We start from the raw sequence: 69,694 nt of genomic DNA, 5'->3' as shown, positions 1-69,694 counted from the left end.
ACTCGGAGGTTTTACACAAGTTACAGCAAACAATCCCACTCTGTCCCAGAGTCACCTGGCCACTGAGTTGCAAGAGCTGGGCACTGCAAATGGGAATGGTGAGCGAAGATGTAGCCGTTTGTGAAATTCTAGAAAGCAAGGTCATTCCTCAAGGAGCCCCCTCCTGTCACCTGATGGACAGCAGAGCAGATGTCATGCCCTTGGGTAGGGCAGCGTCACTTTGACAAGAGCAAGACAATGTATGTGCTGAGTGCCTTTATCACTTGAACTTTTCCTCAAATGCTACAAATGTTTCTGGGAAGTCATTAATGTTCCTTTTGGAGGGCACCACAGTAACTTTGAAGACAAGAAGTGGTTTTCAAAACACCACCTGGGTCTACTGTGAGGACTGCCTTTGCCTTAGTGCCTTCACTGAGTGGCTGATTCTCAGAAAGAACATGATTGTTCATTTTATTGCAAGTGTAGTCCTTTATTAATCCACACACAAAGGTTATTCTTTCCCAAATTCTCTGATCTCACACTATGTTCCAAGCAGACATTAACTTCGCTAACAGAGGTACAAAATGCAGCAACAAAAGGTCATCGTGACCTTTTTTGATAAGCTGGAATAATGATTAAACTACAGTGGAGAGGATCCCTAAGAAATAGTTATCTGCAGCTTAAAAGTTCCATTGACGAGAAATAATTAAAGTAGAAAAAAAAAATAAAATACCCATATCTGTATCTGCAGACATAAGGTACTTCACAAAGTTATTTGTCTACATATGGACTGTTGAGAAAAATATGCCTAAACTATATCATTAATATATTCTTAGTTATGCTCTTATGTTGTAATGATTAGTAGGTTATCTGAAAAAAATGTCTAAAAGACGAGGCTTTGCTGTGGATGTATATTCATTATTAATTATACCAAATGCACTTGGTTTTCCACACCCATAGCCTACAGTGCCTTAAGGGGAGGGAACCCTTGCCTTCAGAAGGTGCCACGGCTGTTTAGAAATGAAAAACAAATACAACAACCTGCTGACACATTCCCCACAGTGGCCCTCTGACAGGGCACAGAGTATCAAAGCAGTGAAGAAGTGTCCAAAGGGACATGCTCATGCAGTGCAAAGTGGCTTCTTGCTTCTGGGACACCATGCTCAGCACATCCCACCACCAGAGAGGGAACTTTCAGGCCCTCTGTTCCACAGCACTACCACAGATGACTGTGACACTGTTCTCCAGGCTTCATGCTACACCCAGCTTCTCCATCCAAAACTTACTGTATGGCATGCAGGTCTCAGCACCCACTCAATTCTCTGTCCTGCTACAATACTGTTTCCCAGGTGCCCTCTTTATTGCACTCCTCTATACATTTCATACCATCACTGCTGCATGGCACAGCCACTCATCTTGCAGGAAAAAGGGTCATAAACATCCTATAGCCTATACCCAATTGATAGCTAAGTGTTGCTTTACATTTGAAAGCAAGTGATAGAACAGAGCTCTATATAACTAGATTTGAACAGAAATCCAAAGGCCACCTTAAGTGGTCCCTCTTCCTCAATTTTCTGTTTGCTCTGCCTTCTAGTTTTTAAGAGTGTGTAGTTCTCAGCAGTCACAGATTTTGGTAGCACAGCACCTAATACCCCAAAACCAACTGCAGATTGTTCAAAGAAAGTATTCTCCTTAAATTACGGTAAGTGTGGAGAATGACAGCAATGAGCTGTCATTCTCCACAAAGAACACAAAGAGGCGGGTGCTGAAAAGGCTATTTTACCTTAAAACGCTCTGCCAGCTTTCACATCCAAAGTTCATGGTAGAGCCATGGCCAACACCCAGGCAGGGCAATCACAGAATGGGTTGGGTTGGAAGAAATTTTAAAGATCATGTAGTTCCAACCTGCCCACTGCCCTGGGTAGGGACATGTATGAGTACCCAGGAAAGCTTGAAATAGCAGCAGCTCAACATGTCAAACCATGCAGAGGTTCCTACACACAGGAATGCTCCTAGAAATTAGAACTGAATAGCAAAATGGGTCTTGATGAGAGAACAGTTTACATTGTCACATCTAAATAGCCATAACTTTTCAAAATGGGACTTACTTCATTCATAAAAAGTGAGAATCTTGATGGAATTAAATCCATGGGAGTTTTGTGACAGGTTTTGGTATAGACACAGGAACTGCAGTAGCACAGTTGGAAAGAGGAACAACCTTGGCAATTTGTGATAGCACATTACAGTGGGATTCAGACAAGGAGTAAAACATAATGTAATGAAAAAGGCCCTGCTGACAAGAAGTAAAACATAATGAAAAAGGTCCTCCTATACAGTCAAGAGTGCCAGAGGCTATAATAAATACCATTAAATTAGGAACATAAACAGTAGAACCGCTCAAGATAGCAGTTTGCCAAGTATTTGTGTTAAAGCTTTAAGATAAATACGGGGTGGCAAGTTACACTCTGAAATCCAAGTATTTGGCACCTTTCAAAATACATCCCTGAAAGTGCCACTCATCTTGAAAGTCAGTCAAGTCTTGACAGGTATTTTAAACAACAAATTGATTATATATGACATTTCTGCTGAAAGTTTAATGAAAGTTAAACATCTGAGGTTAAAATTTTGGTCTGCTGTGGTGTTTACTTTCTTAAGCCCATCCTTGCTGCCTGCACTGGCCACACAGACAGCACAGCTGCAGCAAGAGGTGTGGGACTGGGTATTGGTGTGACCCTAATTTTGTTTGGGGCAAAATCAGAGAACATTTACAGTGTATAAGAAGAGGAAAGAAAGAAGGAATGTTTTCGGGGGGGCAAGCGAGTAGGAGTGTGGGTGAGAGAGGGAGACCCGGGCCCTGAGTCATCCTGTCTATAATCCTTGTCACCAAACACTCATTCAGTTATCAGAAACATTTCAGAGCCCTTGAGATTAATGGCTGGTGCCATGTAAAGAGAGCCTTATATTGGGAAGAACAAGTTACCAACAGGTCAGTGTGCAGCAGGAGACCAAGGCAGGCTCCTATCCCTTGCAGTCCCAGCCATCCCAAAACAAAATCCTGAGATGGGCAACAGTCTGAAAGCCATACTTGCTTTTGTGCCCTCTAACAAGTGCCAGAAGTACCTCCTGGAAGACCTAGAAGAGATGCCCGTGGATAAAATGGTTGATCTGAGCGGCAGGCAGATGAGGCGGCTGCCTGTGCACATTTGCTCTTTTAGGGAACTGGTTAAGCTGTACCTGAGTGACAACAACTTGAACCATCTGCCCCCTGAACTGGAACAGCTGCAAAACCTGCAGATCTTGGCACTGGACTTCAACAACTTCAAAGCATTGCCCCTAGTTGTGTGCACACTGAAGCAGCTGTGCATCCTCTACCTGGGCAACAACAAGCTCTGCAGCCTGCCCCTCGAGCTCCGACTCCTGCAGAATCTCAAGACCCTCTGGATCGAGTCCAACTGCCTGCAGTACCTGCCCGAAGTGGTGTGTGAGCTCAGCCTGCTCAAGACCCTGCATGCCGGCTCCAACGCCCTGCGCACCCTCCCTCCCCAGCTGCAGTGCCTGCAGGAGCTGCGCACCATCTGGCTGTCAGGAAACCTGCTGTCTGAGTTCCCTCCCGTGCTCCTGGACATGCCTTTCCTGGAGGTGATCGACGTGGATCGCAACTCCATCCAGTTCTTCCCCAGCCTTGCTCACCTCCCTGGACTGAAGTTGGTGATCTATGACCACAACCCCTGCAGGAATGCACCCAAAGTGGCCAAAGGGGTGCGCAGGGTGGGCAGATGGTCAGAAGAGACCCCCGAGCCCCGCAAGCGATCCGGAGCGGTGATAGAAATCACGCTCGATGAAAAACCATTGCTACCTCCTGCTGCCAAGACCGAGCCAGAAGCCGAGCCCTGCTGACGCTCCACTGCCCCTTTTGGCCAAGGTGGCAGCGCACTCCCACCACTGCCCAACTTCTACCTCTCCCTTGCTTGCTGGTGTCCCAGGAGCACCACACCACCGGGCAGTCATCAGTATGTGCACCAGCTTGGAGACAGCGTGACAGCAAAACTCTTGTACAGACACCCATCTTTGTGCAGCACCCAGCACTCTCCCTAGAACAGACTTCTTCCCTCTCCCACTCCTCCCACACTGGGACCACGGACAATTCACAATAGAGATGAAGACTCAGTTTAGATGTTTGCCATGGGTGGATTGCATGGAGCACATATGGACTCACTGCTCCTCACCTGTGGGTTCATTCTTCTCCCTTCCACCTTGCTGAGGTGTCCCAGCTCAGCTGGAAGCTACCATTCAAGGTGATCACTGCTGAGGCCCACAGCTCTAAAGCAACTCACAGCATTGGTCTCAAATTACTTACCTGAAACACAGCAACACCTTGCAGGTTTCCGTCTGCCGAGCGGGAAACGGTAGCAAAGTCCTGGCTGCACTATCAAGGAAACAGCACAAAAGTACAGGGGGCTCTCCTCTTTCTTCCTGCAAAATTTGTGACAACTGCTTCATTACTGCCAAGCAGCATTTAAATGATGGTGAGGAAAGCTTTAAGCTTTACTGCTGCATTTTGTTACTGGCAACACTGCCTCTAAGGGCAGCTGAACAGGACAAGTTTTCATGCAGAAGAAGAAAATCAAAGCCTGACTAAAAAGGAAAAGCCACTAAAAGCTGCAAAGGTAAACTTGCATGAATAAAATCCAGGGCTGTTAGCTGTCACTATAGGCTTGCACATAATCTGATGAGGCAAACTTTACTCAGCTGATTTCAGCTGGGTATTTCTCAAGCTTGCAACTTAGACCACTTCAGATCTCCTTAAAAATGCACCTTTTTTTTTAAGCCTGGCTCAAAGTGACATTTTAAACTTCAGACTCCGTAGCATGGTTGAATTAGGTGACAGCTTTTTTAACAAGGGTGCAGAGCCTTTGGTGGCACACTCTTCGGGCAGAACTGTCTCACCACAAAAGCCTGCAGAAGCGGCAGTTGACTTCCCAGAAAAGGTTTGATTCCATGCCAGTTTGTGACTGCTTAATGTCATCTACATGTTTGAAAAATTATCTGGAAATACATAGACTCTGCTAGCACTTGTTATCTTGTTAAATGAAGTCCAAATTTGCATCTGGCTAGCACCCATGTAGCATGCTACTACTCAAATAAAAGTATACTACTGTCTTGCCAAGTTAAAAAATCCTTTGGAATTAACTGCAAATTTTTTATCTAGTCTTGTTCTAACAGTTTCTTTCTACAGAAAGGAAAGCAGGACATGAATTAGGGGCATTTTTTTTAATATCCAAGGTCAGTGTTTTATATCCCACAGAACTGAGCTAGTACTGTATTTATCTGAAGGGATGGGGATGAGTGTGCTTTTGCTGGCTTATCAGTGGTTTGTGTTTCACTCAGCCCTATCCGCACAGTACTGTCACTTCTGAAGAGCTGAAGAATCCCTGTCAAGAGTTAAGGTGAGGATTCTATAAGCAGATTCCCTTCATTTTGAGAAATCTAAGGGAGAAAAATCTTTGCACACACTTGCTTATTTCAGCTTAATCTTTCTGCTTTGGCAGACTTGCCCTGGTGTTTGCCAGGTGTTGACAACACCTTACACTTGCAAGGGCCAGAGAGGTCACAAGGCCTGGCAAGGCACCATTCTGGGCCCCCACACAAACTGGGGCCCTGTGCTTGTCTGTGCTTACAGTCATCACAGATCTGCATGCTGACTGCTGCACGCATCACAGGCTTCCTTCCAACCTAGGCACAAAGAAACCAGTCCAGTCAAGAAACACATTGCCTTTGCAGCATGAATACAAAGACTGGACACAACAGACAAGAAAAAGATGGAGCAGAGGGCAGGAAGTGAAAGTTATGGAGCCTGGCACATTTTCTGCTAAGTGTCCTCAATTACAAACGTTTGTAAAGTCAGCCCAGTACTTTATAGATCAACATTATAGGGGTCCTGAATGCTGCTCTCTCTCCCACACTGCATGTTCCTCTCTCTTTCCCCTCAGCAGAATGCAACATCTGTGGTGTAAAAGCTGTAAGATCACTTAGTTGTAGTTCTGGGCATTGACTGAGGTTCCTCTTCCGCTCTCTCTTCCATCATCAAAATCAAAACCAAAAACAAACAAAAAACCCCGTCCAGTATCACTAGAAAAAGATACCATGCAACTTCAGAGCCTATTTCTAGGACCCCAAATCAAAACCTATGCAGCCAGGACTGGAATACACCACTTACACTAACACAGCAGGTCAACACAAACCAGCGAGCCACGAGAGCTTAGTGACTCCCTGAAGCAGCCAAGGCCCGAGGATGTGCACCACAGCTGTCATAATGGATCTGGCTCATCCTGGTTCTACAGAAAGAAATACAACTTGGGGGAATCTGAATTTTTATTTTTTATTTTTTATTTCTGTGCATTGCAAGTGGAACCTGGAAGGAACAGAATGAATAGGATTGTATAAAACCCCTGGTTTATACATCCCTGAATGTGAATTCTTCCCCACAACACAGAAAAGCTCCAGTAAGTAAAAACCAACTGAAGACAGTGCCATTGATGGAGATCTGTTTGTCTCAAGCTTCTGTTCCATAACCTCACAAAAACTAGACCATTAAAAAAAATTACTAGGTGAGATCTGGTCCACACATCCTCGGGTACTGAAGAAAATTTAACAGGGGCGATGGTCTGGTACACGTTTTCTGGGGAGAAAAAGAATCAGAAAATCACACCACACTGATGTCCACCAGCCCCTCCTCACCCACCCTTATTTTTCATCTTTAGCTAGTATTTTGTGTTCAGTGACAGCTTTATCTCAACACACAGCAACCAGAACCGCCTCAGAGCTAACATACCACCCATGACTATGCTAAAAACACATCTTGTGATTCAAAAAGCAGGGAAAACTACCTGGTAGCAGGCACCCAGGCACCTGCCTATCAGCAGCAATTCTTCTCAAACCTTGTAACAAACATGCTTCTGTTTTAGCTGCAGATTCTATCTTGGAAATAGCTGGACATTTCACTACAATTCTTGCCAAAAGAAAAAAGAAAGCATGACCCCTTACATTTTGGTCAGCCACTTGTACAGGTGTTTAGTGGTGACCTGAGATTAACTAGGCATTACTCAGGCAGTGCAATTTAAGTTTGCTGATGGTACTAAAGGCCTGATAATACTGGTAATGTAATAAAATTATCTAATATGAACATCTGTATGTCACATGTCAGGTTCCCTTTCAAGTAAAGCTTTTTTAGATCAAGACTTCTCTGCACCCTTACTCTTCCACAGAAGGAGGTTTACACCACTGTAACTGACCATGCAGATATTCTGATCATACCTTGGTGCTGCTTTAATGATGTCATCTACACGAAGAATCATTTCTGCTGCTTCAGCTGCACTCAGCAAAACTTGTCTCTTGACATGGAAACTTTCTGTTACTCCCAAAACTGACATGTCCCCAATGACACCCTCTTTCATATCTGTAAGAAGAAATACATTAAGAGGTGGATTTTTTGGGGGTTTTTTGGGTTTTTTTAACTCAGAATTTTTTCAAGGAAATTACAAGAGGCTGAGAGCATAGTAACTCACCTGCTCAAATGAACTACACTGATAGTTAGGGAAGTATTACATAAAATCATCTACATCAAGGCTCCTGATTTAAGTCTAATGTTAAAATTACTTACAAACAATGACAAAAATTTTATACACTGTGATGAGGACACAAGATCCCAATAGGACTCTCAGCACTCTGTCCTTAGGTATATTAACCTCAGGATTCTTCTCCACAACTCTGTAGTTGTTCAGTTGGGTTGTTGGGTTTTGGGTTTGTTTTGTTTTTTTTTTTGGAAGGGCAGGGGGGAAAGGGAAGGATGTTCAGTTCATATGGGGCTTTAGCTGGTTGCTGGTTTTAGAACAATGCTTTTCTTTTTAAGCTTCCTATAACTAGACTTGTCGTTCCAATTGGGAACGGCTGGAAGGAACGACATAGACTCTCGAGGGAGTCAGAACAAGAGGATCCTTTAGTTTATTACTTGCAGGCCTGCTTTATAGACAGATACGTGGAAAGTACAGAAAGGAAACTCTTATTGGTTAGTAAACTGCTACATTACCATCATTGGTCAGTGGGGTACACCACCCCCCTGACTTTCTCCTGCAAGGAAAACAAGGAACACAAAACAACACCTGCAAGGCTGTTTTGTGTTCTTGAGGATTGTTTTAATTTGTTCTCATATTTTTCCCAGACTACTTTCTCAGGGCCAGCCTGAGAAGTTCTTGTGGCCTGTAATCTGTACAGGCACTGTCAGAATTTAGCATCCATATAGACTCAGTGTAAGGAAAGTGCATTTAGAGGTGGAAACCATCCACTTAAGCAACAAAGGTTTTCACTCTACAGTCAAAAGGCTGGTAGAACAGAAAAGGAATGCAGTGCTGTACACCCAAGCTCTAGGCAAAGCAAACAAATCAACATACTCAGTTCTCCCTGCTGAATCTATGTGACAGACATACATGAACAATTTTAATGAGTTTAATGGACCTGCCAAACAGCAACTCAAATAGAAGCAAAACTGATCCACTTACCCAGTCCATAAGTGGTCTTCCCTTCACTATGAGCAGCTCTGAGCTGAGCAACCAAATCAGCACTGTCATAGCCAGCATTATCAGCTATTATTGTTGGGATCTAAGGGGATAAACACAGGTTGTTTTTAATTAACACAGGGACCGACTGTTAGTAAACATGAAACATACTTTGATGTTATTAGTTTACAAATGAACTTCAAGAAGATGCTTCAGAAACATGGCCGGTGATCTGTTACTGTGATAAGGAGAAAGTAAAAAACCCAAACTAACTTTCTAAGAATTTCAAGACCCTGTTTTAATAAAGTACCTTAGAGAACAAAAGCATGTTAGCAGATTTGTCAGTTCATTTTACATGGACAGAATAAAAAAAAAAAAATCTTGTCTTTTATCATTTCAGACTACAACTGGAGAATTTTTTTCATTTAAAAAGCACAAGTCTGCTGGGAAGCACTAACTACCTGACCACTGTTCTGTTCACTGTTTCTGTGACAGCAGTGCAAACTTGCATGTGTTGACTGAAGAGGTGATGCCAAGTGTTACTATGCTCTTGAATTTTCTTGGGAGCAAGGTTTTCCCAAATTTAAATTGCAGAAAATCAATTTTTTCTCAAATTGACAACCTGTTAGCACAACTGTATTAGTATTTCTTATTTCCTTATTTCTTATTTCCTACTAAGATGCAATCTCCAGTTCAAGACTAGAAACTTGTAGATAGTACTAGAGTATGGATACACCTAAACAGCACTACAGCATCAATGGAACAGAAGGGTTGCTCTTTTCTAAATCAGTTGTCAACTACATAAGATTAGATTTTTATGTACTATTTCTGCAGCACTTTTAACTATCAGGTAAGGACAGCAAGAACCAATTAGAGGGCTAGCATATGAACATTCACAATTCTGTAACATGCAGAACTATTAAAACCCCACTACTTTTTTCCTAAGAGAAAAAAACAACTTCCCCCTTTGTTTATCCAAGATGTATTGCTAAACGTCACTTTTTTACTTTGGACAACCAAAACTCTTAAAGTGAAGCAAATATCCGATGTCACAAGTTTGTAAACTTCATGAAACTTTGTCTCTTAATACAGCAATCTGATTAAAGAAACCTACCATTCGTAAAGCCTTAGCAAAGGACTCCATTGCAACAGACTCTTTGCCAGGTGTTCTGACAGCAAGTTCTGCAACAGCATTAGCCATCAGCATCTCTGAACAACCTGTTCATTGAAGATACACAGATGTTACATATCTGATGTTCAGTAATACAAAATGTGTGACATTTACAAAGAATTTGATATTCACCTCCACCATACACAGTTCTTGTGTCCTTCACAGTCTGGGCCAGGACACAGAGAGCATCATGCAAAGACCTCTCTGCTTCATCTAGAATCTGCTGTGTGGCTCCACGCAAAACTATGGTGCAAGCTTCACCTAGAAAGCACAAATGTAAAAGGATTAAAAAGAGAAGCCAGGACACAAAAATGAGCTGCAACAAAGTATTTACAATGGTTTTGCTATCACTTTGCAATCAAGATTTTTATTACTTAATTTTGGGAGCAAAAGAAAGCATGATGACATTTCCAAGACAGAAAATTAGTATCACCTCAAAACTCCTTGAAAAATTATGAGTACCAGCATTTATTAGAACAAGCTCTCAAGCTCTTTAAGTATGACATATTGCTACTTTTCTTGTCAACTAAATTTCCCAAAGCAGAAACCTTGGTTCCCATCCTTAGAAATTATTATATATGTTCATATAATACAAAACATCCACAGTTTCAACCATGAAACTGTAGATTTTTACTGAAAAGCAAGGCTTTAGTAAAAGGAGTTACATGAATTATTACAGAATTCCTATGCCTCACTGAAAACTAAACAGCATTAGCAGAGGGTTAACACAAATGTTACTGATAAAATACTTACCCATTGCCACTCCAGAGAAATGAATGAGTTTATCTTCTCCAATCATGACCTCTTCAATAAGCTTGCAGCTTCCTAGTTTTACTAGCTCAGGGTGATCAAAAGTTGATGCAATTTCACCACCTACAAGTGTGGTGAAAAGAAATAAGAGATCATAAAGAAATCAGAGCTCACAATGAAAGCATCCCTTCAGGCAAGGTCTAACCAAGGAAGGGTTGTGTGTGAAAAAAACCCATCTTTGTAATTGCCTCAAGCCAAGACTTTCTCATGTCAATATGTAAGCACCAGAAACCTTTAACCAATGCTGATAAATCCTTAAAACACCAGTGTTTTGTTTCATATCACAAGGACTAAAATGTTTGTGAGTTGTGTCTGGTAACAGAATAAACAATCATCTTTGTTAGCACTAAAATGTCATTATGTTTCAAGTTTTCACAGTGTTTACTGATTAAGTATTTATAAAATACCAAATGAAGCTTCTTATGCTTTAAAACTTGAGCTTGTGACAGTATTCATTTTGCCTGCCTGATGATGGCTGAGAACCAGTGGCCACCATACTCCTGCAAGTCTCATTCCATGCTGTAGCAGCAATACTGTGCATGATCTGTAAGCTGCCATATCATAAACAAAACAAGCATTACAAAGACAAAAACGTCCTTGAACACAACATCATTTTAATTCTAGTTCTTTCCTCCTCCTATTAGAAAACTCTTTACATGTATGCATTCCCAGTGCATGCTCAAATATCTCACACAGTAGCTTGCAGCACTGCGTAGTTGTAGCACTACAAGGAAAACCAAGACTTGTATCAGAGAGTTTGTGTGTATTAAAAACTTGTCCTTTTTTCAGCTATACTATTCAAGCCAATGTGCTCTGAAAAGGCCCATATGCTCTGCACAGAAAGTTTGCTCTGAATTTCTTCCAGAAAGCAATGTTCCTCCCAGTCTAGCGTTTGCCTGAGTCAATGTGCCTACTGACAGTTACACACAATTGCTACTTCAGTTATGCTAAGACACTAAACAAGTCAGTCAGTGTCTTTTCCTTTCTCCTGCAAAGCAAATTCATCATCCTTCCTGATCACTTTCAAAATCAACTACGATGTCCCAGTTAACTATCTGTAACTTCAGCAGTGAGAATTATCTCTAGCATTCCACAGGTTTCATTTTCATTAGTTACTAGAATCACATTTATGCTGACCACTACTCAAAACATCCAAGGTTTTTCATATCATTTTGAGGTCCACCTCAAGTCAACAACCCAGGCCCACATTTTTAACGAAGCATGACTCTTTAGTCTTCTCTATCATTACAGTCAAACAACAGACATTTAGAACCAAGTGCTATCACTGAATCAAAAACTGTTTGTATTAACTTGTGGAGTTATTCTTTCTGTTGCTAAGTTTCATCTTTTCCCTAGAAAACAAACCTTTCAAAATCTTATCAAGCAGGAACTTAACTGAAAATATTTTTAAAATATGAAAGAAAATTACTAATTGGCACTAACTTGCTAAATTATACCCCATGTTTTACATTATGATCATTTATTCACAGATGCTGGAGAAAAAGTAGTATGTTTAAGTAAGTTAAATGTTTACTAATGATCAAACAAATGATGTACCACTCCAAGTTTCATACATCAAGATACTCTACAGACCTGTGACAAGAGCCAGGCGTTCTACACCAGCAAAGTCAGCATGTTCAATAGCCATGACACCAGCAGCTCCAAAGAGATGTTCAGGGTAGTTGTAGATCAGCTGCCTAAAATTAAAACACATCTCACCATCACACACAGAACCTTTCAAAACAACACAGGAACAAAAGACACCAGATTCTCAGTAGCATGGACACAGGACAGATTTCTGAAAGCTACTAAAGCAGTCAGTGTATGAGACACCTGCCACACATGGAATGCTACACAACACAGAAGCAAAGGCAATAACAGGAAAACGTGCAAAGCTAAGAAAAAAAAACCCAATTCAAACTATGACGCTTTTTGAAATACCCTTTCTCTGAAGAAACACTATCACACTAAGCACAGGCAGCCATATGCTTTAAGGTCCAACTCCTTTGATCCTACGTACCTGCTTGGCATTTAACTGCCTATTCTAGCAGAATGAATTAAAACAACATCGGGAGTAAGATAACACTCCCCTTCTCCAAAGAAATATATACCTGTTAATAAAGCAATTTATTCCATGTTTAAGAATACGATCCACTTTCTCCTTCATTTTTTCTTTTTCTGCCTGTTCTATTTCTGCCACTTTTGCTGTGGAGTCCACTCTAACACGAGAGCCAAAAATCTAAATCAAAGAAAAGACAGTTCAGTCTTCAGTCTCAAAATTCCATTTACAAAAACACAGTTCCTCAACAGTAGTTCTGTCACATACCTTAATCTTGTCTGTATCCATACCAGTATTTGCAATAAGAATCTTTGCATTTTCAATTCTTTTTGGTTGATTTACACCAATCTTCTTGTCAAGTAAAAAGCCTGTAGTAACAGAAAGGTCTTGTAAAACTTCAAATTAAAAAAGGAGATCGATTATTAGTTATTACAAAATCCCCACCTTTCGTATTCAATTTAATAACAACAGTGTTTCCCATAACAAATTTACATAGATATGTAGCCTTTAGCAGCTTTATTTCTCAAGTGCATACACAGTCAACACTCAAAGACTTACCTTCATCTAAGTAGGAATCAGCCAAACTTCCACCAAGTTTCTTAATGACATGGATAGCCTCCAAATTACCAGAACCTTTCAACCTAAGAACAGCTTCTACAGCCAGCTTGACAAAGTGATCCTTATGGTGAGTAAGTAATTTTGATGAAAGAGTTGTTCCTGCAATGTTCATCAGGTCTTCACGGAACTTCAATTCATCATTACTAAAATAAAGACAGTTCTGTTAAGGTGGGAAGTCTGAAAGCCTTAACTACCACTAGCTACCACCATGAGTCTAGCCACCATTTCTTCCAGCCTGTTTCTATATGTACCAAATTCTCTTTTGAGGAACGCTTCACAGAATCTCTCCACTGCCCCAGAACACAACATTCTATGTGAAATCCAAGTTTTGTCAAGAGAATTTTTGCATTCAGCTTTAGAAAGTTTGTGCTTTCAAAGTGCAGGGCATGGGAAATAGTTGTATTTAAAATGCGAGTCCGAAATATGAAATAACAGCTCAGATCTTTGTTCCGGGGAACAAATTAAAGCTTGTATTTAATTTCTGCACATCATAGGTATTTTGAATATCATAAAGCTTCTTTAGCTCATTTGAAAAAAACACCCAGTATTTTTTTCTCAACTGTTCAAATTCATGAACTCAGCCTTCACACTGCTTTAACAAGAGTGAAAAAATTACCAATGGACTGCAATTCACATTGATGTTTTGATCTTGAGTTACAGCAAATGGACATTACTAACCCATGATCCACGGCTGCTTTCAAAAGTGCCTCTCTTGAAGCCTTTGTGGCTGCTCTCCAGCCTGCAATGATGGTCTGAGGATGAATCTTCCTTGCAATCAGTAATTCTGCCTCCTATTTAAATGAAATCAATAATTACTTCCCCCCTAAAAAAGTACAGTTACACTAACTAGAGATGACATGTTAATTTATGGATGCAACTTTAAAGTGTAGTTGAAAAAAGCTATCTTCATTTTTCTGAGAAACTTGTCAACCTAATAGGTCACTCCTTAAGATGCTCTTGATCCCAGCTCCTGGACCTGAGATGATTAGCACATCTGCCACAGCTCTGCAAGGAAGAATTACTCATTTCTCAAATCCTTTTCAAATCCCTAGTAATTTCAGGTTTACAGTTTGGCAGTGTAAACTTTTCCATGAGCATAAAATCCAGAGTTTAAAGGAACAGAGTTTAAAGTATGGATTCAGGTCTTGAGCAGGGAGCAGAATTTAGCAGGACTTTTTTTCTATAGAAATGGATTTCAGAGAACTGAGCCTCACAACGAAGCAGTGCTGCATGTTGCTCAGTGCAATAGCCAGGAAGTTACCTGTAAAGAGTCAACTTAAAACACCTGAGAGTTTATAAAAATTATATAAGGAGTAATAGTCTACAAAAATACCCAAAAAATGATGATGCAATACCTAAGGGTTGTTTTTTCCCCCTATTAAGTTCTTTCAAACAGCAACAGAGAAAGCTATTCCTTTCTATACTTTGGGAGCACTTTCACAAACACAGGATAACACACCTCCTACTGGTGGTATCGCAGAACTACATTGACAAACATCTGAAAAAATGTAATACATCACCCTCAGTAATTCAGCTGCCAACACCGTCACAGATGTAGTTCCATCACCAACTTCATCATCTTGAACCTTTGACATATCTGAAGAAGGAAAACACAGTATTAATGCTATTTTTCTCATGGATTAATTTGGACAAGGAAAACAGGTCTTACTCTTTGTGTAAAGAGGAAACTCTAAAAAAATCCCCAGAAAAACAGGAGATCCAAATGAAATTCAACATCCTTCAAATTCTTGCTCTTTATTTGCAGCCTAGACACCAGTTTCAGCCTGGTGATGGTCAAGATGCTCCCCTGTGTTTCCCATTCTAAAAGTGGTTATCAAAAGGAAGTACAGCTGGATAGAAGCTCTAAGGCATAGATACAGGATCAGAAACTCTAATAACCAGGTCTGCTACATGAACTGCTGATAAACTGGGATACAGCAAAGACAAAATCAGTAGGAAACCTGAAACCAATAGTTCAGGCTCCTGTTTGTCACCAGCAGTGGACCACTGGCACAATAAGACAGTTGCTCACAACAGTAAACTCTACAGAAGTACAGCACTCACTGAGTGACAGAGATTTAAATCTGGGAGACACAGAGAGAACTTTGGTTGCTGCACAGATTTCTGCTCCGAATTTTCATACTGCAAAAAGAGGGGCACACAGCTGTCTTTAGTCCCTTCTGACTCATGGGACAAAGTAGGGTTGAGGCAAAAGATGAAAAAACAGTTCTGAAGAGCAGCATACACTACAATTTAACTTTTGCAGAATGACACAACTCTTGCAATACCCTGCCCTTCTTACTTTAGGATTTCTGGTCCCCCCTCCTTCAATTTTTCACAGAATTTCAAGAACAATTTTCTAAGAACAAATAAAAACTCTGTGATAAGAGTTACAAATTAAGAAATACCAAGCCTGTAAGAACTCACCAACCAAGACCTTGGCAGCTGGATTGTCAACTCCAATAGCTTTCAGGATGGTTGCACCATCATTAGTAACTGTCACAGAGCTGTCTCTCCCGGTACTTAAAAGAATCTTGTCCTACAAGATGTGAGATTTAGAATACTGCTTGAAAGCGCACTGGAACTATTAAATCTAAATTAACAGGTATGACTACTGAGAGCCTGCAGTTGTCTTACCATGCCTTTAGGCCCCAGGGTGCTCTTGACTAGGTCACCGATGGCAATGGCACCAACAAAGGATGACTGAAATGAAAATAAATACACCTCAGGGAACAATTTATTTCTACTGTAATACAGGAATTCTACACCATCACATAGCTTTCAACATTTTAATCAAACCTTCCACCTCCTTCAACAGAGGCTTAAGGCAAATTTCTTAACTGTTAAATTTTCATAACCAGATCAAATATACTCAAATCTCCCAGAAACACTAAGTCTGTCTCAAAGCAGAAGAAATGCCACCCAAGAAACACCAATCTTCTGAGCTCCAACAGAGCCACTTCGGTTTTAGCACTGAAGATTTCTCTAATTTTTCTCTCCCTTCTGTTTACAGACATGGAACAAGTAAAGCCAGTTAGAGACAGAAGCTCCATATCATTATATAGTGTAAGTATTTTCAGTAGTAGAAAAGAGAAAGTTTAATTACCTCTAAGTAATACCAGTTTCTTAGAGAATTAAACTTACCAACCGAGCTGTTTCTGCTTTCTCTTCATCTGCACCTGCCTTGAAAATGTTCACAGGAGCAAGGGAAATGGATGCCTAAAACACAGTTAATGCAAGAATACTGTTCTAGCTTCAACAAAAATACGTGTTTGAAAAGCAAATCTCTGACACTAACAACTTAATATTTTTATTAATAAAATTTCTTTAATGCCCCATTTTATTGTGATAATAGGTATATTTAAGAAATAGTTAAGGTTCTTATAAATCCCTCTTGGAATCTCATAGTCTTGTGAAGGGCTTACAAGACCGAGTGCAGCTGCTCGCTGACTGCAGGGCACACATCCCTTCGTGGCTGCTGCTCTGCCCAACTCTCCGGCCCTTCCTTACAGCCCGAGGGCAGCCACAACCAGCAGGAACCAAAAGAGGTCTATTTACTGACCGTACTGAGGCTTTAGCATTTTGATACCTGAGCTGAACTCGTCTTTTATTAATTTTTTCCTTTTACATAACAATGCTAATTAATCACAACAGTAACCAACACCGGCCTTTAAGGACCACCATTTGCAAAGCACACAAGGCCTTAAATGAAGAAGGCTCAAACACACCAACACGTGTTCCAGGGCGGGGTCAGGGGGGTGTCCCCCCGCGTGGGCCGCGCCCCGCCCCGGCTCCAGAACCTTCGGGGCCACTCGCGCGCGGGGTCGCGAGCGCCGCCCCCACCCCCGGCACGGCGCCGGGAAAGGAAGGGCGCGGCCTCCAGGCCCCGCGCGCACGCACTCCCGCCCGCCCGCGCGGAACGCAGCGCCAACCGGCCTCCCCGCACCCCCGGCGCTGCCCTGGGCTAGGCCGTCGCCATCGCCCCGCCGCTCACCATGGTGCCGGTGCCGCCGGGACCCGCCGTCCGCCCCCTCCCTCAGCAGAGAACCAGCGCCGCGCCGCAGCCCCCACGAGCTCCTCCGGAACTGGCGTCACAGCGGCCGCCGCTTCCGGCGGCGCGCGGCCTTCTGGGAGCCGCAGTCCGGCCCCGCGCCCTCAGCGGCTGCGCGGCCGCGGGAGGGAGTCTGTGGGCTGGAGATCTGTTCGGAAGAAATTCCCTACACTGGGTGGAGAGGCATTGGAGAAAGAAAACCTGCGTGCCCCATCCCTGGCAGGGTCCAAGGCCAGGTTGGATGGGGCTCCGAGCATCCTGGTCGAGTGGAAGGTGTCCCTGCCTATGGCAGGGTGTTTGGAGCTAGATGATTGTTAAGGTCTCTTCCAGCTCCAACTGTTTTATGATTCTCCGGTTCGATGATATTCCTGGAGGTCAAAAGCATTTTTAGTTTTTGCCTGTGGCCTTCCAGTGCGCTTGGCAGACCATCCGAGATGGCTGTTCTTAGACCACGTCTCCTGTTACAAGCGGCGAACAGGAGATGCCCAGCGCAACCCCACACGATGCCCTCCGCAATTCAGTGAAGAAAAACGGGTAACTATGCCCCTGGCAGCTTTGCCAGTGCGAGACAACACTTAAATCTGGCTTTGTCACTGCTTTTCCTCTACCCAAAAAGCCTGTTACCTGGTCATATAAAAAGACAAATATCCAAAGCCAACCTGTATTGTTTTGTATGACTCATTCTCAAGAATTAATTTCAGCTGGTATCCCTCTTGCTGCTAGATACTAAACTCTTGGGGTATGTGGGAAGTTGCTTGTTCTAGATTCAAACCAGCCACAGACAGAAATCCATACCAATGGAGACAGCAAAAAAGAACATGACAAACTCTGCCAACTCTCACCTGTATTGCTAATTTTGTTGATTCCTAGTTAGTGTTAGCTCTTGAGTATGTTAGGCTTTTTGTATTGTTTTCTTCACAGTTAGATACACTTCTCTCCACAACCCCGTTCTGAAAACCAGACTACTGATTTAATTTGAATATCTTTAGTTTTCCTCATAGTTATAGAGAAAACTATTTAAGTTTTGGGTAGGGCAAGTAATACAACTAAAACAAGGTAAACAGCTTCTCTCAGAATCACAGCATTCATAAAGATTTGCACTGAAGTAATAATTCATTTTAATTTACATTTGCTGCTACTGTGGTGAGTTAGAAGAAAAAATACTTTAAAGTGCCTCAGACTTACCCAAATTAAGGCTTTGGAAAGATCCAATGCTCACAGAAAAAACTACAGCAAATTAGTAAATTTGATTTAAGGAGCTTTTGAACATTTTTAAGCTATAATTTACAATGTGTAAAAAGTAGTGGCACCAGAATAGGAAGAACACCGCAGCAGTGCTGATTCTGAGTCCTGCCTCTCTCAGCTGTGCAGTGCCCTCACCTCTGTTATGCCAAGGACAATTTTTCAAGTTGCACTCGCTGCATGTGAAGAAAAAAATGCCTCATTTTAAAAATCTCATTTAAAAAAAATCCCAATCTACGTTCATGACAAAGATGTGACAGAAAACCAGCAGAAATGAAACAAAATATTGGAGATTATTTTACAGACTTCAGATCACCATGACCAGTTTTGGGTTTGTTTTTTTTACTACTGAGTAATAACTGGAATATGGAGGCAGGGAGGAGAGCAGAGAGAGGTATGTGAAGCAATGATTTAAAGAAAAGCAAAAAAGATTATACAAACAAAACACAATACAGTGACACTAACACTGCAAACCCTTGAAGTAACCCACAGACAATTTTTAATGTAAAATCAATAGTTTATTGCCATGCTACAATTTTTTTATTTTTTTTTTCCAAATGAAGTTGGCACTGGTAAGGGGAAAAATGTACATAACACATTTTTTTTAAAAATGCACATTTGGTAAGCTTTCTCAATAATGACAGCTTAAAAGAAGGGAAATTACTTTAAGATTAACATGGAATGGCATAAAAATACACTCTTTCTGCATAGTATAAGAAATACGGAATGTTTGTAAAAACAAATTAATTGAACAGGGAAAATTACTTGAAATTTCATAAACAATTTGGCAATGGTACTCCCACTGTTTAGACTTTTTATATAAAAGAAATAAAAATCTAGAAAGCTACCTTTATACAAAGTTGCTATATTTATGCCTTTAAGTAGGAAAAAACATTTTATAATGCAAATTAGGACATACAATAATCTTACAATATGATACAATGTAATGACAAGAAAGGAACATACAACACAAGATTTTGGCCTTTGTAGAAATGTCTATTTCTGCATTCAATAAATGCATTTGTGGCACACTGGTGACTACTGTATCACTACTACCAGTCAGCTTTGATGCTAGCGTGGTGCGCAGCTGGCCTGCGGTTTGGCTGGGACACAGGCTGCTTTCCAGGAGACCAAAGGTGATGCTGCAATGAAGCGAGACATGAAAAAGGCAACGTGCCTGCTGGTCGAGCCATCTGGACTGTGGGACACCATACAACACTCTTTCCTCTCATACCAGAGCATTTCTTATACATTCAGTTATTAAGTACCAAAGTCTTACAAGTGAGAACATCTGTGTTCACGATTTGGCAAAATTTCAAAATACAAAGTTAGTACCAAATATATAATATATTATATATAAAATGTGGGTGTATGATAAACACACATATTCCAATGCAAAAAAACTGCATTATTATGGAGTTAAATTTGCTGACATCCATTCCTATATAACATGACCATTAAAATACAGGTGTAATCCTGACCTTTCACACATTTTAGAATCACTTCCTCTTTCATACACAAAACTTAAAGTAACATATATGCAAGTAATGATTAAGAAATCAAAATTCCCATAGTTATCTGAACTCTGACCACAACAAATAGGATTTGGTTTTCAGTACATTTAATTAAATATATTTATATTTTTACATATTTTTAGACCATTCCTGAAGAACTTGACCAACCAGGTCCTCAGGTGTAACAGAACTGTTACATCAGCAGAACTTGATCTTGGAGGAGCACATCCAGTGGCCCTTGAAGTCAACAGGAATCATTTGTTCGGCTTCAAAGGACACTGCATGCACACCGAACAAGCTCTGGAAGGGTCACCCTGCTAACAAGGAAGGTTTCCTGATGACATGAAAGCTCCTTGTCAGACTTCCTTTCCTACTGCCAAAGGGAAGGACCCAAGCCAGGGATCCGTGGACTCTGGGCTCTTTGGGTCGCTTGGCAGGTGGTGCTGGGAGCAGCCGTACACAGCACAGCCCCAGCACCGGGGATTGGCAGGGTGAGCTTCACAGCACCTTTTACACTAAGACTTCTCATGGGAAGCAGAGAAGCTGCTTCCCCCTCATTCCTCACTTCACCTGTAGTGAAATTCAGTCACTACAGGTCTCAGACAGGAGCTCTGGCTGGAACCCCAAGGCATTTAGTACTTTGCAGACACAGAGGAAGATGGTCCCTGTTCTGAAGGGCTTGAGCATATTTTTTAATCATTGTTTTTACATAATCTCCTTTCTATATACACATATTTGCTACATAAAATAGAATTACACCAAAGTAATGGATATAGCAGAAAACATTGTCACAATATATGTATATTACCACACTAAATAATTACTAAAATGGCAAGAAAAATTTTAAAAATGCCCTTCATAATGTATAAAAATATAGAAATGTCTAACACTTGTTTCATCAACCTTATTTCTCATATTCTATTTCTAACTGTACACCTACATATTCTTCCAAACAAAATACTGCATTAATCTGGAGTAAACACCTTGTTAGGAAAACATCCTCATAAGACATCTGACAGACTTAGTCACATACCTTACAGCACAGCACAAGAAATAATGTATACGTGGTCAGAGTTGCAGATGCTAAGTTGCTCTTTATTTTTTCCTTCTGATTCACATATCTTGTCCGAAAGAGGAAGAAATTCCTAAAGATAGTGAAAGAACCTCAACACGGCTTTCTTTTTCATAATCTTCTGTAAGAAGGACATCAGCAAACCTGACTCCATCTTAACGCAGTTTTTTGTGGTGGAATTTCTTCTGGATTTTTTTTTCTTGGAGTGTATATGAAGTAAAAATAAAGATATAATAAATGAACTTAGGTTTATATTAAGTAAATACTGTCAAATATAAATGCCTGAATTGCTACCTCAAGGAAGAGATGGGAAAGATCATACAATTAAATTCCAAAAATACCTAACTCTATCTATCACAATGAAGGACCAGACTCCTTTAGGGGAAATAGGAGAATTTCAGATTTAAGTCCACTACTAGTTCCTACTCCATTAGTTTTATCTTTTTTGCAGCCATTAAATAAATTAGTACAGTGCAGAAATGGAATTTCACCATGGATCTCACTTTACATGAAGCAAGGAATACTGCTTAGAAATAGATGTCCAAATCAGATAAATCATTATATGCTTAAAATAGTTACTGACATTAATCAGTATTTTGATTTTACTTCAGTGACAATGAATAAGAACAATCTGCTCTCTCCTGAATCTCTCTCATTGAGAAGTGGTTAAATATAAAACAAAAACAAGAACAGTCAGATTTTGAGCCAATACAGTGTTATAAAACCAGCAAAATCAACTGCTGGTTTGTCACCTATAAAAAGCAGTCCTGTTTTGACAATGGTTTGGACTTCATACAGTTTACACATTTCCATGATCCTTTTTACACCCAAGCCATAATCAGAGGTGCAAACACAGACAAATAATCAAACATCGGGGGTGGGGGGGGAAGGACATTTTATCAATTTATTATAGGAAATTTCTACTTCAACACTTTTATTTTCTGTAAAAGCTCTGAAGACTTTTATAGGAATAGTGCCTCAATGCACATCATCAGATTCAACCCCTGTCAAATGCAAAACACTGGGGGAAACAAAATATGTTCTAATATGTATCAAGGTTTTCAGAATGGTCTTTTTCAATATTGTTTTAGGAAGTCAGCAAAAAACCACCACAAAAGTTAAAACAATTGGTCCTCCTTCTGAGGAAAAGATTATTTTCCTGATATAACAATGGAATAAATTCTCACTTTCTAGCACAATCTTTATTATGTACTTTTGGTCACTTTTTTGTGTTCTTGAACAACTCAGTTTCCTTGTTTAAAAAATACAGTAATGTATGTCTTTCCCAAATCATTGCACTAAAGGAATACCTAAAGTTAGAGGTTTCCCCTTGTCAAATGTGTTTGAAGGGCAGCAACCGACTGCACGTTATGGATGAAAAGTAGAGATGCTACCATTTTTACAGGACCTAGTTTATGTAAACTTAACATGCCACATTTACTAAAGAAAATGGTTACATATTTCTAATTTCTCAGTCTATACACCTGTGGGCCCAAAATAAATATGATCTAAATACCATGGAGAGATTTCAGCTGAAAACTGAATCCTAGATTACAGACACTAAATCTAACATCACAGCCTTTAAAAGAGACTGAATTGAAAAAATATTTACCAAGTCTCAAAGGGTAAAGTGCATTGCAACTGTATCTACTTCAAGGGGTAGAAAATAAGGAATGCTAAAAATGAGTAGTGTGGGTGACAGGGACTACCCAGTATGTTTGTAGCGTACACAAAACGAGAAAGCATTATCCCACTTGTAAAACGTAACAGGTTAAAAAAGTAGTCCTGGAAAATATGTCATCAGACTTGTTAATATAATTAAGGCTACAGACAGTTGAAATTTCACTATGTTCTCAATTCTGGGGACCAGAGCTAAGAAAACATTGTGAAACCTGCAACAATGTAAAAAAATTTTCTCAGACCATTCTTTTTATCTGAGACTATTCAGAATAAATGCATAAGAGAGTACCAGAACTAAGGAGGGATATGGCTGGTTGTTGAAATTTCAGCAGGTCACTTATGATCTAGCCAAAGCCTCTGCTTCCCTATTTAGTAGTTAACAATATTATTACTTCCCTGCCTCACAGGTGTGTTTTATGGGTCCAGTTAATTAGTCCAAACTATACAGATGAGGACCATATATTTCCAAGCAGCTAGCTAGATCAAAACAGGTTTGCCTCAAAACACATGCTGAAGCATTAGTTCAGCTCACAAATTTAAGTGAGCTATATGCTAAGAACAAGAATCACACCAGTATTATTAATCCAGTAAGTATTTTGCAATACATGGCAATTTCTCTTCAGTACAGACCAGGAGGTCCATAAGGTGAGGCAACGGCAAAGATGTGAGGAAGCAGTTACAGAATCACAGAATCAGGAGACTTGTAAAAGACCTCTGAGATCACTGAAGCCAACCTATGACCGAACACCACCTTGTCAACCAGACCACAGCACCAACTGCCATGTCCAGTCTTTCCTTGAACATCTCCAGGGACAGTGACTCTACCACCTCCCTGGGCAGCCCATTCAAATGTCTGATCAGCCTTTCTGTGAAGAATTTCTTGCTAACATCCACCTGGCACAGCTTAAGCATATGTCCTCTTGTCCTGTTGCTGGCTGACTGGGAGAAGAGAACAATTCCCACCTGGCTGTAACCTTTAAAATGCCTAGCTCTAGGTAGTCTTTGCCTTCTTGAGTACCAAGGTCTCCTCAAAAGTCACCGAGTCTATCCAAGAGTATGCAGAGGCTGACCATGAAATAATTAATAAAATTTGTTTCTTTTAAATATCTCTTTTAAGTTCCTCACAATGGTCTCAATGACTCCCATTTTTTACTTCAGCAAATTATGTTCTTTGTCCATCTGGTATTTAAGTACCATACAGTCTGTAAAGAATAATGAAAGCCAGAGTGAAAAGGTGGCCTGCTACCACCTAATAGTACAGCAAGAGACATATATTTCAGGTGCTACTACTGCTGCCACTACTAAATGAGAGAAGACCAAAGAAAAAAGTTGTAGGAACAGAAATAAACACCAATTTAAAAGACAGAAAATAGTTGCAGTTTGGTTTCTATAAAACTTCAATTCAAATATTGCATGGAGACCCTTAATGCTTTTTCAGATCTCCAAATGGCTTTTCTTGCATGTTTTTCCTCACAGTTCAAGGGTTATTTTACATCACACCAGTTCACACAAGTGTCAGTTCCTTTGCAATCACAGGCTCAAGAGCAATCTCTTCTGCTGCTAGTACCAAGGTGCACCTGCAATACTGCCAGAATTCTAACATTATTCAGAGTATTAATAAACAAAATAGAAAAAAAAAAAACTTCTAAGGGTGCCTCCGGCATATTCAACAAACAACATTCTACCTGGATGTACCTGTAACACTGAGCAGCCATCACTGTAACCAAATTCACCAACTGCAAAAGGAAAACAAGTATGCTCATAGATAATACTACCTTCAGATAATTTACTACGTATCTTTTTAAATTAAAGTACACTATAACCTATGGATGCACATTGCTAGAACGTACAACTTTCTATAAAGAACTATCAAGTCCAGTACCCTGCCTCCCGTGTAACCTGTGTTTGATGCTTTAGAGGAAGACAATAACTGCATAATAAACCTTTCCAGTTGTGCAATAATGCATGCTGCTGGAGAGCTGGAATATTTCTGTCAGGCATAAAAATGTAGAACACTGGACGAAGACAACCATTTGACCTTCAAGAGTCTTGCTTTGTCAAATGCAGAGAGTAAGACAAATACATAGATGACCCTGAACAATTAAAGCTATGTACATTATTTTGACTTTTAAAACAAGACATTATGGAACAAATAAAAAGTAAACACACAAATGCAAAGAAAAGAAGGCACACTGAACTAAGAAATGACAAGAGAGCCTTAATTCAAACAGCCCACCTGTGAATTCCTTCACAAAAAACCCCAAAACTTTGATGAGATTAAAATTTTGTCAGATTTCAGAGGGAATTTGATATGTCACTTGGAATTCTATTTTAAGAGAAGGAGCTTAAAGCTGTTTTTTGATGTGTTTATAGTTCTGATCAACAACCATCAATGTGTCAAGAAAACTGTCAGGAATTAGAGGCCTTCTTGCCCGCAGACAAAAAAGGTGTGGTGTTTATATTCCTTGAGATGAACCAATATATCTTGTGTATGTCAAACAGAGTGAATTAATGCATTACACACATTTAATTCTGGAGGAACCACTTCAACGAGGAATGAATGTCAGGTATGTATACTGAAAGATTAAGTTTACCTGCTAATAATGCACATATCAAGAGGCTTTAAAAAGTGTTATAAATGCCATTAATGAGTATAGGCACCAGACCAGAATATTTATAAATTCATAACTGACATGTCACTCAGACTCTAATCAATTAAAGAGGCACTGTGAAAGGTGGTGATGCTGCTATGCAGTAATTACTTCTACTGTAGAATGAAATAGTGTTACCTAAAATGAATACTTGCTCTACATTAATTCCCTTTAGTAAGACAAGTACATGAAGTATGCAGAAAAAGTTCTGTTAGTCTATAAAAGGCGTTAGTGTTAAGAAATGCAAAGTACTCGCATCTTCAATTTTATAAACTTCACAAAAGGTGCAAATGATTCAATGCTCCCCAGGCTCACATAGGCAGATCAGTACTGTTATGTCTAGTTTTCCTAGAAGTACCATCATCTCGGGGCAGTGCTTTTTGCAAGCTCGACATAGCAGCAGTTCTTTCAATGTCTATCACAGCATACAGCTCTGTGCGCCTGGTTGGAGTTTGCGGAAGTGGAGTGGTGGGGGTTTTCGGAGTCTGAGGGTTGTCAGAGTCACTACCACCTTCCAAGTCAACCTGTATATAGTTGAGCTGCCTGTGTTCTAAACTTGGACGCCTAATGTCAAAGTTAAAGACTGTTGGGGTACAGTCCCGACGTCGTGTAAATTCGACTTTATGAGCACTTGCTGGTACTGTTACATTCTCTGTATTGACATAGTTATGCATCAGATCTAGGTTATTGTGGTAGCCATTCAGAGACGGGGTCTTTGGTCCTAAACTGTCATCTTCATCTCTGCTCAGCTTGCGGGCTTCCCAAACAGGAGGCAAGGATGGCAAGTTCTCGTAGTTCAGCAGCGCAGTTCTTCTCTGAGCAGAGTTGTTAATGTTCTGGGTGTCTGAGGTACTGGTTGATGTCAAGCGACCTCTCCTGACCCCTGAGGCACTAGGGATGGATAACCTATTTATATTTTCATACACCAATTTGTTACCAGATGGTGTCTCTCTACGTTCATCACTGTCGTACCCAGTGTCCCATTCAGTGTTGTTTGTGCTGCTTCCACTAACTTGATCTCTCCCAAGTTGTTCCAGTTTCTCTCTTTCCATTAACTGCCTTTGAACAGGTGTTGGTCCTAAAACAAACTTCACTCCTTCAGGCTCCAGGAGAACCTGAGCATCTCTGTCATCAGTACACATCTGATCTTCTTTCACTTTAGTTGTTTCAGTGTTTGAAAGCTTTGATTCCAGTGGCACATGCACACTTGATCGATTTTTTCTTTCCTCTTGTACTCCAGTAGTGTTTACGTAAGTGTGCACCTAAAAGGGAAAGAAAAAAGAAGAAATTCAAACACTATGCCTTCTCCCCCCCTCCAAATTTATTAGCTTCTTAGCTCCCCACTTTTCTAATCAAAATATAAAGAAAAACTTGTGATGGCAGGTGTTTAAGAGCAAAAGTCATCTCTCTTGCATTTTGCTGAACTTGCTTTAGGTTTTTTCCCTGAATTTTTGTTATTAGTTATGTTAATGTTCCTCTAACGGAAAAACAGAATTCATATCTTATGCTGATAATTATTTTTATCTGATGTTTTATCTCAGTTGTGCTCTAGTTCTAGAGATTGGCTGTAATCAAGGCTACCTTGGGCTGCTCTAACTTAGCTTGTTACTTTACATGGGCAGATCACTGAGAGCTCTACTTTGTTGTCCCTTACCAGTGACCAGCAATTACTTTGGCTAAGTTTATGTTCATAACTTCCACACTGCAAGGAAATCTACTGTCCATACAAGGAAAAAAGAAAACCCCAACCAAAAAGTAAACCACAAAGAGGCATAAGAAAACCCTTGTTCTCTTGCCTTGTGCACTACTCCAGGAACAAAAAGAGAGGTTGGGACTACAGGAAGAGCTATCCATTCTTTTTTCAAGAACCAACAGCCTCCTAAGAACAGGGACTCAAGTAAAAAAGTACACAATTCCATATGAAGTGTGGCACTCAGAATTAAAAAGAAGCAGGAATTGGCACCATATGTCACTAAGAAAGGCAGAAATACACTTCCAGGTTATATCCCTTCAGTTTCCACAATGGATCAATACAAGGCTGAATGGGAGAGACTGGATTCCTTCTCTAAATTTTAATTCTATGTCTGGATACAAACAGCAAAAGTAGTATTTTACAGCACAGTCATGTAGCTTGCCAACCTCTCTGTCAAGCTCTGCAAGCTGAAGTGTCATTTACCAGCTCACTTGATTCCTCCACTGATTTTTCAAACTCACTAGTCAGTAACTCCAATGGTAACACCTGAGCTCTTCTGTGAGGGCTCCTAAAAAATCCTTTCCCACAAGATAGCTCACAGCACTCTGCTCTGGCTACCTTCTCTGGTTTCCAGCACTGTTTCTTGTCACACATGAAAGTCTTCCTAGACCACATGACATTCTTAAACTTGACTGTCATTTTCATCAGCAACCTGAATGATGAGCGAGAACATACCCTGACAGTTTACAGTCTATCCAGACTAGTACCGTTTCCAGGGAGAGGGATGTCAGCAGTCTGGAGAACTGACCTCATAGAAACCTTATGAAGTTCAGCAACAGCAAATACAAAATCCAGTGCTTACTATGAAATAACACCAACAATACACGCTAGATACCAACTGCTTGAAAACAGCCTTGCAGCAAAACTTCAGAGGTCCAAGTGGATGGTAAGTTGAATTTGAGTCAGCAGTCTACTCTTGCGGCAATGAAAACCAAACATGCACTGGTTTGTGTTAGCCATAGCACAGCCAGTAAGTAAAGGAAAGTTACTATTACCATCAGTTCAGCTCTCACAAGACTAAACCTAAGCTCCAGAGTACAAGACAGACAGAACCATACTGAGGTAAGTCCAGTGTGGGGCCATGACTAGAGAGGAGCTGGAGCACATGACATACAAGGAGAAAATGAAGACATCATCTTAGTGCCATTTTAAGACAAGGCAGGGAACCACCTAATAGCTGTTTTCAACTACCTAACAGATAAAGCAAAGACAGAGCCAGACCCTTTTTGGGGATGTTCAGCAAAAGGCCAAGGGACAGCAAACACCAGATGTAACAGGCAAAAATCTGATAACATACTAAAGAGAAATGATTTCACAGCAAAAAGTGATTAAACACATGGCTGGAACACATGGCTGAGATTCTGTGGAATTCCTTTACCTGTAGTATTCAAAACATGACCAGGACAAGGCTCTGTGCAGCTGTCTCCAACTTAAAACTTTGACCTAGACGACTGGAGGTCCCTTCTAACCTAAATTATTCCATTAATTCTATTTGACAAATAGAAGACTTACATATAAAGAAGCTTTTTAACCAGGATCTCTCATTATAATGTAGAATTACTCATGTTTAAAAATAATTACTGAAATTTTTGAGAAGAGTATAACGCAAACACATACTTTCTGTATCTTTACTTTTTTATTAAATATTAATTCTTCAGCAAGCCATTCTATGAAGTATCATTTTAAAGAGGCTAGTCAAACACTTTTCTGAGGTAGTTAAAATACTGTAGGAATACATTACACCTGATACTGAAAAGTGCAAGTGAAAGCCTACAGAACAGTCATTCGAAAAATCTGAACTGATGTAGAGGCTAAGTTGAACAAAGAGAAAAAAACACCCACTTGCTCCTCTGCTACAAGTAAAGGATGTGTTGATTCTTCACCGACAGAGGGGAGGCGTGCGCTGCCGACAGAAGGATGTCTGCTGGAAGGGTGTGATGAAGCATCTCCAAAAGATGGGTATCTGGGATAGCCATTGGGTAAACTTTGTGCATTGAACCCAGGAGCTGATTCAATTAGAAAATAACCAAAACCATATTAAAATAGAACATTTTACTGTATATGAATAAGATACTTTAGATATAAAGTCTAATTTTCTAAAGAGAAAGTAAAATATGTAAAACAATATTAAATATTCACAAAGCTCAAATTTGCTTGCAGGAAGGAAATGGAAAACAGAACAGCATCCCAGTACATACTAGAACACTTTTCTGAAGCAACCACTGAAAGCTAGTTGTATTACACACCCAGTGAACTCCCTCCAACTTCTCTTTCCCCCATTAACATCTCTCTCTCTCCCTGACAGAGACTCCTTACATAAGCTTCCATTTCTCTGAAATCATCAATAAACTGGAATTCCTAGTTTCAAATACCAAGTCATCTGCCTGAGATTTCAAAAATACCAGAAAATTTTAGGTAAATACTTCACTCACCCATTCATCTACTCCGAGTAAAAGAAACACATTCCAAACCAACTGCACATGTGATTTAAACAGTATTATTTTCCCCTAATAAAAAGTTTGAAACATTGCCCTAAACTAACATTTTTCTGAAATGCTACAGGTAAAGCATGGTAATACATCATAAAGCAATTCAATAAGCATATTTTTAAGTGTTCTTATGCAACAACCAAGTTCCAAAAACTTTTTTCTTGAAGATAATCCTCAGCAATTACCTCAAGAGAATGCACTACTGGTAATTAGCCTCTTAGCTTTAAATTAGCTTTTCTTTTAATTACTTAAAGATTAAATTCAAATCAAATGCTGTTTTCAGCTAAGTACCACATTACATTCAGGTATGCCATCTGACAGTATAACCATCCTTACTGGTAGGTGTTCGAGGGGTTCTTGGTACTTCCAAATCAGTTTGATGATTATTCCTTTCTACTACTGGTTCTTCTACCACATTTATGCTATTATTCTGCATTATCTCTTGTAACATGTTAAACAGCTCTTCTGCCCGGGCACACTTAAAGGCAAAGATTCCTATAAACACACCAAAAAAAAAAAAAAAAAAAAAAAAAAAAAAAAAAAAAAAAATTCTGTTACTCAGAAACATGCCTTACAATATATATAACTTTAAAGAAATAGAACTGGAATCCACATAATGAATACCTGTTAAAGAAGCAAAAGTTTTATTGCACCAAAACACACAAAATTACTGTGACAACCTTTGAAGTGGTTATCTAATAGAAGAATAAGGTTCCCATGCACCAGAAGTTAAATTAGAACAGAAAACTGATTCAGCTAGGAGCAAAACTAGGTTTTGAGTGCTAAATGAGGGGGAAAAACCCAACAATTTTCTTTTTTCTTTTTTTTAAAGCTGATAAAAAGGATACCTGTTAAATATATACTTAAAAATCATTAAATGAAACTACAGCAGTGTGACAGAGTTGTATTTCCTAAATCATATTTCTATTAAACTACTACAAAAATAAGATACCTGCACAACAGAAAAGGATTTAAACACTGGGTAAAAGTTTAGTTTCTTTTAAGAAAACTAAAATGAAAAGCTAGTAAGACAAACTGTGTGGAACAGACAGTAACAAACTAATTGATTTAGGCTAAAGGATAGACACAGAACACAAAGTTAGCAGCAATACCATGTATTTTGTGTGTGTATTGTGCCACTTTGCCTTTGAACAGCAGGGAGTGTCCCAACTTACCCTCACCAGCAAAGTCGCAGCTTTGGATTATTCTTCCATTGAAAGCATGAAGTTAAAGTTGACACGCTTGTTAAACGTGGATGAAGGTGCTCAATTTTTAAACTGAGTACTACAATCTTAAAACACTCTTTACTGAAAACTACCTACCTATATAACCACTTCTGTAAGCGCAGTTATGTGAATACTCTGGCAATTACTATCATCATATATTCATTTAGGGATGCAGAGCTGTGATAGATCAGAACCACCAGAAATGCTTCACATGGCAGAAGTTCACACAACCCCAGCTGGGAATACCCCAAATGGGCTATGAGGAACAATGCTTAGCTACTAATAAGTAGCTGCTGCTCAGAATAAGCTTCATATTTGCAACACTACAGCTATAGAGATTCTACTATTACATGTCCCTGACCCTTAATCCAGCCATGTTTCATATTTTGTATATTTCTGAATACTTACGCTGGATATTTAAATCTTAATGGACAAAAAAAAATTTAAAAAAGCTCCCAGCATGTTTCTGAGAAATTCAGCTGCCTTTAAATATATTCATATTAAATACAATGTGATCTGTCACACAACATGGTGACATACCAACTTTTCCAATTTATATCCAGAAATATCTGTTAGATGTGCCCTTAAGACATGTCTGCAAGGTTTTTAATACCTTGTACAAACTCAAGGCTTCACCATCATTGCTTCTCACAACTTATCAAGAGAAATAACTTGATATTAAAGGAAAAACAGGAAGAAAAATACTGACTAATGTAAGAAGTTTCTAGGCAGTACTCAGAGAATTCTCAAATGAAAAACTTCTTGGTCATCCCATGAAGTAAAGATGAAGTTTTGCAACTGTGCCCACAAAACCCACTGTAGGTCACAGGAACAATGTTCCATTGCAAAAGGGCAGCAGAGAACATTTTCTGACAGATTTCTTTGTCCTCAATATTTACAGTATTTTAATATTACATAAGGAAGGCAAGAAGCAAAAGAGGGAGGAAAGGGCTGCTGCTTACACAGCCTGCTTAATCTTGTTTGTAAAAAACAAAAAAGAAAAATTAGAAGGAAACCAGAGATGTTAATTAGACTTGGTGTAAGATTTTGCAGACTTGCTAATAGACTGTAGAGAACTACCTTCAAATTAGTATTTTGAATTAAGTATTATTAATATCTGTTTTCAATGTTCAGAAGCAGTAAATTAAATCTGCAAAACCCATTAAAGTGATTATCTTCAAAACTTTAAAAAAAAAGTTAATTACTTTAAGAATTATGAAAATTTAGTTTAGTATGGAGTATACTTCAATGTTTGAAAATATCTCCATTTCTCATTAGGAGATGAGCTGAGTGTGCCTTTTAGACTCCCATTAAAAAAAACTTGTCTTCCTTTACCTCTGCTTGGACAATGAATATTGACTAGGTTTATTTATGTTCCAGTTCTGACTTTTTAACAGTGAAATTAAAAAACAAAACCTGCAATTTCTCAGTGACTAAAATTATTGATAATAACACTGGTAAATGACAAAAAGTCCTAAAGAATGCTGGAACTTAATTTCAAAATATGAATTCCAACTGCACACAGCTATTTCACAGTAGGAGGTTGCAAAATGAGGCAGAGAGCTCAACAGAAACAGGTGTTTCCTTGGGGACTGCTGCAGGGAAGAGAGAAACACCTGAGTGTTCTCAGAGGAAGCAAACCTTGGCCCAGGCAGGTATGGTCTGGGGTACTGGAAAGGTAGCCATCTTTCTGATGAAAGCCACTCAAAAAGTAACTGAGCATAGCTGAAGTATATACACCTCATACAAAAACGTCAAAATTTGAGAATTATGTCATTGATATTACTGAAAGTGATATTTGCTTTAGGAAGAGAATGAAACACAGGTGTGTTACTCAAGACAATAATAAGGTGGGGACATCCTGTTCATATCAGTGCTCTAGGCTTTTAAAATCTTAAAAGCAGAGAATTGTTTGAATTCTAAGGAGATTCCTCCACAGTTTCAGATTCTACTGCCTCCCCCTGGAAGTCAAGTCAGCTTCTGAGGCAGGACAATTTCTTTGTCAAAACCACCTCCTTAGATGACCAAAAGAATACTCACATAGAAGCTTGAAGTCCTCCAGACCTATAAATGCCAAAACCTACATGCAACTCAAATCCTCATTCTACCAGAAGACCATTCCTCATAAAGTAATTTTTTTCCAGAAACCACATTCACTTGCAGCACTATAGCCTTCATAACTCTTGCCAAAGGACTGGCAAATATCTTCCAACATCAAATAAACTTCCAAAAATGTTTATATGCAACATTTCCACATACCTTGTCCAGTTTGACACCTTCGACCGCTTTCAAAAGAGAAAAGATTTGAGTCATAGCCATAGCGACGGAGACAGAGGTAGTGCCATTTTACAGAGTCCCTTTTACGGGTGTACAAAATTAGTTCTGTATCTGTAAGTTCCATTATGCCAGAACCCAGTTCATTACCATCGTCATCCACATTAATAACCTATAAAAAAGAAATTAAAAGCATTAGGTAATTACTCTTTTGAGAAACAACACCACTTTTAATAATCTTAATGCCTGACTGGTAAACTCCTTCTGTATTAGTTACAATCCTTGAAGTGAACATTTAAAAAAAACAAAAAAATAACTCAGCAGACTAGTTTCTGCGCTACCCTAACCCAGAATTTTAAAAATTCATATAAGACTTATTTAGAAACAATACAAATGAGGCTGCCTAACATTACTGTAAAATCTGATGATAAATTTAAAGCAGAAGAGATTTGGAAGTTAAATATTTTTTTTAAACTGGCTTTATGTACATATTCTAGTATTCCCACATGGATATGGCATACCTTAGATAATGGAATCTTTCAGAGCCCCATTTCTAAAAAAAAAAAATATTTGCTTTGTCATATAACCCCACTTACAGTTGGGAAAAGGAATGAAAAAGGGTAAGTGGCTCCAAGATGTGAAGATTGGCTCTTTCACATACATGTATAGCCTTGCACTGTGCTGAATCACCCAACAGTTTTAGATATTTAGCTGCCTTTTAAAAGTCAACAAATAATTCAAATACCTTATATATATATCTTGTGTGAAAAGATGCATATAAAGCTAAACTCTTGTCCTTCCTGCTTTTAAGCCAGTTTTGAGGTCATCCTTTATAGAATTTGGACGGTATATATTTCCCCTCTATTTTACCTTACAATGCTGCTTTTAGTGCAATTCTTTCTTCATCAATAAAAAAGCTACCAAAAAAATTTCCCCACAGAATTAATGTTACTCCCTAAAATTACTCCCTAGAAATACATTTTCAACTTGAAATCTAGTAAATTGAAAAGAATTAAGAATTGTTTCATCTGCCTGTGAGGCTTATGCCCATTTTCCTCATTTTGTAGATTACATTCATTCATCTCTCCCTCCCCCACCCCCCCCAGCCCCCCTGCTAAACAAACAATAGAGAAATCTACAAGGAGAAAAATAGGAACTAGTTACTCAAAGTGATGCATAAAGAGCAGGAAAACAGAAAAACATTTTATTCTTCAGCTTTCTTAACTCATAATATTAAACATTTCAATAAATTCCCATGGCTTTAAAGCTCACTTCATTGTTGCCCTCAGGTAGCACATGAATCAATTTTCATTATGGAAGCATTACATTCCTTTGTCAACTCACAGGGACAGTTTGGAGCACAGAAGCAAATCTGACTTATGTGACCTATGCAAAGGTGTGTTGACTTACAGTCACTGAATTCAGCTGCTTCATGCTTAGCACGTCAAGCACACGAACGAGTGTTCGCAAGCTTATAAATTCCAGAGATATATGAGACATAAGGGCACTTAGAAATAGAATTTCTCCACATAAAGGACAAAACTTTTCCAAAAGCATCATCAATAGCGATCTTCAAGTAAAATCAGCAGTCTTGAAATTTTCTATTCATGACCCAACATTCGGGTTCATAATCACACTTCCCCAAGAACTATTTATTCCCTTATGCTAAGGACTCCTTTCCTAACTTAACCTTCCATAGGCAACAATATTTACTTGGGCTCTACCAACTGAAATGGAGGTGGATGAAAATCACAAGACTTCTTCCCTTTCCTAAAGATCAAAACTCTCCTAAAAAGTCTACCCTGTCTACAGAATTCCTGTCACCGCTGATAAGAGAGGGTTTGGTTTCTCAAAGGTGCAAGAGAAAACTGTAGCTACAGGCACCTGCAACTCTGCAATGTTTCAGCTGTGCAGAAATTTACACTCCATTTTCATTACTTTTTTTTTAATCACAGACCTAGTCTGCAAGAAAAAAAACCCAAAATAGTTCACAGCACATCACACCAGCTGCATACCTTAAACTTGTTTCGTTGGTTATCTGGGACAGTTTCTTTATCTGGACAGCTACAACAGCTACCCATGACTTCTTTAGAAGACCATCTGATCTCTAAAGGGGAAAAAAAACCCAACCAATCAAATGATCATTTAGTTGAAGTAAAAATGAAGTAACATCAACAAACAACTCAATACAAATTACTCTGACATACAATTCTTCATGATGAATCTTCCAGTCACATGTAATAAAAAAATCAACGTAGATACTACAGATATGATAGTTAATTTAGAATTGATAGTATGAAGTGGCAACACTGAGCTGGTAAAGTCCTACCAATAGCTGAACTTGAGGTTACTACCAAACAGACTCATTTGATTTGTCACCTTAATTCCCATGGTAGCAGCTTGGGGGAAAACACAACCCAACCACTTACAGTGTGAGATTTTCACCTCCTAAACCAGGCTTTTACACAAGGCTGCTATCTGGATTGCAGCTCCATCTAAATGAGCACTCCCTGACTCAGGAGCACCGCACTAGAGATGCCCCTAGAAGCCCTGGGCTGTAGCAGGTTACCAGACACAGGCAACATGAAGAGCCCATATGGCAATCCTGAAAGGCTGCCCTGGCTTTGGCAGCTCCAGGGTGGAGGTGTTCCAGGCCTGCGGGCAGCCCTGTGCTGGCAGCCACGCAGTGAGGCTCTGTGCTTCCAATTTTGAACACTTCCCATATTGCAGTGTATATCAAACTATGTAATCAAAGATAAGGGAAGGGAAAAAACCCACATTCAACACAAATATTTTAAAACTTGGGTATTTTTTTATTTCTATTAAGTTCCATTTGGATTAAATTGTGTTACACATTTGTTTTAAAATCGTAAAATACTCAAGTAACACTGAACAGCATGGCTAAAGTAATGAAACAAAAAATAAACACCTTGATATTCTTGGTATTTTCATTTAAAGATTTTTGTGTGTATGGCAGAACTTTCACAAAGCAGTATGATAAAATGTTAACAGAATGAAGTTGAGCAACTTGCTGTTTGACCCTCTATCACCATGAAAAAGGGGTCGAGTCTCATATTTCTTAAATACAAGAAAGTCTGACAAAAGAAAACCTATTTTCATCATATTTATACTAGATAAGAAGTAAAATTTCCAGTACACAAATGAAAAATGGGGCAAAATCCTGGAAGAGAGCTATTAAGTCAACAAGAGATACCCTGACTAGAGGGTAAAAAATCCAATGTCACCTCAAGAAAGCCATTACTTGGTTTCTAAATGGGCATTTGTATCAGCATGCAGCAGTAGTATCCATGTAGCACTTCAGTCTGCTAAGGGATAAGGTGCAAATAATACAATGAAAAGCAGCTAACTCTTCCACTTTTCTTGATAAGAAAAGCCACTCAAAAGAGATACTCCTACTCTAGAGATTGTATCAATCAGCCACCAAGAATCCCCTGCAGAGGTAACAACACTGCTCCAATTAATCCAGTCATAGAGGCAAAATACCAGACACCTAACCAAAATCATAGATTCTTTAATGTAATTTCTGGCCATAACAAAAAAACATGCATTATATTGACAAAGGTTTTTTCCCCAACTCAAAATGAAACTGGGGGTTACTTGTTTGCTTCTACTGCTGCAGAGAGAAGCTATGCTACACACAAGAATTTTTTATATTTTTTTTTTTTCATTGTGAAGTTTTGAAATTTTTATAGTAGCAGTAGTCATAGTAGTAGTAGTTGTTCCTCTTCTATTTGGAAGGGGAGATACAGGTAATAACACCTGTTCCTGGTTTCCTGCTCTGGCACCCCTCAGTGCATCACTTCAGTAATGCTCAGATGTTGTTCTTGTCAGGCTACTGCCACTGTGCTATTTAGCCTGAGAATCCCCTGCTATGAAGAGCAACAGGTGACAACAGCCTCAATGCAGATTAACAGTGAACACTCTGGTCCGTACAACATAGTTGCATATGCCTCTAGCAGCCTTCAGGCACAAATGCATGCACTTAAGGCCCAGACTTAGACCTCCTCAGATGTTTTGCAGTGCAAACAGAACTACTTAGTCGCATGCTGTTAGTATCAGACTTTCTATGCATTCAGCATGAAATAACTGATCAAGTCTGTTGAAGACACTGCCTGCTTCTTTAAATAAACTTATTAAAAAACCCAGAACTTAAAATGCAAAGCACTTTGGAGAAAAAGAAAATCACTGGAGTTGCAAGAAGAAAGGTGTAGTATATATGAAGATATTTGAAGGACAGCCTCTGTACAACAGGAACAACAAAGAAACGGTATGTAATCAAGAATCACACAAGCTTTTTATTTTGTCTCAAGTATGTTCTAAGGTTGATATTTCAGAAAACCAAGAACTGAAATGCTGCTTCAAAAGGAGATGTGAACCTAGGCTATGAGGAAGAAATTGAACAGGTAGGGAGCTGGCAGAATTAAAAATCACTCACCTAGATTTGGCCATTAATACTCCCAGCCTCTGCTGCAGCATCAGGGCTTCTGTCATACTCAAAGTGTCATGCTGTCTTGTCACAGAACTAATCATTGGACCTAGAACTAGAAGGGTACATAAAAATGTCAATTTTTTTTCTTGTTTTTAAGATGCCAGTTAGTAAATTAACAAAAATACATGCTTTTGTTTATAATTATTTTGTGACTATTATGTCAAGCAAGGTCTTCATGATGTTTTAGATGACTGATGTCTGAGTTGCCCTGGCATTCCAAAGCCTTGAAAGAAAACCCAGCATTCATTTCTGCAGCGTAGCCTATCACACTGGGGACTTCATTCATTCTCCACTCACTGCATACCCAATTCAGTGTGGAAATGACAGATGTGAAGCTCCCATTATCCTCAGTGCATACCAACCCAACCCAACTCAAACCACAGTGGACAAACAGAAGAACACGTACAAATCACTCTATTTAACTCCCTCTTGCTTATCCTACTGAACATACACAAATGCTGACCTGTATGGCTAACACGTCAGCCTTTCTCTGCTTCCCTCATGATCCTTGCTCCATGACATCAACCATAAATTGCTTGCTTTTACTCCCCCACCTCCTGGATTATTCTCACACTAGCTATCCACTCACATTTAATACTAAAAGCTAATTGCTGTTCCCATCACACTAACAGCTGGCAGTCTCTGTTCACTGTTTGTAAAATTGCCGAACAAGCACTTGATGTTTCCTTTGATGCTGTTTATTAAACTCAATAAAAGTGCTAATTTCTCAGAATAATACTTTAGTATTAGCCTTCCTTATCAGTCTTTCAGAATGTCGATGCAAACTTCTTTGAGACCACTGTAGCTTTGCTTATACATTTTTTGCTGTAATTCTTTGTATTCATCAGCTGTCCCCTGTGTTGCCCCTGGATTAAAATCATCTTGGCAAACCAAAGCACTCTGCATTTTTTGCATAATATCACATGTGATGTAGTCCCAGTTTCATCCCAGGTCCTAGGCATGACTATACCAGTTGCAGAACCATCTTACTTGTGAGGGGATTGAGCAAGAGATTACCAGAAATTCAACACCAGCAAATGCAAAAATAACACTCCTAGAGCAAAGGAGCTCTATATGTTAGGAAAGATCAGTCACACAGTCATGCAGTCCAATGGAAACTCTAGCTGGACAGCTATCATAAAGCAAATGAAAACATAACTGTTTGGAAAGACTTAAAAGTGCCAAGCCAAAAATACAATTCTATTGTATGAATCCATAGTGCAGTATATCCACAGATGTAGTAATGTATGCCATCAGGCCTCTGCTTTTACTCTGTCAAAAAAAGACAGAGTAAAAGCAGAAATACGCTTCTTAGATGGCTCAGCCTGAAAAAAGAGAGCACACATAGCAGAAAATATGGGTACAAAATTACAGGTGACAAGGAGAAGATAAATAAAGCACAATTATTTTCAAAATGCAACCATTAGGAAACAGCAATTGACATCATTAAAGGAGGGTTCAAACACACAAAAATTCATTTTTGCACATAGTCTGTAGCTAAACTTTGTGATCTGCAATGTCTTGTGGGAGTGAGTTCCAAAATTTTAAAGATTCAGAAAGTAATTGTACAAATGCAAGCTCCATGAAGAACTTTTAAACTCAAAGCTGTTGTATCTGGCTCTAAAAGTCTCTAAGGTGCAGACACTTAGAAGTGTCTTAAGGAATGATCATAAAATGTTCCTTCTTATTGTTCCCTTCCCTACATATTTACTAGTGGCTAGCAATTTACTATTTACTGTCAGAAACAAGATACTGGACAAACTGATACTTGAAGTGTGACCCAATATAGCCATTCCAATTAGCATATATGGATTACATCAACTCAGCATAAATTTGTGAGCACTCTGCCATAAGACATTAAAAAAAAGAAATAACTAACAACTTAACTTGAAACTAAACCCTAAATTTCACAAAGGTACTTTTCAAAAAGTAAATTTATTGAACTGCTTGACAGAGATGTATACAGTTTTTTGCATACAGTTGTGTACCTGTCCCTCTGCAAGCTCAAGCTTTGGTTATAGGATGGCCCTATCCAATCTAGCTGGTATGATTAAACTGTGATTTTGGTCAGATTAGATTTCTGATGGCTTGGCATACCAAACCAGCTAGCAGAGAGTCTGGGAAGTGCCAGAGCCAGCTGGGGACAGAATCACAGCCTTAGTCACATCTACCCAGTTTTCAGAATAATTAGCCACTTCACTAACTACTGGGATTGAAGTTTATCATATTCCCTGCTAAAATTTTCAGAACAGGAGAATGGAAAGAGGGAGCAGAAAACCTGATCCACCTACTCTGGTGAAATCTTAAGAGATAATCATGAGAAAAATAATTAAAATTAAAATGTTCATAGGCAAGCTATCCTAATGCAGTTATATTTGCACTGGTCTTTACCCTGGTATTTTTCTAGCACAGTTTTAAACCTTTTACACAGTTAGGCTACCTAAAGCAGACTAGCCTATTTCAGTTACCTAAGAATGATTATTAAACAATCTAAACAGAGTTTTATAATTAAAGAAAACACACAAACTTGCAGCACCTAACTTCTTTTAAATGTAAAGCATTAACAAAATTCTCCAAACAGTTGCTTGCAATTACAAATTGCCTATTTACAGTTCGGGACTTTCTTAAATTTTCCCAGATTGCAAAATATTTACTGAAACTTAAACACACAAGAAGTAGTAGACATTTCCACAGTCACAACCCAAAGTTATGTCTACAATGTCAAATTTAGTAGCTATAATTTCCCATTCACAAAGCATCAGTGGTGGTTGGGTGCAGTCATGCAAGGAGGGGGAAAGGGATGGAGAGTATTTTCTGTTTCTCCCCAGCACATTCATTACTGCATTGGAAGGTAAAAATCCCAGGCAAGACAAACCAGGACCAGCACTCATCTAAACCTGCTGTAACTTCACTAAGATGTATACTTGGCTTTGTGAAGTAAAAACAGACTAAGCAGGGCCAACAAGTTATGCTAATCTCTCAGAAGTCGAGGAACACAAGGCATCAGTGTAAACAAGAGTAGATATTTTAAAAAGAACAACACAGTCAAAAGTTTGTAGGTACTCTAACATTTGCAATTCTGCAGTCTCCCCAGGCTGGGACTGATCCCAACAAGACGTGCAGTCCCCTTGTGCAAAAAGGCCATATGGACATGCTGCTATCATAGTCCTCATGTGCTCATAGTGACCCCATTAAAGTCAGCTCATGGTTGCAAAGCTGATCTAAAAGCTGGTTTTAACTTAGTTCTGTGTGCTCTGGTTGCAGAATCAAACATTAACTTCAGGTGATATATTCGCTTTATAATTACCAAAAGGAAAAAAAAAATAAAAATCTGTACATCAGCAAAAACTGACTTGAATGTTTGGAGACACAACAGACAAAAGAGGTGCCAAAGCTGGAATGTTCTCCCATGGAAACACAGGGTTTAATGGCATATGAGTGTTCAGAAGAACAGGGAGAACCCATGAGAAATAATACAGCAAAAGAAGCACAAAATGTTCTCTTTGCCTGCCTACGCCTACACCATCATTCAAACCTACTCATCTTCTTTCAGGTGTTCTGGAAGGCTCTTGCCTTGCACAGTCTGACAAACAACAACGTAACAACAATTCACACCCAAGAAGCAAATGCATTTTGGGAAGAAGGCATTTTAATAGTAAAGCAAACTGAACTAAGGTCAGACATAGTCCTTGCCCTTCATCCACTTGGCAACAATTACTAAGAAAATTAATATTGAAGGTGCCTAAGTACCTTAGAAGGATGAAGAAAGAGTACTAACAAACCATAACAGAGTTAAAAACTACAACGAAGGAGATCCAAGAAGAAACTAAACATGCTGAGAAAGAGTTTGGTGCCGCTGGCTGCAATTAGGGAAAACAAAGTATGAAGGGTTGAGGTGAAGTTGCAGAATCTAATTTATAACTTTGCTTATGCTAACAGGTGAAGTTTTCCCTCAATATTTTTATTAAATGAGCATGTTGTCTGACTTTTGATTAAAACACATCAATAAATGTACGCTCCTTTTCTCTCTTTAGCCCTTTCCAAAGGAAAAAAACAAAAACAAAACAACAAAACTGACAGAACCCAAGCTAAACTGTAAAAGCTTTCTGTCTCCAATGAAAACAACATTATTGCAACCACACACCAGCTCAAGCAGACCAGCTTGCCATTTCAGTGCAGTGCCCTCAGAGCCCTCTTTGAACACGCCTTGAGGAGGCTGATGCAGGATCACACCAGAACTCGCCCTCTCAGCAGCATTCCTTTGCCGGCACCTTCTGCTGCTGCCAACTGCCTGCTCCTCAAACTCACAGGAGACTTTCTTTTTTTCCTTGCTCCTGCTTTAACACTCACATCACCTCACAGCTTGGCTTGTTTTGCTATATATGTTTCCACATATTTGGATTCAAAATGAACAGCAACTTTTTTTTCATATTTATTAGTGCTATATAAAAACACCCAATATAATTTAATAAAACTAAAATGAAATAAAATGAAACATAAGGAAAAGCAAACTTGGAGCCTTGTTGTTTGTTTAAATCCAGAACTAGCAACTGATCTTGAAAAGTCATTATGCAAAAATTTGAAACGGTATGCTACTATTAAATTAATTCTCTTCAGTTCTCATTAAAAGTTATCATTTCAGCAAAATGCCCAAATTTAGGTGAGATAGTTAAACATTCGCAGAAATGCTGTTCAACAGTAATTCCTTAAAAAAACATGCTGGTTCTGACAGAAAAGCTCTTATATTCACCACAATTACCACAGAAGTGAAGATTAAAGGCCAGGTCAAATAGCTGAGCTAAGATGAGCAGAGAGAACTGCAGCAGGCAGAGGAATGTTGTGCCAACACTAAATACTTTGTGGCGTTTAAGAACAATTTATGTAACACCAATCCTACACCTCTCCACTTTGCTCCAGCATGACATTCTAAGAACAGCATTCCCTTATCCTGAGGTGTGGTACCCCCATACTTTGGTCCGTCCCAAAGCAATATAAGGGGTAATCACACATCAGGTACTGGGTTGGTACAACTGTTCTATTCAACAATGCACACAGACACACATACACACAGAGCCACAAATGGAGTTTCAGATTTTCATCTCAGCACATTTTGAAAACTCTAGGTCTTTAATGAACACGAATCTTGAACAGGAGCAGAAATCTATTTGCTTCACCATCCCCATTAATCCCTCTGAGGATGTGGGACATTGTTGCTTGTTCTACTCTTTAATCGCTCTCCAAAAAAAGAGCCTCTTACTCTAAACTTCCAGAGAAACAAGACTTATGTTTAACTTGGTATCATTTTTAAAACAACTTACACACATACAAATATTTTTCAATTTCTTAGTAAAACAATTTCTCCAGAACCACACCACCATATTGTTTTCTGTGAATGTCTGCCAGATTAACTGCATCCTTTTAAAAGAAATAGCGGAACATCAAACTCCAAAAACCATGACATTAGGTTAAAAAAGCAAGCATTATAAATTATTTTACTCTTGGAAAATCTGAATCTCTTTTAAAACATTCTCTAGGGAATAGCATACACTGAAAGCATCATTTTTACACAACAATATACCAACAGAAATGGGACTGAAGTTTCAAGAGCTGTGCTATGGAAATGCTTTTTGGATACAGGATCAAGGAGTAAGGCAAAGAGATGGGAAAATATAGTGGAAGGCTACAATAATTAAGTAATGGGGCTGAGGAAGAAGAGAGAATCTAGCTTAATTCTTGAAAAGAAAGCCTGACTTCAGATTGTTTAAATAGTGAGTCAGTTCTCCAATACTGAACCACAAATGCCTCCTACAACTCGAGGCCTGCAGCTCTTGCCAAGTTTTCAAAGCCAGCAAAGTGCCAAATCTTGTAATTAGGTAAATGGCATTGAGTTTATATTTTGTAATATTTTAATCTTTGAAATATTGTTTGTTCAAACATTTCAGGGAGGGTTAAGTTCTGCTTTTATGTTTTTGACATGTTTTACAAACAATTTTCTAATACATTAATAGAAACAACTCTGGAAAGTCTACAAGGTCTTTCTTACTGAAATGTTAAGCAGATTCAGCAAGAAGTTATCAAAATTGAGACCATACCGCTGTGTATTTATTACAATAAATAAATAGAATATGTAAATAATTTCAGTATGTATTCTCAATATGTACCCTTCTTCATCTGTCCATTGTTGCACTATCAGCAAGTTCTTAGGACTTGGATACAAGGAATCTGGCCTTACCTGAACATCAAGCTTTTATATAAGGTTTCTATTTCTCAGAAAACTGACAACCAAATCCTCCCAAGATCTCATTAAAGCTATTAAAAAATAGCTTGCATTCTTTATTTACAATTTTTCCGTTTTCCACACAGAATTGTTCCCATCTCTTTTGAAAGGCTCACAATTTTTAGTTCTGTTTATATATTTCCTCAGGTGCTTCTTGTACATTTTTTTCTTCCCACTTTAAGGAGACATTCTAATAATCATTTAAACTTAGCTACCCCATGGCCCCAAATCGTTACATAAAAGGGAAAGTTTAACAACAGCTAGTTACACCTCTAAATTAAAATTATGCAGATTGGTTACTGAAGTAAAATCCAGTCTTAGGGTATCTTTTGTCACTACTGAACTGCATCTGCCAAAATTAGGTTTAAATTAAACTTATTTTCTTTGTATTCTAAGTGAAGAAGCACATAAAAACATTTAGTTAATGTGACTGATTTGCTAAATCATGGTAACTTGATTGCATAGATGTCTGTCTGTGCTTTGGGCTACACCAACTCATTAAAATTCTGATTATTAGGATGCACACAGCAGATTTAAGTAAAACCCAATTATAATCGCATTTCTGCATCTAAGCAATTATTTTCTTCTTTTCATTGTTGAATCTCTCACAGTCAATTTTATGTAATTAAATAACTATGTCTTTGAGTACTCCTTTGTTAGTGATTTAACACCCTTCCCCATTAGTCTAGTTGATCCATGCCCTAAAAATTATTTTCCTATTTGAGATGGAGGCTACTAAAAACTAGTTTGATCTACGTGTACAATGGAGAACACAGTTTCATTAAGCAAAACAACATTTTATAGTCCTCTATAATAAACACAACTAAAAGGTCCACTTCCTTACATTATACTTCCATGTTTTTAAAAAGCTCCCATATAAGGTCTTATAAAATGTGTCCTTCTTGATCACTGCTGAAACACTACAGGAATATCTTTAGGAATAACTACTTTATTAGCCTAGTTCTCTCAATACAGAGCCCTACAAAGCTTTATTCTGTTGTGGATGATTTGCATCACATTTGACAACTGCTGTTCAATGTTCAGATCAGGCACCATTTTGTTCTAACAAAGAATAAACGTACCTTTTTATAGAATCCATATTGTCTGCTTTGTATAGCTGTCCTTTTACTATTTTAAAAAGCTATGAAAGTAATATATTTGGGGAACATGTATCAACAGAAATGTAGATGTCAGTGTGTGCATGTGCATGTCAATATCTACACACCTGAACAAGGAGCAGGACAAAGATTAAAGCTTAGTCCACCCTGATAAGGAAAAGCACCATTCCCACAGGAGTGCTCCCAGCAGCACAAGAGCCTGATCAGAACATTCACCAGTGGAAGAGCCTGCAGCCTAACACAAGTTTGCGTCTTAGAGTGCATATTGTTCCTTTTCCTGTTACCACATCCCCAAAACAGAGTACTGATACACATTTAAGACATATGAACTAAATTAAACAGAAAACTAACAGATGCCCCTCCTATGACTCATGGAAGTTGAAGATTAAGAAAAGCATATCACAACATCTCATGATGAGTAAAACACATAAAAGACCATGCAAAAATCATTTTGACATTACCAGTCAATAAAGATGCCAGAGATGGCATTAAGATTTTACAGCTTTTTTTCTTGTCCCGTGTTACAAGGGATCCTGGCTAAACCACCTGGGCACAAGTCTGGCTGCATGGTGAACAAATGGACACAAGAGTGCAAGCAAATTAAATCTGACAGGGAATGCATCTCAGGTAATTTGAAGATCAGAGGAACAAATATCACCTTGCCCTACCATAGGATCTTGCACTAAATTTTGTTATGCCATTCTTCCTAAAAAGATAAAAACAAAACTAAATCTCTGATTCCTATGGTAAAATTACCATCATAGAACCACTGGTTTTATTACAAAGTTAGCCTGAGTAACCATTTGCTCTCTTTTACTTTTCAACGTAATGAATTGTAATATAAGAACGCGCATATGGCTTGCAAACCCAGTCACTATTTGGAATTCCTCAATTCCATCAGATGTGAACCTCATTATTTGCTATTATTTACATAATTAATTTTTTTTCCCCTAGGTCACCTATGTGAGTTTCAATTACCAACTCTATTTCCTGGAAGAGTATGGCCTGGGATGACAGGTTTTGAGATGGAGGAAAAAGGAAGGGAAAAAAAAAATCTGATTTTCTTCTGCTTCTTCTAAAATTTAACTCTTCCCAAGACATTGCTGCAGCTTAATCTTCAGGCACTTTACTGTCCCATATATTTAGATTGAAAGACTGTTTGTACAGTGAAGGTGCCCATTTTGAAGAAATAACATTTCAAACAAAACAAAGCTTTCCTCACCTGAGAGAAAAAAAAAATATATACACATTAGAATTGTATCTATATATGGTTTGTATATATATGTATACATTTCTATTTAAACAAGTCCTTCCATAAGATTCCTTCTGTTAACAAGTCTGAATAGGTATCATTTAGAAAATTTCTGTGGGAGGATTTTAGGATTAAACTGTCAATTTTGAGTGTCACATAACATTCAGAAGCACTGGTACATTCAATTACACAGAAAAATCATATTCACTTTCTTGTACAGAAATTATCTCCTACTGTCATAAGTGGCAGATATTTAAGGATAAAAAGCAACCTTTTTGGACTTTCATTTTCATAACACATGCATGTTTTCTAATCAACAACTATGATGCCTGAATGTATGCACTATATGCCCTCACAAAGCAGTCATATGCAAGGTTTGGATTCCTAAGTACCTATGAAGACTGAATATGCAAGAGTGACACAACTCAGTTTAAAAAAAAACCCTCCCAAGTAAAAGGCTTAAAGAAGTGCCCTGAACTTTCCCGGTGAAGACACAGTAGCCTTAAGTTTCAGCCTCAGACAAACCTCAAACACCTTCTCTTCTGCTTGACCACAGGGAATTCCAAGCACTGCAGAGTGTCAAATATCACCTGAAACACTGTAGCCCTCAAAGCCTCCAAACAGATGTTTTGTTTCTCTATAACTGCATTTAGCGGTAAGCTCTACATAGGAGCTCACACTGGCTATTATGTTACTGTATTATTTTGTGACTCAATCTTTTGTGCTGTAAATTTCTTTAACTTCTAGATAATAAGAGGCTGATGTAGTTTAAAATACCGCACTAAAATTCCAAACACTTTTGCATACAGAGAATAAACTGGCTTGATTTATAGCTAGCATGAGCAAGCTTTCTCTTGCCCATCCATTTTGTTAGAATCTGATGGCTCTATTGAATGCCCATTTTCTCACAAAAAGAATTGATTCTAGAAACTGCTTAAGATGCCAAAACTTTACTACTATTACTAACCATGACTACATCAAAGCAGCACTCACAGCACTCTCTGAAAATGCAATCAATTACACAACAGGGTCTTGTCTTTACTTGGGACTGAAGTCTCCAAAATTTACCCTTCACAGCTACACAGTTTGTGCTTTTTTCTGATGAACTTCCACAGTGGGAAACATATACATCTGAAGTCAGGGGGGCCAGTATGTGTAGAGTACACTACATTAATTCTTCATATTTATATGATACTCTTTTTCACAAATCACTACTCAAACTGATCCCACTCTCATTACTGTATGCCTGCTATTTAACGGATAGTGAATAGTACCACTTGGCAGAGCACATTAGCTTATAAGGTCCAAACAGTAGCTCTGCTGTTAATTTTTTTATTATTAAACTTCAAAAAGGCCTTGCAAACAAAAAACCAAAACAAATGCAATGCTGATGCTCTAAAAACCCTGCAGACCTCCATGTGAGCCGACGTTTCTGAGGGAGTGCTGGCTAAAGCAGACGAGTTGTCTCCCTGATGAAGAGTCCCTATTCATAAGTTAGCCACCATCTCCTGAACCAGCAGCCCTCAAACTGAAGCTCACAATCTCAAGGTTCATTCCATCTTCCCATTCCTCCTATTCCCCCCTGCAGTTCAAGCAGCTCTTTGCAGGAGGCAATGGAGAATTGCAAGGGGATAAACTAACTTATGTTCCTCCTCCAGCTAATAGATCTCTATCTAAATGTATGTAAAAAAACATTTATTGCTACTAAGAAATAAAATACAAAATAATAATAAAACCCCAAACCCACATGAATTCCAGCTATCTCAGGTTTTTCTTTCTATAAATATCTTTTCAGTTACCCACCATCCAAACATCAGCAAGTCACTCATAACTCACAATTGCTCTGGGTTAAAAATAATCATTGTTTTCCTTGCCTAGCTATTTTTTTACCTGGACCAGTTTCCTGATCAGGTTCACCACATGAACACTGAAACACAAGTCAGGGGCTGGCACTGTTTACACTGACAGCACCACAAAGAGAAATGCTCTTTGAAACCAAGCCTACAGATACATCTTATGTATCTGTATTAACTCTGTATTAACAGTAGTTACTTATGCCATGCTCCAGTTAAGTAATCAGTCACATCTTACTGAAAATGAAAAGTCACAGAAAACCTGAAAGAAAGGACAGAATAAAGAAGAATTCAGATTTAGGCAGGTTCTTTTTAACAAAATAATTAAAAGAAAGTTATGGTTCTGACCAATCCACGGGACTTGGAGCTTAATTTTAAAGCAGCTACAACATGCAAAATGGATATCACTCCAATACAAAAACTTTCTAGAAGAGGCCAGGTAAGTTTAGTTACATAGTTCAATCAGCCAATTTGCTGCCTCAGAGTATTAGAAGTCTACCCAAAAAGGACACAAAACGCAGTCATTCGCAGATGCTGAAAGTACAGCCCTTTGTGGGTAAAAACTCTACAGTCTCTAGCAAACCAGCACCACTTGCTTAAAAACATGAAATGTAATATGACTTGGCACAAATCCCATTTAAATAACAAGCCCATAAAGCTTGCTGGCACTTACTTAGAAAAGAGTGGAAAGAAAACAAAATCTATTCTGATTTGCTCAATTCTAAGAACTAGATTTGTATTTTAAATGTAATATTTATACATGACTCAACATCTTAAACTAGACTTCAAGTACAGAGGAATGCAAGTTAAAAATCAAATCCAACAGATAACTGACTTAGTAAGCCCCTTCTAGATTTACTCTTGAGGTGAAAATTCAAAGTACTGATTTCCCTTGCTATACTTCTCTACTCCAACTTATTAGCATTTCTGCAGTGAACTATATATTTTACCAGCTTTTTTTGAGATAAGGGAACTTGCTTCTTACCACTGTTAATATTCAAACTCCTGTACAGTAGTTACAGGATCTTCCCACTTCCTATAGCACATTTCAACTGCTCAGGGAAGTCCAAGGAATGATACACAAAAAGTCTAAATCAGCCAAACTGAACTACCACTGTCCACAGAGAAGACTGGCTTTAACGAGTTACCATAACGAAATACAGTAATTTAAAAGTAATTTCTGCTGAACACCCTGTCACCTGAGACCCATGTTTTTTATTGTGTGAAGAAATGCAGTTATTTTTGAGGTGCTCTCTTGTGTATAAGAGACATGGGATATTACCAGATTCCTGAGCTGTTTTATCTACAAGAAACAAGTTCTAGGATTAGAAGTTACAGTTAATAAATATTTACATACAGAAATTATTGGCTACATGGAAAAAAAAAAGTCTACACTTCAAGATGAGATAACTTGATAGAATGTTTGAAAATGAAAAAACCTTTTAAACCCATTAATTATAAAAACTACCAAATAATTAAACACAGAACAAATACCTGGTAATTAATGTCTGCAATAAGATGACAAGAAAACTGGTGGAGCTTTGATGTTCTTGAAGAGCTCCAAGATCAAGGTTAAAAAACTTTCTGGAATACATAATTAGGTAGAAAGTTAACAGCTTGCAATAAAGGGGTGAGATGTAGTGTCTTATCAGAACACAAAGGATTCAAGATAGGTTCATGCATGCTACTCTTAAGCAACTTAAAATAAGGAATAAACACTGGCATTAAAAAATTCAACCAAACAAGAAAAAAATATTTTTCTACATTATTTAGCAATTTTCAAAAGCAGATTCAGAATAAAAACTACATTTCACCTTTGTGCTGAAATATATTCCTGGAAAGAACTAACTTCTAGCATAACACCATGTGACATACTAGACTGAGATAAATTACAGAAGTTACTGAGGACCTTAAAAAACAAAACCATAGAAATAAAACAAATAAATACCAATACTTTGAAAGTATGTGGATGTTTGGATAGAAAAATGGTAATATTTGCTATGTAGCAAAGCTACAAAGTCTGAGGTGTAAACTTTAAGGTTTCATTAATATAACTGGTACTTTTGATCTTTTATAATTACTTTATTTGGTATATTTTATAATGACTTTCACCTATTCACTAAAGGAGAAAATGTCACTGGACTCTCTAAGAGGAGATTTTCCAGCAGCAAACAGTTCAGGTAACAATTTTATATGGTAACTGATTCATAAAGCATGATCACTGAACATAGTGTTTGTTCCTTGTCTGTCTAACTCAGTTATTTTTTCCTGTCTTTTCTATAGCATTTAATTTCCATGTATACCTCTTCTGGCAAACACCCTGAAAATAACAACTGTCCCTTCTGTACCAGCTTAGGAGGGTTTAGTAAATCAGTAGAATGATCAGTAATAATCACCACACTGCCAGTTATTCTGTCCAGTGGAGACAGCAACAGATGAAGCCAGGTGGCAGGACCAGAGGCAACCAAGGCCAGGACCTTTTGTTTCCAGGACACTGGAAAGAACCTCTGTTCAGCTCACTGATGGTCTTTCCTATGTTGTTGAGAGGTTTTCTTTCTGTTAGTCCTCATCTCAATTCCTTGCACCCTCTCCTCTCACAATACCTCATCTCAGTTATCTGTCTCTTTCTGCATTTTCTTTGTTCATCACATTCCTAGCTCACATCCAGAAATTTGCTGTCACCCTTGCTGTCAATCTACAATCTCTTATATAATGTAGTTTTCTTGTTTTGCATGCCTATCTCACCCATTTAGACTACTTACAGTTGATAATACCTGCCCCAATATCTATATTGCAGCTATCACAGGAGATGTGATTGCAGCTGACCACTACACACAGAGTAACAGACACAAAAACTCTCATGTCCAGCCACGGTTCCTTGGCAGGAACACCTCTACCAGTCTAAACTGGCAACCCCATTTTATGGCACAGCTATCTTGCTTTTGTCTGCTCTGGTGCAATGAAAATATTCTCCATCCAAGAACTGGCAATGAGCAGATTAATTTCAATTATGTTAAAATACTGTTATGCTTATAATACAATTTAAGTGCCTTGCAGCTCATCCTTAATTTGTGTACAAGTTATGAGGGGGTTTCATGTGCAATTCTACACTTACAGAGGTATTACCTGACATTGTACTGTTATAACCCTTCTAAACCCTAAACTGTAAAGACACCAAACAGATCGGTTTGATCAGTACTGGCTTTTAAAAGGGAAAGTGTACAGTTTGTCAGTAAACTTGGCTTAAACAAAGCTTCCTTAGAAACTACAGCTACACCTTATTTACAGTCAGCACAGTGCTGACAAATCCACTTTTTTATTTTTATGTTTAAAAATTTTCCCTGCAATAGTTCAAGAGAGAAGGGAAGAAAACATAAGGGTGGAAGACCTTGAAATAAAGAGACTCTCAAGACATGCTGTGCCAATTAGTTTACTTTTTCTTACAGAAACTGTGTTCTTAGAAATAATACAACTAGCAAGTCCAAAGGTCCATATTTAGGAGATTCAATCACGTCCTAAATATTACATATTTTAAATATTACATATTAATAAAGTATTTAAAATATTTTCTGTTTTTAGAGTTTTGCTCATACATACTAACATAAAAGAGGCACCCCAACACGAAGTCTCACCTTTCCCTGGCAATCTGAAGGCTTTATAAAAGAAACTCTATGTGGCAAAGAGAAAAGGTGAATAAAGAGAACTTGTACCCATCAAACATTTCAAAAAACTTACTGCATGGCAAATGAAGCTGAGCACAGTGTGGGCTACACTGTAAATAACCAGTGAGAACTCTAATGAATATATAGTCTTTAGGATTACTTATTTCTACCAAATGCACAAAAATTATCTCATCAATCCACCCAAGTGGTCCAACAAACTTTGGATATAGGCATGTTTTGGAAACACACTGGCAAGTATACTTCACTGATTGAAAAAACTTTGGTCATTACTTGTACTGAAATACCCATTAACTACCTACTCCCAAAATATACAAAATTATTCCAGTTAACAGCCTCTAAGGCAAAAAGTTCAATCTTTACCCAAACTACACAATAAAATAGCAGAAGGACGTGATCATTTGTACTCATCAGCACAGTGATACAGATGCAAAGTCTCTGAGCATGTAGCTTCTCTTTTCCAAAGCTTTACTACACACCAGAACCTCCAGTTACTCACTGTCTGATTTCAAGCAAGGCAGATTTTACATGCGGTCTCACCCTAAATAAACCCAGTATTTGCTCTCCTAACTCTGAAATAGCTTGTTGGTCTTCACTTTGTAAAAAGGAATAACCTCTTTGAGCTTTCTGTAAACTTCAAGGCACCAACTACCTGCCTGTGCCTCCATCTCACAACTGCTATTGCTGCCTGTGCCAGCTAGATAAATCCATGTAAAAATCAACATGGATCCCCAAAAAGTTGTACCAGGTCTGTGAGAACTAAGAGAAAGATTATAATTTCACACTGACAGTCCCCTCAAACCACCACTTAAAAGCAGACAAATTAACAATAGTGCAGCTATGTATATCACACTCTGCATTTTCCCATAAAAATTTACATATATACACAATGTAAACCATTAAAGGATGCCATTAAAATTTAAAAGTATTTTCTAAGTCACCCCTTAAATTTATTCCTTAAAGTATTTTCCAAGTCATTCCTTAAAAGCCACATCTTCAATTACCAGAATCTGATGCTTCCAAATTCAAAATACTGAATTGGTCTTGCTTATTTAGTCTATCCAGAAAAATACAGGAGTACTAATAGCAAAGCCAGATGTTGTTAATAACATCTAATTAACACCACAAGGTTTCTACTGATTCACTACAACCCCAGAAACCTTGGGTTTCTGGTGTTTTCATGCAACTAGGATAGATAGGATTTTTCTGGGAAGAACAGAGAAAACAAGTGAACAGCTGTGTCTAATAACACCCCTCACAGTCAGTAAACCTACAAGTTAACATTAAAAATTGAAGTTTCTTGTAATCTTTCAATCATTCTGAATGTAAAAGAGAGGAGAAATCCCAAATAATTTTGCATTTTAATATATTCTGCATATCCAAGGTCAACACTAACCTAGACAGAATGTACCCAAAAGTTCAATTATCTTGCAAGTAGCACAAATATTTAACCTGAAAAGGAAATACAAAGATTGAAAGAAAATGTGTGCCTTTTCTACTCTTATAAGCTCAAAGGACCATGTTTTATGTCAAAGATTTGAACATTACAGCCAGACAGCTTTCAAAGAGTTGAAACTGTGAAAGTTCTTTTGACCTTATACCCACGATTAAAGCTAAACTTTTAGAAGTTTTGAGTTTCTTTTAAATATTCTCTTTCATCATAAAAAACCCCAAACCTAGGAAAAAAAAACTAAAAAAACCAAACAAAACAAAACAAAAACAAAAACCCACATTACATTAAATATGTCCCAGAAGCCATATTTAAGCACATGTGATGCAGGAATGAATGGGTGGTAGGAAGAAGGATGTAAAAAAAATCCATAAAGAGAAGAAATACAGTTGCATTCTACTCAATATAATTTTCATTATTAGAAGTACTTAAACCACAGTGTTTGATTTTAGTTACATAAAGGGAGTAACTTAACTGTACAACTTTAAAAAAAAAAATAACAAAACAGTAAATATTCATAATCAAACAGTTGTGTAACACTCACTAAAGATTAAGTTGGGCTGCACCATAATTTTTACACTGCCAACCTCCACTTGCTTGCCTGAAAAAAACACACCTAATTTCTTACCACTGTTGTGAAATTACAGGGAAGTCCAAATGAGTCAACACTAATATTTACATACCTATGTCCTACTCCACTTGTTCTTCTTTATATGTTGACACTAAAGCCCAAAAATGCCAAGAATAATTTTTAAAATTTGTAATTTTCTCTACTGCAATTATGTCTACTAGAACTGACATAATAAGAAGTAAGAGGTAATAGAAAAAAACCATCTCTTTCAAAACCAAGCCTGTTTCTGAGGTAATACAAAGTCAGTTTATAACAAGGGTACTCACATGTATAAAAAATAGCTCTATGTTTGTCAAGTAGTGTGAAGCTTTCCTTTTGTAAATTTAAGAGTCATTGTGAGGTATTTTAAATTAACTGCTTTTCTTTCTCAGAATGCTATTTTGTGTTCCCCTCAGCTGATCTAAAGGTGACAACAGCTGAAAGACATGGTCTTTCCTACTCTGGCCATACTCCAATTAGCCAGACAAACTTCAATCCCAACTACTGCACTGGTCTTGCAGATCAAATGACCACACTGTGACCAGCACCAACAAAAGGAAGGCTGGACCATGATGCCTAAGGAGAAATCAGACCCTTCTTTTTTCTCAGTAGGTCTCACTTCAACCATCTTAAAGTCATCATGAAAATAAAGATTCATTATACTCGAAGATGAATTTGCTAAAATAAATTAACCTGTGTATCACTTCTTCAGAGCCCTAGAGAAAATCTAAGGGAAAAGAAACCAATCTGTTGGCTCTGAAACTGCTTTCTTCTAAAATACGTTATGCAAAGCTAAGTTCATAGAAAGGCAAAGTTATGTGCAAAGTGCAAATCTGTTTAAAAGTTGGAAGTGATTTATACATACAAATAACAGTATTTCAGTTGCAACATCAAAAATTATATTGAAAAGACTTATTAAATCTCAATTTACACACATAGCTTTAATATTTCTAACTTCCATTCACATTGCAGTGTCAAATACACCTTCAAAAATTCCTAAATATTTAAGAACAGAATTAGTGACAATTTTTCCAGTACAGATTTTGTTTTCTTACATAAGTGCATTTAATTTTGCTTTCTTTTGTTTAAAATAAGAACAAAAAAAACTCATTTAAGAGTACAAGTTAAGATTAAGCTCCTGACAGTTAAGCTGTTTCAGCTGACTGATGGAAGTCATTCCCATCATTTCTCAATAAGTCAACTACAGATATCAAGTTTTAAATTATACTTTACATAAACACTCTGAATGAAACTTTTGGAAGTTTGTCATTTGCTAAACCTGATCACTAAAGTATTCAGCAAGTATAGCTACAATGAAAGATTTTTGTCCTCCCATCTGCAAAAGACAAATAGGAGAAAAAATAATTCAGAGTAATAACATAAACTTTAAGCCTTTACATTTCACATTTGATTTCTAATGACACTGGCAAGATAAATGATTTGCTTTCACCTTACACTTACTACTGTCCTAGTTTATCAAAAAACAGTTTAAGAACTTACTAAACTACTTAGCTTTTAACTTTCAGGTTAAAAGGATATCTTTGAAATGATAACTACATATTGTCTGAAAATATTTTGGCACTGGCACAGAATCTGCAAAGAATAGCCCAAGCTTTAACTTAATTATCCTTTTACAAGAACTGTGGTTTCAGAAAATACAACAACTTCGTAAACATAATAATCACTAAGAGTAATTGCCTTTGGCAGTAATGTCACAAAGCAAGTTTGGATACCCAAGATAAACCACGACTCCTATTATTTCTCTCTGTACTCTTCAGTTAATATAAAAACCCAAAAGCAAATGAAAATGGTGTGTCTAACACTGTACAAGCAAACAAAACACAAGTTTCTGTCAGAGCAACATATTATCATCAATAAATAATGAAATCAGTCAGCAAGCATATGTTACAGAAACTGCAACCCAACAATAAAATCTGCAAAAGTTACATTATTTACTAGAACAGAAATAGAAAGGAACTGATGGAAGTTTAGATGCAGTTACAGAAGCAGTGTGAAATAATCATTATACTACTTACACTGTACTTTACTCCCAGATATACTATCCACTTACTGCAACCCCTTTGTATATACTAGAAAACACCCAAAAGCACAGAAGCCACTTATCAATGCCTAAAAATATTGCAGGTATTTTGAAAGCAATTTAGAACTAAGAAACATGATAACCAGCTAATGTTAATACATTAAAACACTGTAATTCAAATTCTGTATGTAATAGGCAAGATTAAGATAAATTAAAGCAAGCACACCAAATTCCCAAAAATCAAGCTTCTTTCTAACTGATTTCAAGTCCCCTTTCTTTATCAGTTCCCACACAATTCCCTCTGCTGATTCACTGCCGTATATTGCCTCGCTTCTACAACTTCTGTTGTACCAACCTTTAGGCTGCTCACCTATGTGAAACTCTGCAAGTTTTCACAAGTCCAGTTCTACATCTGAATTGGATGTATTCTCTCTAATAGTTGATCATTAAAAGAAGGGAATTATTACTGTGTTTGTAAACATATGTGCTTTGATATTACTGTACAACTCCAAGTAAATTACTTGACTCTGAACATTTTCCATATTAGTACACTAACATCCCTACACTCCTGCATAAATTCAAAGCCATTTTATGTTGACTATCTGAATATGCAGCTCGATTTCTTCACATTACCCCCTAAACTACAGCAAGAGAAAACTGTTTGATTTAGTTGGAAGTCATACTGTTTAACAAGGAGGACTTTTAGTTTACATTATTTCAGTCATCCTATATACACCTGTAACATCTCAAGTGAGAGGGAAGCCAATATGTAGTGCAGAAGGGAAAAGAAGCAGTTAGAAAACTTTTAAATAATACATGATAGAACTACAACAAGATTATATTCATACCTTGCTTCTGCTGTGCCAGCTTGTGAAAGCCTGTAGTATGATGCAAGGAGGGCTGCTGTCAAATTCTGAAACCTGCCTAGTGCTGCAGGCTGATAATATAAATTCTCTTACTGCAGCAGTGACTTTTGCAGGCAGCCCTATTACACCTTCAAACAAAACCATGAGCATGTTAACTTTGCCCTTTCTAACAGCCCCACACAGCAGCAGCATGAATCAATTAACCCTAGTGGTGTAATTTTTCTATTATTCAACCTGAATTGCATTAATTCTTGACTGCTGAGGCAATACATTTTGTCTATTATATTAACTGAATGATGAGCAAACTGGATAGAACAAATTTGTATGGGTATGCTAATTTTAGCCATTTTTGTACCTTATTGTGTATTGAAGCAAGAGCTGAGTTCTTTAACCTGTAGCATATCTAGGCTTCCTTGATGGTCATCAGATAGCCTAGGGAACAAGAAGCAATCATAGGATTCTAAGAACTCAGTCTGCTACTTGTGTGGTACATGTACATGACTCATTTGAGAGTTTCCCTTGGGAATCTTCTAAAGTGGACACTTTTCAGAAGTCTCATTATATTTTTAAGTGTTTAAAATCTCTGCCAAGTCACTACTATAGACTTATGCCATCAATTGTGAAATATGACCTTAGTTGAAGCACATCTACTAACTTTGTTAGTTTAAAAAATACTAAAACAGATTTTATAAATAATTCTTAAAATCCATATAAAAAGCAATGCACCACAAAACCCACTAGTACAATTCATTACATTAGGCACAGGTCTAATGTGTGCCTGTGAATGCACACACTTCACAGAGAAGCATTTACAGTTTTCTTGGAAATAAAATGAAGTTCTGGGAAGTAGCAACCACCATCACCAAGAAACCAGCCGAGAAATTCACTGTACTCACTAAGTGCCAGGCCCCACCAAAATCCCCACCTTATTCAGGAGACAAACACTGAGCCACTCACAAATCAGCTGCTAAATTGCCGCAGTTTACACTATGGCATCTTAAAGCAAACAAACAAACGAAAAATACCATAAGGCCATACTGTAAACTCATTTACAAATAGTTTAATCATGCATGTGCAAGAGGATTGCAAAACAAACTACAGAAAAAAGTGTACTACCTGCCCCAAGATATGTCATCACCATTTCTGACTTAAAAAATTACTGATATCCAGTTTAACTGTTAACACTCCACCCAAGTGTACAGCTGCTAGGCAGAACTGTGCTATTCAAACAAACTTTAAAAAATAAAAGGGGGGAAAGGGAGAATGATCTACTCACTGTGCATCTGCACCAGCACAAAACTTTCAAGCCTTGGAAATTGTTGCTATTAAAATATTTTTTTTAAAAAAAAATCAAAAGTCCCTTCCTGGTCCCAAATCATACAACATTTAACAAGGAATAAAGGAAATCCAGCTTCTACATTTCTGAGATTTTTGCCGAATTTACATTTAACAATGGTTTTACTTTCACCACTAACATAAGAACAATATAATCACAAATACAGATTTGAAGCCCAAAAAAAGTTTAAATAAAGTCTGTTAGGATTAGCCTATTAGTAGCTCAGCAAATAGCTTCAAACATACAAAATTTAATATCAAACGTTTTTGGTTGCAATTTTTGGTAACAATTTTAGTTGCATTTTATTCACGACTCTAGAGTTGTATTTCAAAGTCAACACTCCGTTATTCTTTCTAGTTTTACATTCTTTTTACATGTAGCTATGTAGTTAAAAAATTTCTTAAAGCTACCAGCTTCGAAACAGTTCATTCACACTTAAAGTTTAAAAGATAAAAAAGATAAAAGGTAAATTAAATTACTAAAAGGTAATCAACAATGTGATTTCATTGAAATAGTCTGCTATTGGAATTAATACATAGAAAGCCTTTGTAACGAATGTAAACCAAGATTTCTCACAAATCACTGTCAGATCACAATATTTACTGTTCAAAGTACTATGTAAAAAACCCACTTCTACTGTTCCCCACTGATAGACTTTATTATTCCATTATCAGAAGTATTCTTCTATGAGACTTCCTTGTTTGAAGTCAAGATTATAAGAAAGTAAATTTCCCTAGTACAGCACACCCAAGAATAAACTTGAAGTGTAACTACTTTAAAAAACTCACTAATACAGTATGATAGGACACTACTGCTAAGAATCCAGTGCACTCCTAAAGTGCACTGCTCATTATAGAAGTCAGCACCAATGAAACAGTACCACTGCATCCAGTCATCAAAGCAAGAGCAGCCTGATAGGTCACATATCAACTGATTCTAGCTCTACTTATCAGCATAAAGTATCTCCTGGTAGTCAACATTTAATCATTTATTTAGAGCTTTCCCCAGAGTACACCACTTATTACGTACTTTAGTCTGTCCTCAAGGCCTCAGCTGAACACATTCTCTCCAGACAACTGAACAACTACAAAAAAAAACCCATCCTCCCTATGGAGAGCTTATAACCAGTAATACTAAAATGATATGGCACAATCAAACCTTCAGAGAAGTAGTTTTAATTTGATACTACTGACAATGCTAAATGTTGCTTTTCAGTTTGATATGAAACTATTTTAAAACCATACCATTGACAATTACATCCATTTAACAAATAGAATTCTATATTACAGCTGACATGAGAAACACAAACCCTTCAAGAGAAATAAATTTAAATTTAGCAGACATACATGAAGTTGTGCTCTATGAGACCAGTGAATAGTGACTTAACAGAACAAGAAACTCTAAAGCAGAAAGAAATATTAATTAAGCAAATGTAATAATAATTAACTGACACTTAGGGACTAAAATCATAAAAGAAAACACATTTGTGAAGGTCAGATGATCAACGTAACACTGTAGGCAAAGAAAATCCAAGACAAACAACCTGAACTTTAGATTTTGAAGAGCACTTTGTTGCAATTTACTAGTAGAAATATTTCAAGACCCTAAGTGGCCAAAAGTATCTTAAAATAAGAGTCATAATGTACACTTAAACCCAAAGAGTCCTACAGAAACTAGAAGCTTATCTAAGTTTCTGGTATATGTTGTACCTCTGAGACAAAACACACATTGCTCTAGAACTAAAGAGCCACAGGACAAGCTGGAAATGTTCTCCCAACCTCTGTTATCAGAAAAAGTTCTGGAACCTAGGGAGGGAGAGAATATAAGCACTGCACAAGAAACGGTCACCTCTCTACAAAAAAAAAAAACCAAAAAAACAAAAAAAAAAAAAAAAGAGGGAAGAAAATATAAAAAAACAAAATAGTTTGCCTGAGATCTATGAAGCACCTTCCCTTTTTCATTTCCTCTATACATTCTTTTCCTGTCCAGCAATTTTTAGGAATGGAGTAACAGGACTGACCAATTGCCACATATTACTCAGAATTTCTCTAACTACAGGGGCAACAATATTGTTAATATAATACTAAATAAATACCACAGAGTTCATGCTTAGAGAGCAACTTATTGGACTGGATTTAATATTAGCTTGTTCATTACTTTTTAAGATCTAAAAAGTCTTAACTAAATGCCTTTTAATTGTGAAGATTAACATAATGGCATCCTTCCTAGCAAAATTGCAAGTGCAGAAGAAACTCTTCCAGGAACTGAATACCATCACCTAAAACTTGTGCAGCAAATGGAGAAAGAGATAGCTATCAAGAGAGATAAGAAGGCAATAATTCACATTCATACTGAGATCTGAATATTTGCCAATTAAATGCTTTTTGTAGCCCTAAAGTAGTGAGCTATTATTTAATAATTTAAGATTATGTCCAGTCTAGCTGCACAAATACTGTACAGTCTGACAGGAAACATCCAGCTTACATTAGTATTAACATTGGTACACCTGAGAGAATTAACACTCAATCACTGCCCTAGTCCTTTTACATTTATGGCATTACAAATTGGTAACACATACACTGCGTTCTCAATTTCAAGCTATGAAAGTCTACTCAGCAGATTTTAAGAGAAGAAAACATAATGCAGCTGCCATGACACAGAAGAGATTCACAGTGATTTAACTTTACTATCCTAAAACATTTCTAAGACACATACAGCAAGATATACATTAAATTTTATTATTTTATCTATTATGACTAGTTTACTTTTTCATTGTATTACCAGCCCAAAAAACTCAAAGTACAAGTAGCCACAGCAGTTACCTTTCTCCAAAATAAACCCCCCCCAAAAATCACAAACAAAATGAAAAACATAAGCCACTGAAACCTTGGGACCAAAGCTTCATGAAACATGAAAAAAATATTTAAGAGTGACTTGGCTTTCCTTAAGAATAAAAAAAAGTATTACCTCTGTTAATGTTAGCATTAGTTCTGCAATGAGTCAAGTATATGACATAGCACTTAATACTAATTTGATTGCCAGTTTAATTCAATTCTTATTTCAATAAAAGTTGCAGATTACATCTGTCTCACCAAAGAAACCTTCAAAGTGCAGAAAACAATATTTACTAACTGAAATCATATATGACACTAAATATCCACAAAATATGACACTGTATTCACACAACACATTTAAAGGCATGCCACCGGTGCACTTTACTCCAAAGTAAAATCACTGGACGAATAAATCAGATTTAAAATATATTCAACAATATACGTTTCCCAAGCACCTATAAGAAAAGATCCAAAGGTAACATCCCTGCCCACTTACATAGTTTAAAATATTATTTATCTATTAAATATTACTTATCTGTTAAAATATTGTTTACCTGTATAAGCAAAGAGACAACAGGATACTCTAATACCCAAGAAGAAAGGTCAAAGGAGCAGTCATTTTCTCTTGTAATGGTATTAACACATAGAACATCCCAGAGGTTTTGTAAATCAAAGTATATGACATGAAACATAAGTAAAGACATGGTGGGAGAAGAAAAAAACGCCAGAAGGAAAAAGACTACCATGCAGAAATAGGAGACGTGGGTCTTTGAATTCAAAGACAATAAGCGAGATTCAGCTTGATGAGGAAAGTAGCAGTCAGACTACTAAAAAATCGTAGCAGCTGTATTTTGAACAGATTGCAGAGATAGGAATATCAGCAGAGGGAGAAGGTACTTGAAGTACTCCAGATGGCAGATACAGAAACTTCATTTGCAAAGACAGAAAAAGAAAATGTGGTCTTGAAAATGTTATTTGGACAAGGAAGGAGTACATGAATAAAACATGACTTTCTCAAGGAGAAGAAAAAGGGTTATTCCCAAACAAGTGCCCTCCCTGGGTGAGGGAGGATTATTACACTGTCAGCAGCATTGCAAATGGCAGGCAAATGAGTAAAGTTTGAGAGAGAAGATAAAGCGCTCTGAAACATTCAAAATGTTTATGATGATAAAAAACACCTAAAGGAAATACAGGACACACAAAGAATGAAGACACACAAAGAGCCATGAATCTCTACAAAGTTTACAGCAAAACCTAAATATAGGAGATGCAGAGATTTCTATGAACTATTCTATTTCTATAGAATATTTCTATATTTTTTCTATGCATACTTTAGGTACAGAAGTGGGAAGATGCTTGCAGCAAGCAGCACTGCAAAGACAAAAGAGAGTCAAGGCTGTGACAGCCAGGCAGGTTTCCCTACATCATACGTCCTCTCACTCCCACAGACCTAAAGCAGCTTAGTTACGCATTTTATAAAAAGCCCAACTACACTTTGAAAATGTAAATATTTTTTTAATTGTATTATAGCACCACCTGACAGATGCACAACAGCAACTACTTTCAATTATAATTTTTGTGGTGATTTAAAAGCAAGACCATGTTTTATTTGAACTAAAATTTATGTTCTAACTACATGCTTCAATCAGTGTGGAGTTACTGAAAAATACAGACAGCTAGAAAAAAAGTACTCTAATACCCTCTACTTGCAATGGTTGCCTGAAAAGGCTAAACATGTTGAGTGACATTGAGGGGAAAAAAGTCCCCTTGTGTTTCAGTAAGATTTTCTTAAAAGAAAATAACAACTGTGCTTTAAAGGAGTAATTCAAAGAGATTAAAAAAAAAAAACAACAAGCCCTACAACAAATGCTAAGATGTCAGAAGAATCTTAACATACTTCCCTGAAGAAGTAGCCCCCCCTGTGTTTGCTTGGTATCTTAATTTGCCTTTGGTTTCAAAACCCTAGGCTTGCCAAGAGCTATTCCTTTCAAAACCTCAGGAATTCCATTACTAGTTTTAAGCTAAATTAAAGGAAAATAGAAGCATTCAATGCATGGCAAAAGTACGCACAAAGTGTTTGTTGATATTCATAAATAGACTGAAAAATTTACCCAGGTTTGAAGGGTAACTGCTGCATAGTCAACTCAGTTTTGCTCTGCCATGCTGAAGAAAAGTAAGCAAAAAGCTACTGCTGTCAGTTCAGACAAACTCAGCATAAGATTGATACATTGCTACCAAGATCGAACACAACACTACAGTTTGCATTTCTGCAGGAGAAAAAGAGGAAATAGTGAGAGTTCCCTCTTTAAAGCAACTGTTTCAGCATCTCCATTAGGGAAAAAAGTCTCACTGTCTTGGCAAAAACCAGTCAACTCTCCACTGTCAAACATCTTGCAAGTAATGAAATAAAAACATTTACTCTCAGAAATTCATCTAGTATTGTGCTGATGAATATCTTTCCAATGTCCACACAATTGGGTCTCTTCCAAATCATGGTATTTTATGATTCTCAGCAAGCAGTATTACTACAATCACATTTGCCCAATAAAAAATGGTAAGAATGAAATGTCCCCACCTGCATATTGTGCCAGGTGTCATACTATCACACAAGAAGGTAATATCCCTGTGTAAAGCATTTAAGAAAATCTTCTTGAAAGACAAATGCTTCATCTGTGTCAAGGTGTGCAATCCCAATAGACAAGAACTACTATGCAGTTTAACTTCTTTGGCAGCAGTGACAGGAGAACAGTGAAAATATCAACACACTATTTTAAACTGCACCTCTCATGAGAGATCAAAGATCTGTATCTTGCATTAGAAATGCAGGAGTCTGGGTATATGGGATGGAGAGTTTATTTTACCCTTGGAAAGGCAGGAAATTAAATAGTATAGTATTTTACATTTGCTACAAGCACAGGCGATTAATACGGTATTTGTGAATTAGATTTTTCCCAATAGAAAAGTAACAAACACACATACAAGAAAAATCTGAATAGCAAGATATACTTGAGCATCTTTTCCGTAAGATACACATTTATCATAAATTAAGGAAAGAAAAAGGATAAGCTCAAAACATACATTTAGGGTATTTTTTTAAATCCTAGTCCAAAAATGTACCAACACAGAGGTGTTTCTATCTACAGCCAAAACAGAACTTAAACATCTGTTAAAAAGAAAAAACAAAAACAAACAACAAAATAAAAACTAAACAAACAAAACCAAACCAGTTCTGTGAGAAGGAACAGCAGGTCTAGTAACTGGCTGATTCTAGAAGCTGAAGTATAAATAAAGGCCATCCAGCATGGTCAGGGGTATGATTGCAGCGACATGCAACACAATGATTTTACCCCTGCAGCATCTGAGAAGAACACAGATACTAGTGTTACTAGTAACTAGTGTTACTGCCTAACACTGATACTAGTATTACTTTGTAGAGTAAGATTCAAGCAAAAAAATCAGGGATTACCCTGGACCACCTGAGAAGTCAGTGACAGATTACATATCACTCCTGTGACAAAGAGCTTCTCCTCTCACTACCCCACATATGGATGTAAAAGCATTTTAGAAAAACAACAAAATAAAACATGAAATTAAAGTACTCTAAGACATGAGAAGGAAACAGTCAGTAATCACAATGCCATTTCCACTAATTAGAAAAGAATGCATATAGTCAGTCCCAAGCATGCAATAATCATGAATTTTTATTGTATAAACATCAGAAATAAGTTATTAGTTCTTTTTATTTAAGCCAAGAGGTAATTATTTCTGTTGTCATTTAAAGCTTGAGGGGAAAACTGAAATTGTGGAGAATCCCATGGTTGTAGGAAGAGGAAACTCAATAAAGAGTGAACTAAATTCTCCATCATGATTGTTGCCACCCTGCCAGATGCAGTGAAGATGAAGCTTTGAAAAATACACTATAGTTGGAGAATACATGACATACGTACTCAGACATTTGCATGCACACATACTTCCATGAGAAAGCACCACATACCTGGTTATCACCCGTTCAAATTTAAAAAGAATCATCACATCTAGCACTGATTACGCAGAAGGGCCAACACCAAAAGACGATGTTCAAGAGCAGAAAACTGAACATCTATTACAACTGCTGTTCTACAACTCATACACCACCAAAATACCACCTGCATCCCCTACACGATATTAAATATCTCTGGACAGCAGTTTTCAGCAAAAAGTTCCTCAAATAATTTTGACAAAAAAACAGTAGCAGACAAAAATAAAACCCATTATGTTTTTACAGAAAACGTTACCTAAGAGCTTCCAGCAGTAACTACTGCCCAGTTACTCATCACCACTGAGCAAAGAGAGACTACCACCCATAAAGACTTGCAACAGTGAATCATGTAAGAGCACACTAATCCACTTTGGGAAAAATTAATCAAGGTAACTGACCAGTGAAGGTAGGCTGAGCTAATACTGTCCATTTAATGGCTGATTATGTAACACTGCATATGGCTTCTCTGGTGGAAAGGATTATTATGCATGGTAATCTATGGCAGAGAAGGAGAGACAAATGGATGGAGGACACTGTATCTACAATTTTCACAGATATTAGGGGATAAAAAAATAAGACAAAAATCAATGCCTATCCATATCCTGAAACATTAACTACAACACCTATGACAGGCTGAATAAGATAGATTTTGAAAACCACTAACCATTATAGTTACTTAGGAAGAGAAGTCACAGACTGCCTCCCCAGAAACCATGTGAAGTTATAATGTGTATCTTACCTCAGACAGATGATCTAGCCACATAATTTTCATAGATTTGTTATGTCTCTTTATCTACTTGTTAATGCAAAATACGCTGCCATTTTCTTAGTGGACACTGATCACTAACTTTCCTTATTTATGTCTTTTATATTTAAAAGCTCAATATAAATGCCAAATAAATTCATTTGTGGAGTAATTTGATGAATACCAGTTGTATGAAACAATAGGTATCAATTTTTTTTTTTAAATTAGATACTATATAAAAGGCCAGATTCTTCCCCCAGAAATCCCTTCAAAGCACAGAATGAAACTGTACACACACCACCCTGGTTTAAGGGGTCTCAGATGTAAATATTCCCATGAGCTATATCCAAACGATGTCTTCAAACCCTTAATGCTGTACCATCTTAACTTCACAGAATTAAGGCCAGTATCAAATATCCTTTAAACTGCCATAATGTGTCACTGTCACCAAAAGAAACAGACACACCCTGCTCCCCTTACCGCTTGCTTCCACCCCCATCTCTGCGCCAGCACAAATGTTTGTGCAGCAAACTGATCCAGCTCAAAGCGAACCCTTCCCTGCCTGCCCCTCCCCCGGGTTAGCTCAATCCTCAGCCCAGCTCACCAAATAACCATACAAGTATTTGCCTGCACAAAGGAGGAAGCAGCAGAGCAGGGTGGAAGCAAACAGGACCATGTTTTTCCATGGTGGAGCTGGTCTGTGCCAGCTGTAGGCCAAGGAAGGAGTAGTAGGTCGAGTCCTACAACACCAAGCTCACAGATCCAGGCCTAGGTGAGCTGCTCTTGCCCCTCCTCTCTGGGAATCCCAGCCCTCCACTCACACAGCCACTGACAGCTACGCAACTGCCGGGTCAGTCGGTTCAGGGTGCCGAGTCAACTGGAAATTAATTCTACCAAGGGAAAAAAAACACTAAATTGCTAATTTTCAGTCGGTACAGGTTCCTGAATCACCTCCCAGTGCAATTCTTACCAGCACAAGGAAGGAAGAGAAGGAAGGATGCTGGAAAGGTGGGAGGTCCAATTTTTATCAGCTTGTGATGCTGTGGAAACACTCAGACACCAACACATTTTAAATTTCAACTTGCCTGCAGAGCTAAATGTGACTATTTTAATCAATTTTTTTCCTAAGATTAAACCTTATTCAAATCTTTGCAGGAAGATTCAGGACTATGGCTAAGCAGCCATAGTTTATTTAGGCACAAGAAGCAAGAAGTGAGGCCAGTTCACTACATTTGCCACTTTCACCCTTCATAGTCAATAAAACAAAGAGAGAGCATTAGTTTCTCTAACTTAATGATAGATTTACCAGATAATTGTTTTAAACATCACTGATTAAATGAACTCAGATATTTGCATAAGAAGAACATACATGGAATAAAATTATTACAGCCATGTTAAGTATTATCTTAACCATAGATTAATAGTCAAAAGAAATTTAAATGATTCTGGTGATTAAAGCTGTATAACAAACCTCAGGAGTGAATTTCATCCATTATTCAAAAGGTTGTTTTGCTTAAACTACAAGTCCCAATGATCACAGAAATGAACAAAATTCATTTCCATGAGGTAATAATCAAGACACCTAATAAACATGGATGTAGCTACTTTCAAGCTGTTAAACAACAAAGTATCATAAATAGGAGGATAGTCTGTTAGCAATAATATTTTTAACTCCACCGCCAACACTTGACACAAAACACTGACCTGGAAAGTGAGCAAAACCCTGAAAAGCTATTTAACCATATATTCCTACAACTGCTGGCACACTGTTTCAACAAGCATTTTCAAAGCATCCTCAACATGGAAGTAAATAAACTCAGGGATTCTCAGTCAAGTAATAAGGTTCTTAATTTCTTTCCCTTCAGCACGGAGTTAACAGTACTTGGACCTGAACTGGTGATTTATACTGATACAGGTTTCCTTTCAAGCAGGCACAGACAGGTGTGCTGTTCAAATGCACTTGCTAACCAAGGAAAACAGACAATGAATCTCCCTGGCAGTTCTGCTGATTTCAACAAAAAAAAAATTATTGGATCTGAACCCATGTATCAGAATACCAAGCCACTTTTAACACAGCTTTAAAAATTTCTTTAAACAAATCTTTAAAAATTCGTTTTTCATTTCACTAAATACAAATATACTGTACAATTAGCAGAATGGATTAAATGTCAGGTTCATTATATGGAATTACTGTTAATGTTAACACCAGTAAAGATTTATTCCGAGAACTCTTCTTGCTCATTACACTAAACATCACTTTGTCACTAGGCCTTAAAGATTAAAAGAAAAATTAAATATTCCTGTATCTTTATATATATATAGTCACAAATAAAATGCTTCTTAAAAATATTAGTATCAAACAACAGCCAGCAACTTTCTCAACACTTACTAAAATTTCTTGATTTCTACACTATTTCTTCATTATAATAATATAGTATGCAATGTTAGCATTATATGCAATAAAAGCATTACTTTCAACTCACAGTCCAACAACATTCCTAGTGATTTTTAATCATGATTATCACATCTTATGCAATGACTTTGAACAAGATGCAGTGACCACGAAGATGCAAAAACATGCATTCTTCTTCAAACATTTCAAGTTTAGATGATCACTCAAGCCAAATCAGCACTGAGACACCTTTTGACGTCGGTGTGTCTTCAGATCCGTCCTTGCTAGATTTACTTGTATTGATATGTCACAGGATGGGCGGTTTAAAATGACGAGGAAGCGAGCTCGGTATCGCTTTCATTCATACACACGGCACCCCTTCCAAGAGCCTGGAGGAGCCCCTTCCCCTGGCAGGCTCTGTCTGCGGGTCCCAACCCACCGACCCCACACAGCTCTCAATTAGTCTCGCACCTCGAAAGCCCCCCGGGTTAGCTCAGCGACGTGGAGTAACAAACGCACTTGTCTTGGCAGGCATGTGACGGACGCAGCTGAGCCAGAGGAAGGTGCGAGGGCTTGACAGGTGACACGAGATGAGACACGACCATCGGACACGCCGCGCAACGAGAGGGCGGTCAGGCAGCCGGGACCGCTCCCCGCGCCAGACCTGCCTCCAACACAGCCACAGCAGGGACAAATTTATCGCCTCGTCTTTTGTTTCTAAACTCGCACTCCGCTCGTCCACCGCCGCTCCCGCCCCAGCCCCAGAGTAAGGCAGCGATCCCCCTCCGTGCCCGGCCTTCTCCGCCCAGAAACAACCCCGGGCCGGAGCCCCCCGCGTCTGTGGGGGCCGGGCCGCCACCGAGCTCCCGCGCCCGGACCCACGGGGAAGGAGCAGCAGGTCCTACCGCGGGGCACGTCCCAGCCCGGCTCCCGCGGGAGGAGGCCAGCCAAGGGGCTGCTCCGGGGCCCGGAGCTTCCACTGGGAGGGGGCGGCAGCGGAGCCGGCCGGGCACCCCGCAGGAAAGAGCCCGGGGAGGGGGCGAGGACCAGCACTCACCTGGGCCATGAGCCCCGCGCTGGCCGCCGGGCCGGGCCGCCTGTGACGGGCGAGACGGCGGCCCCGCGTCGGGCCGGGGCACGGCTGCGCCTCCGACCGCGGCAGCGACAGGGCCGCGCTCTGGGCCGGACCCTGCCCGGCTCCGCTTCCGGAGCGCGGCGCGATCGCCTTCCGGGGCAGCGCCCGCGGGGCCGCGGGGCGGGCGGGGCGGCGCCTCACGGCACCAGCACCGGCAGCGCCCGGGCGGAGCGGCGGCCGCGGGGCTGAGACGGGGGCCGGAGGGGAGGGAGGCGGTCGCGAAGCGGGTCTTGCTGACTCCTCAGGTTTGGGGGGGGAGCGAGGGGAAAAATCAATCTGTAATTGCGCGCAGGGCTAGGAAGGATTGGCTCGGTTTGCTGTCACTTTTGTAGCGCTCGGTGTCGCGGTGTTACTCGAGGCGCTGCCGCGGTGGCTCCTCGCCTGCGGCCGTCGGAGTTGGGCTGTGTTAGTAAGGTTGCACTACATGCGACTGAAG

The 69,694-nt window shown here is 38.3% G+C and overlaps 3 protein-coding genes across 4 annotated transcripts; 1 reads left to right on the top strand and 2 right to left on the bottom strand.

Annotated features, from left to right (window-relative positions):
- The first annotated feature begins 3,039 nt into the window (after nt 1–3,039).
- On the top strand, nt 3,040–3,962 carry LRRC10 (leucine rich repeat containing 10). Its single transcript, XM_033514776.1, has one exon. The coding sequence runs from the start codon at nt 3,040–3,042 to the stop codon at nt 3,874–3,876; it is 837 nt and encodes a 278-aa protein (XP_033370667.1). The 3' UTR covers nt 3,877–3,962.
- Nucleotides 3,963–6,333: 2,371 nt separating this feature from the next.
- CCT2 (chaperonin containing TCP1 subunit 2) lies at nt 6,334–17,313 on the bottom strand. Its single transcript, XM_015629009.3, has 16 exons — nt 17,184–17,313; nt 16,334–16,408; nt 15,827–15,892; nt 15,617–15,728; nt 14,710–14,786; nt 13,868–13,980; nt 13,130–13,332; nt 12,839–12,939; nt 12,624–12,751; nt 12,106–12,209; nt 10,456–10,575; nt 9,835–9,963; nt 9,646–9,749; nt 8,535–8,634; nt 7,294–7,435; nt 6,334–6,658 (listed from the first exon to the last, which is right to left on the bottom strand). Exons 1-16 carry the CDS (start codon nt 17,184–17,186, stop codon nt 6,628–6,630), a joined length of 1,608 nt encoding a protein of 535 aa, XP_015484495.1. The 5' UTR covers nt 17,187–17,313; the 3' UTR covers nt 6,334–6,627.
- A 7,467-nt stretch (nt 17,314–24,780) lies between these two features.
- FRS2 (fibroblast growth factor receptor substrate 2) lies at nt 24,781–69,300 on the bottom strand. 2 transcript variants are annotated; one of them, XM_015629359.2, is made up of 7 exons: nt 69,181–69,300; nt 37,598–37,703; nt 35,157–35,248; nt 33,127–33,313; nt 29,978–30,136; nt 28,995–29,158; nt 24,781–26,661 (listed from the first exon to the last, which is right to left on the bottom strand). In XM_015629359.2, exons 3-7 carry the CDS (start codon nt 35,220–35,222, stop codon nt 25,711–25,713), a joined length of 1,527 nt encoding a protein of 508 aa, XP_015484845.1. In that variant the 5' UTR covers nt 35,223–35,248; nt 37,598–37,703; nt 69,181–69,300; the 3' UTR covers nt 24,781–25,710. The 2 variants fall into 2 exon arrangements, with proteins under 2 accessions (XP_015484845.1, XP_015484846.1); XM_015629360.2 differs by lacking the exon at nt 69,181–69,300 and adding an exon at nt 49,646–49,732.
- Nucleotides 69,301–69,694: the final 394 nt, after the last annotated feature.

Source organism: Parus major, chromosome 1A (genome assembly GCF_001522545.3).
Source record: "Parus major isolate Abel chromosome 1A, Parus_major1.1, whole genome shotgun sequence".
NCBI classification, from domain to species: domain Eukaryota; kingdom Metazoa; phylum Chordata; class Aves; order Passeriformes; family Paridae; genus Parus; species Parus major.
Note: the sequence above shows the minus strand (reverse complement) of the source record. Positions and strands in the feature narration are given on the sequence as shown.

Bases quoted from the DNA above. Each gene is read 5' to 3' on its own strand.
- LRRC10 (XM_033514776.1), top strand. From the start codon at position 3,040: ATGGGCAACAGTCTGAAAGCCATACTTGCTTTTGTGCCCTCTAACAAG.
- CCT2 (XM_015629009.3), bottom strand. The intron at 10,576-12,105 runs GTCTGTAGAGTA...CCACACTTGTAG, and splicing joins ACGCCTGGCTCTTGTCACAG to GTGGTGAAATTGCATCAACT. The intron at 8,635-9,645 runs GTAGGTTTCTTT...TTATCCCCTTAG, and splicing joins TTGCTAAGGCTTTACGAATG to ATCCCAACAATAATAGCTGA.
- FRS2 (XM_015629359.2), bottom strand. From the start codon at position 35,222: ATGGGTAGCTGTTGTAGCTGTCCAGATAAAGAAACTGTCCCAGATAAC. The intron at 30,137-33,126 runs GTATGTGGAAAT...GTGTGTTTATAG, and splicing joins AAGGTGTCAAACTGGACAAG to GAATCTTTGCCTTTAAGTGT. The intron at 29,159-29,977 runs GTAAGGATGGTT...TAATTGAATCAG, and splicing joins AACCCCTCGAACACCTACCA to CTCCTGGGTTCAATGCACAA.